This window comes from Hypanus sabinus, chromosome 4, assembly GCF_030144855.1.
Source record: "Hypanus sabinus isolate sHypSab1 chromosome 4, sHypSab1.hap1, whole genome shotgun sequence".
Classification (NCBI taxonomy): domain Eukaryota; kingdom Metazoa; phylum Chordata; class Chondrichthyes; order Myliobatiformes; family Dasyatidae; genus Hypanus; species Hypanus sabinus.
The window spans coordinates 135,892,308-135,964,396 of record NC_082709.1 but is presented as its reverse complement, the minus strand read 5'-3'; the positions used below and the strand labels follow the sequence as shown (position 1 = coordinate 135,964,396).

The 72,089-nt window shown below is 41.0% G+C and overlaps 1 pseudogene; it reads left to right on the top strand.

Moving 5' to 3' along the window:
- The first annotated feature begins 49,060 nt into the window (after window positions 1-49,060).
- LOC132392163 (histone-binding protein RBBP4-like) lies at window positions 49,061-57,454 on the top strand (annotated as a pseudogene).
- Window positions 57,455-72,089: the final 14,635 nt, after the last annotated feature.

Sequence of the window (72,089 nt, the reverse complement as noted above, 5' to 3'; positions counted from 1 at the left end):
CATTGCCTTTCAGTGTGGACTGAATGCAGGGGTCTGGCATGGATCGCTGCCCATGACGAGCAGGATTGTTTGGATGACCTGATTAATCTGACTACCCGAGTTGACAACTGGGTAACTGAGTGGCACAGGAAAAGAATGTTTCAAGCTTCCTACATGCCATCTGATCATTGTCTTTCCTTGCCCTTTCTCCCTCCCTCACCACCCAGCACCCAGTCCATGGAGGAGCCTATGTAAGCAGGGCGTATGTGCCTGTCTCAGGAGGAATGAGAGAGGCACAGGAGAACAGGTTCCTGCCTCTATTGTGGTGAACCAGGACATTCCTGGGCAGCATGTCCCAAGCATCCAGTAAAAGAGAATACTGTCAGCAGGGAGGGGAGTCCTGACTGGTCAGTACTCTCTGCAGTAAAAGCTTCCCCTAATTCTGTAATTCTCACAGCTTCATTCTTGTGGAGGTCTCAGACCCAGGAACTTAAAGCATCCATTGACTCTGGTGCAGCTGGAAATCTCAAGTATATCTCTCTAGCTTAAAGATGGGGAGTCCAACTCAGGAATTAAGAGAAAAGGTCGATGTCAAGGCGCTGGTTGGTTGACCTCTGGGCATTGGTCGGATCCAGCTTCCCACTCAACCCCTCCAACTTGTGTTCAAAAGCAACCATAGTGAACTCTCCTTCCATCTGGTTGATTCACCTGAATGTGGTCTTGGTCTAATTGGTCTCTGCTGGTTATCTCAACATAACCCAAGGTTTGATTGGTCATTAAAACACTCTAAGAGTGGGGACTGGCATGCCTGTCTACCTGTCTGGGTCCAGCTCAAGCTCTGTTCCATGAATCTCCTGCTGTGTCACTTGAGTATGTGGACTTGTCTGGGATTCTGGCTGAATATGTAGATCTTCTTGAGGTCTTCATTAAGAGGAAGGCTGCCTCTTTGCCACCACACTGGCCATACAACAATGCCATAGACTTACCCGGCACTAGTCCTCCCCGGGGCAGGCTCTTTTCCCTTTCTTGATCTGAAACGATAGCCATTGAGGAATCCATCAAGGAGGCATTGGCCACGGGGTTTATTCAACCATCAACCTCGCCGGCAGAAGTGGGCTTCTTTTTTGTGACCGAGAAAGATGGCAAATTCTGTCTCTGCATCAATTATCAGCCCCTGAACACCATCACTGTGAAAACCCGCTATCCTCTTCCCAAACTGGCATTTGCATTCAAACATCTCCAGGGAGCTACCATATTTTTTCAAAATTAATCAGTGCGATGCTTACAGTTTGGTTCGTATAAGAGAAGGGGATGAGTAGAAGACAGCTTTCGACACCTCTAATAGTCCCTGAGTACCTAGTGATGCCCCTGGTGTTTTCTAGGCCTAAGTTAGCGATGTGCAGAGGGACATGTCAAACCTATTTGTTCTTCTGTATTTAGACGACGTCCTTACTATTCCTGTTCCCATCAGGAATATGTCCAGCATGTCCAGAGGGTTCTGAGGTGACTCCTCAAAGATAACCTGTAGGCGGAACATGAGAAGCATGAGTTCTGTCACGACCAGGTGCGTTTTTGGGCTATACGCTTACTCCATCCAGTGTTGAAATGGACCCTAGTAATGTTCAGGCAGTTAGAGAATGGGCCAGACCATCTACAATCAAACAGATATGGCACTTCATGGGGTTTGTGAAGTTTTATCACTGCTTTGTTCAGAATTCCAGCTCTACTGTGGCTTCTGTAAATGCACTCACCAGGAAGACCTCGGCAGGATTCCATTGGACAAAAGGTGCCAACCAACCGTTTTCGGAAATGAAGTGCCTTTTCACCACTGCCCCAGTGCTGCCACACCCGGAACTATCACACCCATTTATTGTCAAGGTGGATGCATCCGATGTTGGCAATGGAGCTGTCATCTCTCAGCACTCGTCTGCCAATAACTGGCTGCACCCTTCTGCCTTTCTTTCCCGTCACTTGACTCTAACCAAGAGTAACTACGACATTGCGATCTGGGAACTTCTGACTATCAAGGAGGCCCTGGAGGAATGGCGACACTGGCTGGCAGGGGCAGAGCATCCATTCTTGATCTGAATAGATCACAAGAGCCTATCCTATATTCAGGATGCAAAAAGACCCTGCTCTCCTCAAGCCCAGATGGCTCTCTTTTTCACACAGTTTAATTTCATCCTCACCTATTATAGACAATAGACAATAGACAATAGGTGCAGAAGTAGACCATTCGGCCCCTCGAGTCTGCACCGCCATTCTGAGATCATGGCTGATCATTCACTATCAATACCCAGTCCCTGCCTTGTCCCCATATCCCTTGATTCCCCTATCCATCAGATATCTATCTAGCTCCTTCTTGAAAGCATCCAGAGAATTGGCCTCCACTGTCTTCCAAGGCAGTGCATTCCACACCTCCACAACTCTCTGGGAGAAGAAGTTTTTCCTCAACTCTGTTTTAAATAACTGACCTCTTATTCTCAATCCATTCCCTCTGGTACTGGACTCTCCCAACATCTGGAACATATTTCCTGCCTCAATCTTATCAAATCCTTTAATTATCTTAAACGTTTCAATCAGATCCCCTCTCAATCTCCTCAATTCCAGTGTGTACAAGCCCAATCTCTCCAATCTCTCTGCGTAAGACAGCACTGCCATCCCAGGAATCAACCTAGTGAATCTACGCTGCACTTCCTCAATTGCCAGAATGTCCTTCCTTAAACCTGGAGACCAAAACTGTACACAATATTCCAGGTGTGGTCTCACCAGGGCCCTGTACAAATGCAAAAGGACATCCTTGCTCTTGTACTCAATCCCCCTTGTAACAAAGGCCAACATTCCATTTGCCCCCTTCACTGCCTGTTGCACTTGCTCATTCACCTTCATTGACTGATGAACTAGGACTCCTAGGTCTCTTTGCATTTCTCCCTTACCTAACTCTACAACGTTCAGACAATACTCTGCCCTCTTGTTCCTGCTTCCAAAGTGGATAACTTCACATTTATTCACATTGAATGACATCTGCCAAGTATCTGCCCACTCACCCAGCCTATTCAAGTCGCCCTGTATTCTCCTAACGTCCTCTTCGCATGTCACACTGCCGCCCAGTTTAGTATCGTCAGCAAACTTGCTGATATAGTTTTCAATGCCCTCATCTAAATCATTGATATAAATCGTAAAGAGCTGTGGTCCCAATACAGAGCCCTGTGGCACCCCACTAGTCACCTCCAGCCAGTCCGAGAAACACCCATTCACTGCTACCCTTTGCTTTCTATCTGCCAACCAGTTTTCTATCCATGTTGAAACCCTGCCCCCAATGCCACGAGCTCTGATTTTACTCACCAATCTCCTATGTGGCACCTTATCGAATGCCTTCTGAAAATCTAGGTACACAACATCCACTGGCTTACCCTCGTCTAACATCCTTGTTACACCCTCAAAAAACTCCAACAGATTAGTCAAGCATGATTTGCCCTTGGTAAATCCATGCTGGCTCGGCCTAATCCTATTTCTGCCATCAAGATGTGCCACTATTTCGTCCTTAATAATGGACTCAAGCATCTTCCCCACGACTGATGTTAGGCTAACAGGGCGATAGTTCTCCTTTTTCTCCTTTCCTCCCTTCTTGAAAAGTGGGATAACATTAGCCACTCTCCAATCTTCAGGAACTGATCCTGAATCTAAGGAACATTGGAAAATGATTACCAATGCATTCGCAATTTCCTGAGCCACCGCTTTTAGAACCCTCGGATGCAGACCATCTGGACCCAGGGATTTATTAGCCTTCAGTCCTATCAGTCTACTCATCACAGTTTCTTTCCTAATGTCAATCTGTTTCAATTCCTCTGATATCTTATGACCCTGGCCCATCCATACGTCTGGGAGATTGCTTGTGTCCTCCCTGGTGAAGACAGATCTAAAGTACGCATTAAATTCTGTTGCCATTTCCCTGTTTCCCATAACAATTTCTCCCAATTCATTCTTCAAGGGGCCAACATTGTTCTTAACTATCTTCTTTCTCTTCACATACATAAAAACGCTTTTGCTATCCCCTTTTATATTGTCCCAGCAGCAAGAATACCAAGGCTGCCACTCTCTCCTGGCAGTTTGGCAGATCTGAGGATTATGCCAATCTAGAGCCCATACTTCCTTGCTCGTGTATTGCTGCTCCGGTGATCTGGGGAATATAGGCAGAGGTAAGGGCTGCACAACATTTGGATCCAGGCAGAAGTGGGGGACCTCCCAACTGGCTGTTTGTCCCTGCTGCTGTGTGTTCAAAGTGTTGGAATAGGGTCACTCCTCCTGTCTGGCTGGACATCTGGGAACTCAACAGTGCCAGGAGTTTATAAGGAGACAATTTTGGAGGTATTCTATGTCCCAGGATATCCATGACTTTGTACTGCCTGTTCCACCTGTGTTCAGAACAAGACATCATGCCCGTGTCCCATGGGTCTACTATGTTCCCTGCTTGTGCCCCACTGCCCCAGCTCTCAGTAGATTTCATCTCTGGGCTACCCCTGTCTAATGGAAACACCACCATTTTGGCCAGTGTGGATCAATTTTTCCAAGGCTGCCCATTTCATTGCCCTCCCTAAGCCCCCCTCGGTCCGTGGTTCAGGCTCCACAGCTTTCCTAAAGACACGGTATCTAACTGTGGACCACAGGTCACTTCCCACTTTTGGAAGGCTTTCTGCTCTCTGGTAGGAGCCACGGCCAGCTTCTCGTCTGGCTTCCAACCCCAATCCTATGGCCAGATTGAGAGATTGAACTTCCAGTTGGAGACAACCTGCACTACCTTGCCTCTTTCAATCCTACATCCTGGTGCTCCCAATTGGTTTGGGCAGATATTGCACACAATAACCTCCAGTAGTCCTCTGCAGGTATGTCTCCCTTTGAATACCAGAAGGGGTTCCAGCCCCCACTCTTCCCTGATCAGGAGATTGCTGTAGGAGCTCCTGCTGCTGAACAGCTGATCCAGTGCTACAAGCGCACCTGGAGACAAGGCAGGGCTTCTCCGCTGCGCGCCCAGATACAACATACCTGGCAGGCTGATTGGCTCCACCGACAGGTTGGGAGAGGAGGTCTGGTTGGCATCAATGAATTTTACCCTGAAGGTCTAGGGTCGCAAGTTGGCACCGTACCACGCGGGACAGTTTGTAGTGGAAAAGGCTGTCAACAAAGTGTTGTATAGATTGTGTCTATCAGCATCACTGAAGGTCCACCCGGTGTTCCAGGTTTCCCAGCTCTAGCCAATTATTACCTCTCCCCCGGCCCCAGTCACCCCACCTCTCCCTCCTCCCCATTTGATAGATAGTTCCCTGCTCTATACGGTGCAGCACCTCCTGGCATCTTGCTGGGTGTGGGATAAGGTTCAGTAAATTGTGGATTAGGAAGAGGATGGTCCTGAGAACGTTCTTATATTCTGGCGAAGGACATCTTGGACAAATCGCTCATCTGGGACTTCCAGTGGCCACAGGTTTATTGTGCCTCAGGTGCAGCCCCTAGGGGCGTGGGTGGCCCTGTCCCAACCACAAACTCAGCAGAGCAGCAAATTCGGCAATTGCGCTCTTGAATATGCATGTGTCAGCTACTGGTAATTATAATTTAATTATTGGAACATTTAACTGCCTCTTTTTCATTGTAGTGCTTGTCAAGTCTTGAGCAAAGCACAGCAACATTATGCTGCCTGCTGCCATTTGGTCCTGCCTGAGAAAATGGACTATTAAGCTGTCTGATGCTGAAGACCGGTGGTATTCATTCTATATTTAAATATTCCCTTTTAGCCGCGGTGTTGGCATCTAGTTTCTATTTGGGAGTTTTACTTCATGGCCCTGTTTTCTTGCCCTTAATACATCATTTGCATTAAAGTCAATGAATTATCAACACTCTTCAGTGTCTCTCTCTCCGCACTTGGGCCATATCCGAACATAGTGACAGTAAAAGGTGAAGCCCAAGAGACACCGAAAGACACAAGTGGTAGTGGTTCAGGTTGAGAGAGTGTAGTGAAGGCCTGCTGTTGGCAACCGACTTATCTGCAAAGATGTAGATGCAGAAATGAATAGAGAGCTGTAAAAGAATCTTTGCAGGATTTGTGCAAGAAAACACTGCAGTTGCTGAAAAGCTGAAATAGAGAAGCAGTTGGGAATATTCAACAAGTTGTACAGCATCTCCTCACAGGGCACTTAACATTTCCTGCATTTCTATTCTCACCACTCCTTTTCCCACTCAAGGATAGTGTTTCTTGTGTCCTTGCATTTCACCCTGTCAGTCTTTAGATTTGACAAATAATTTCCCATAATTTTGTCATAATTCTCCATGATTTTCCCATAAAACGTTAGAGCTACCCTGCCCATTTCAGTATTCTGACTGCACCATTCTTTGCGACTCCCTGGTTCACTTTCATCTCCTGAAAGACCTGATCCATTTCTAAAGGTACCTTTCAGTGTCACCACAACATTTACCCTTTTACTTTTTTTCTCCCTGCCAACCTTGTCATCCTTATCATCCAAACAGTATTTAGAAGTGGAGCAGCAGTTCATTTCCACTTCCGATTTAGTGTATGACACTCAGTGCTGACAATGTTGTTCCCTCTACATTGGGAAAAATCAAATGTCAAATAGTCCAGCATTTTGCAGAAATCTCCATTCATCTGGGAAGTGTGACTGTAAGTTTACAGTTGCCTTCACTGCAGTTCCATTCTGCCATCACTACATCTAACTTGTACTATTACACTAAAACAAATTTTATTTTAAACTTTTAAATCATGGCCATTGAATGACATTACATTTGGTCACTCAGTGTCATTAGAAATCAAAGATACAGACATAAACTTAATTGCTCATATGTCAGATTTCTGATGTTAAAGGTCCTTTTTGAGGACTGCACCAGCCAGTGAGTAGATTTAACTCATTGAGAGAGTACAGTTGTTTTTGACTAGTTATTTGCAACACTCGCCTCTAGATTTATTTAGCCATAAAAGTTGGCTTAGTTTAGAGGCAGGAACATGATTGTTGGGTATCAAATAGAGATGGGTATCAAATGGTAGAAGGATGATAAAATAACTTGGTTTAAGAAATTGACAAAGACAAAACATTAAGGGAAATTTTAGTTAAGCAATTAGTTTTCTTCCTTTCTGTGGGCTATTCTAGTTTTTGTCATCTTGCAGTCCTTTTCTTTACTTTGGCCAATTAATCTACTTTCCGACACTTGCATTATTTTATTACAAGCATCTCGTGCATAGTGATACACCAACAATAACTCTCGGAGACGTGAGGTGAGATATAGGCTTTTATTGGCTGGAAGAAAGAACAAGCAGCAAATGACCACCACACTACATCCTGGAGACTGAGGCTGGGGCTGTGTCTCCAATCGTCTTTATACCGGGGTCCGTGGGAGGAGCCACAGTCTGTGGGAGAAGCCACAGGTAGTCAGCAGGGGGGCGTGTCCAGACAGCTATATTTAGTTCACCACACATAGTAATTATTTACCCATCAGATTGATGATTGTTATAAAATGAACTATACTAGCTATAGCTGCAAATATATTTTATAAATATCAATTGCTTTGAGTATCTGAAGTTTTCTATTCTGTAATAAGTTATATTAGTTCCCAAAGCAACAGTGTCTCCGAGCTCCAAGAATGCACAAACTCCAATTGATTTATATTATATGTAATAAGCTTTTCCACATGGAAGAATAAAAGTGATCAACACATTGGTACAGCACGTTTTTGTAAAGGTAAACACATTTACAAAGTAATATGATTTGGCTTTGTACTCGTCTATGAACAGCAAATTTATGAAACAACAAATAAATTTGGTTTTCTTCCACACAGAAAAGCATAGAAAATCTGTAGACTTGTAGAGCAATGTTGGCTCTACAAGGAACAAAAATGCTCTCCTGCTTATGAATAGCCTATCTAACAAAACAGGGAAAGTAAATATGTATAAGACCTTAGTAATCAATTACTTCCAAACTTTTTATTTTATATACCTGATGATACCTCAACATCTCCGCCAAAGTCAGCATGAATTCATGACATGGCTGGAAACTGAGCCCCTGTTCTATTCACTTTATACCTATGATTGTGTGGCTAAGTAGAGTTTTAATGCCATATAATTTTTGCAGACAACACCACCGTTGTTGGCTGAATCAAAAGTGGTGATGAATCAGCATAAAGGAGGGAGATTGAAAACCTGGTTGATTGGGGCCACATAAACAACCTCTAACTCAACGTCAGCAAAACACCAAACAATCTCTCACTCAACACCATCTTATTATTGACTACAGTGGTAGGCCTCCGTTAGTCTCGATAGACCATGGATTTGTGCCTTGGAAAGTTCCCAGGGCGCAAGACTGGGCAAGGATTTTTTTTTATGGAAGACTGGCAGTTGCCCAAGCTACAAGTCTCCCCTTTCCACACCACCGATGATGTCCAAGGGAAGGGCATTAGGACCCATACAGCTTGGCACCGATGTCGTCGCAGAGCAATGTGTGGTTAGGTGCCTTGCTCAAGGACACACACACAGCCTCAGCCAAGGCTCGAACTAGCAACCTTCAGATCACTAGATGAATGCCTTAACCACTTAACCACACACCAACACTGACTACAGTAGCAAGAAGCCGGAGGTCCATGATCCAGCCTTCAATAGAGGATTGGAGATGGAGAGGGACAGTAACTATAAATGACTAGGCAGTACCTCATCAGAGGATCTGTCATCACCAAGGAGGCACAACAGAATCTCTACTTTCTTAAAAGTTTGTGTAGACTTGGCATATCACCTTAAATTTTGATAGATTTCTATAAATGCATGTGGAGAGTATCCTAACAGGTTGCAATATAGCCTGGTATAAAAACAGAAATGCTCAGGAATGGAAAGTCTACAGAAAGTGGTGGATGCAGCCCAGTCCATGATAGGCAAATCCCTCCCTACTATTGAGCACATTTACATGGAGGTTTGCCATAAGAAAGTAGCATCCATCATCAAGAACTCCCACCATCCAGGCAATACTCTCTTTTCATACTACCATCAGGCAGGAGGTACAGGAGCCTTAAGTCTCCCACCACTAGGTTCAGGAACAGTTACTACCTTACAACTATCAAGCTTCTGAACCTGCATAGATAACTTCATTCACCACAACTCTGAACTGATTCCACAACCTAAAGTTTCACTTTCAAGGTCTCTACAGCTCATGCCCTCAGTATTTTATTTGCACAGTTTGTTGTCTTTTTCACATTAACTGTTTGACAGTCATAGATTATTCATTGTTTATTCATAGCTTTTCATAAATACTTTTGTAGTATTTACATCTTTTACATCCTTGTAAATGCCTGCAAGTAAATGACTGTCAAAGTAGTATATGGGAAAATATATTTACTTTGATAATGTTTACTTTGGCTTTGAACTGTCAGTATTTTGCCTGGCAGTATACCATTTTTAAAAAAGTATTCTGAGAACATAGAAACACAGAAACCTACAGCACAATACAGGCCCTTCGGCCCACAAAGCTGTGCCGAACATATTCTTACTTTAGAACTACCTAGGCTTACCCATTGCCCTCTACTTTTCCAAGCTTCATGTATCCATCCAGCAGACTCTTAAAAGAGCCTATCGTTTCCGCCTCCACCGTTGCCGCCGGCAGCCCATTCCACGCACTCACCACTCTCTGCGTAAAAAACTTACCCTGACATCTCCTCTGTACCCATTTCCAAGCACCTTAAAACTGTGCCCTCTCGTGCTAACCATTTCAGCCCTAGGAAAAAGTCTCTGATTATCCACATGATCAATGCCTCTCATTATCTTGTACACCCCTATCAGGTCACTTCTCATCCTTTGTCACTCCAAGGAGAAAAGGCTGAGTTCACTCAACCTATTCTCATAAGGCATGCTACCCAATCCAGTCAACATCCTTGTAAATCTCCTCTGCACTCTTTCTATGGTTTCCACATCCCTCCTGAAGTGAGGTGACCAGAATTGAACACAGTACTCCAGGTGGGGTCTGACCAGGGTCCTGTATAGCTGCAACATTACCTCTCGGCTCTTAAACTCAATCCCACGATTGATGAAGGCCAATGCACCATATGCCTTCTTAACCACACAGTCAACCTATGTCGCAGCTTTGAGAGTCCTATGGACTCAGACCCCAAGATCCCTCTGATTCTCCACACTGCCAATAGTCTTACCATTAATGCTAAGTTCTGCCATCATATTTGACCTACCAAAATGAACCACCTCACACCTATCTGGGTTGAAATCCATCTGCCATTTATCAGCCCAGTTTTGCACCCTATTAATGTCCCACTGTAACCTCTGACAGCCCTCCACACTATCCACAACACCCCAACCTTTGTGTCATCAGCAAATCTACTAACCCATCCCACATCCAGGTCATTTATAAAAATCACAAAGAGTAGGGGTCCCAGAACAGATCTCTGAGGCACACCACTGGTCACCGGCCTCCGTGCAGAATATAACCTGTCTACAACCACTCTTTGCCTTCTGTGGGCAAGGCAGTTCTGGATCCACAAAGTAATGGCCCCTTGGATCCCATGCCTCCATACTTTCTCAATAAGCCTTGCATGGGGTACTTTATCAAATGTCTTGCTAAAATCCATATACACTACATCTGCTGCTTTAACTTCATCGTAGTGTTTAGTCACATCCTCAAAAAAATTCAGTCAGGCTCGTAAGGCATGACCTGCCTTTGACAAACCCATGCTGACTATTCCTGATCATATTATGCCTCTACAATTGTTCATAAATCCTGCCTCTCAGGATCTTTTCCATCAATTTACCAACCTCTGAAGTAAGACTCACTGGTCTATAATTTGCTGGGCCATCCCTGCTCCCTTTCTTGAATAAGGGAACAGCACCCAAAACCCTCCAATCCTCTAGAACCTCTCCCGTCCTCATTGATGATGCAAAGATCATTGTCAGAGGCTCAGCAATCTCTTCTCTCACTTCCCACAGTAGATTGGGGTACATCCCACCTGGTCCTGCTGACTTATCCAACTTGATGCTTTCCAAAAGCTCCAGCACATCCTCTTTCTTAATATCTACATGCTCAAGCTTTTTAGTCCACTGTAAATCATTCCTACAATCACCAAGATCCTTTTTCTGTAGTGAATATTGAAGCAAAGTATTCATTAAGCACACCTGCCATCTCCTCTGGTTCCGTACGTACTTTTCCACTGTCACACTTGATTGGTCCTATTCTCTCATGTCTTATCCTCTTGCTCTTCACATACTTGCAGAATGCCTTGGGGTTTCCCTTAATCCTGTCCACCAAGGCCTTCTCATGGCCCCTTCTGGCTCTCCTAATTTCATTCTTAAGCTCCTTCCTGCTAGCCTTATAAACTTCTAGATCTCTAGCATTACCTAGGTTTTGAACCGTTCACAAGCTCTTCTTTTCTTGTTGACTAGATTTGCAACTGCCTTTGTACACCACAGTTCCTGTACCCTACCATCAATTCCCTGTCTCTTTGGAATGTCTCTATGCAGAACCCCACTCAAATATCCCCTGAACATTTGCCACATTCCTTCCATACATTTCCCTGAGAACATCTGCTCCCAGTTTATGCTTCCAAGTTCCTGCCTGATAGCCTCATATTTCCCCTTACTCCAATTTAACCTTTCGCTAACTTGTCTGTTCCTATCCCTCTCCTATGCTTTGGTAAAGGAGATAGAATTGTAATCATTATCTCCAAAATGCCCTCCCACTGAGAGACCTGACATCTTACCAGGTTCATTTCCCAATACTAGATCACGTACAGCCTCTCCCCTTGTAGGCTTATCTACATATTGTGTCAGGAAACCTTCCTGAACACACTTAATAAACTCCACCCTATCTAAACCCCTCAGTCTAGGGAAATGCCAATCAATATTTGGGAAATTAAAATCTCCCACCACAACAACCCTGATACTGTATCTTTACACCTTTGCAGAATCTGTCTCCCTATCTGCTCCTCGATGCCCCTGTTACTATTGGGTGGTCTATAAAAAACACCCAGTAGTGTTCTTGACCCCTTCCAATTCCTAACTTCCACCCACAGAGACTCTGTAGACATCCCCTCCATGACTTCTTCCTTTTCTGCAGCTGTGACACTATCTCTGATCAACAGTGCCACACCCCCACCTCTTTTGCCTCCCTCCCTGTCCTTTCTGAAACATCCAAAGCCTGGCACTTGAAGTAGCCATTCCTGCCCCTGTCTCCAAGTCTCTGTAATGGCTGCAGCATCATAGCTCCAAGTGCTGATCCACGCTCTAAGCTCATCCGCTTTATTCATAATGCTCCTTGCATTAAAATAGACACAGCTCAAACTTCTCCTGAATATTAAAAGATATTTGACGCTTTCTCGTCATGGAAGCAGATGGTCTTGTTCTCTTTAATTATTAATCCTCATATATTGATATATTTTTTAAATCACAGCATGGCATTCAATGATATTGGATGATAAAAGATACTGATTGGCACTTTACAAGCTTATTTTGTGGGAGAAGAATAAAAGAAAGAATAGTAATCTTGCAACTCAGTCTTCTTCCTCTGTTGTCAATCTCAAAAGGAGTTATTAATGTCAAAGAATGATAGGAAATTTCTTAAAAGCATCCTGGAGAGAAAACAGAATGTGGAACAGCAGTCGTAAGCAATTGGCCACAGTTAATCATTGTAAAATAATTGTGTGATTGGCCACAGTCCCAGAAGAAATGTTTTCTTTTGTTCCCAAGCATTTCATTCCAGCAAAACGTTTCAAATTGAGATAGCATTTGGAAACATACATTGCAAAATTGGTTGTTTTTGCAGAAATCCACTTTAGTTCACTGCCTAGCATTTTTTTCCAGTAGCTAATGCCTATAGAATCAATGTTGATCCCCAGGGTAAGTTCCTTTGAACAAGGATTAGTTTTGTGCATCTGTACAGAAATTGGACTGAAGTTATTGTTCATAAGCTATAATATTGCTTTCAAAATAAGTTTTACAGAGTTTTATCTAGTTTGCCAATCGCGTTAACAACAGGCAGATTCCTGTACTTTCTTAAATCTTTTTATATTAATAAAGGACTGAGGCTTGTAGTTGTAAAGATTGTAAAACTATCAGTATTTGCTGTCATTAGATTGCAGCACAGACATCTGGCGTATACACATAAGATGCTCAGAATGGAAATCCATATTCTTGTATCAATGATACCCTGCTCCTCAACTTTATTAAAACACACAACATAGAATCAATAACCTTATAAGATCTTTGACGTTTTATGTATCATTTTCACTGTAAACAAAAAAAAACAGAAGTCCTTTATTCTTTGAGGTGTTACTGTACTTTGAATTGTAAGCTTGTTTAATGACCTCGGCAGCAGCTTCCCAGTAAAACAGCCAGATGGCACATTGGTAGACGCCCAGTTAATACGGCTGCAAATAACAGTTATAGATGTCAGACTTGCACATTTGGCTTCTGCACAAATCTTCAATAATGTGGCCTGAGAAAGTCCACATAGATTCTTCATTATCCTTAAAAGTGACTGTCCATGAAATGAGAATCTCATACTTCTGAGGCCAATGTGAGCTTCCACAGGCTTTATTGGAAGGATGCCTCACTTTCAGTTACAGCTCCAAAAGCGTATGATATCGCGAAGAATCAAATGAGGTCAAAACAAACTAATGCTTCATTATGTTATGCAGAAGTTGTGGTTTTTCTGCATCCAGATTTTTGAGTGCAATCACTGCATGGAACCAAAAATAGAACTGAATGTTTGATTGCTGGGTATGATTTTTGGCGCTTCCCTGTCCTGCATGTGAACATAATTAATAGAAACTTGGTAAGTGATTACTTTGTTCTGGGGGAATGGCCAGTTCTGTGAGTAGGATTGGTTTTTGGCACAGTGTGTTCTGAACTAGGCAAAAGATTGTGCAGACTTAATTTATGATTGATGTAATTCATGATTGGCCCTCCTTCATCTTTTGTGCTAGTTTGGCGAGTTTTGGAGAATTACATTGCAAGTACTGGCACAAACTGAAGGTAAGACATAGCATAATCTTTAAAAAAAGGCATTGAGACCTTTGTTTGAAATACTGGAAATGGAAAATCTTTAGAAATATATTTATAACATCACCAGATTAAACAATAAGATGGAACTTTACTCCTTAATGATTTGTTGAAGCTACATAATTTTATTGGTTGTGAAACTAATTTGTTCAAAATACAGTGAAATGACTTGGAAGATAAAATAAGGTAAGCTTTACTTACAACATTGTAAGTAGATACATCATTAGTTGCAACTCATGCTGTTCAATTGAGAAAACAAATCAACCATTTCCCAGCTGCTCCAAGGCAATCAGCTTGATTCTATTCACAATTTTCCTCCCTCTGAGTCAGGTATTGGTGCGCTGAAGGCTGAATCCAGCAGATGAGTTGGTGTTCTAGTTCATAATTGGGAACTACTGCACTGTCATAAGTACCATTCTTTTGATATCATTATTCAGGAGAGTATTGAAAACTTTTGGACTTATTTAGTTCGCAGCCTGAAGTTAGTACCTAGATTATAAGTAAATAAATCTCTCAAATTAATATTTTGCTTGAAACAGATATTGGAAAGTCAGTTCTATTCACCTACAATTGATGTTTTTGTCAGGATTTTTATTTTGATATAATAAAAATATATTTAAGACTCTTATTGGTTTGAAAATGAGATATGATTATACTTCAGTTAACAGAATAATACTTAAAACAGCTCAAACTATTAATAATATACAAAATATTTGGCAGAAAACAATTCTTCAAATAGTGAAACTTCAAAATGTTTATAGATTGAGACCATCACTGAGAGGGAAGAGCCTCCAGTGTCCATGAAGCAAAGTTTTGTCATACAGGTGAAGAATATTTAAATAAAATCAGTAGAGGGATAGGGTCCAGAAGGTTCCTGGGCACTAACTTTTCATAGAACACCATGTGGGATAGCTGTACCTCCTCCATTAACAAAAAGGCTTGGCAGAGGATATACTTCTTGGGACAGTTGGTAAAATGTCATCTTCCCCAGAACATATCGGTGCGATTCTGCACTGTCATCATAGACAGCATCTTCATATTAGCCACCACTGTCTGGCTTGGTGAATCATCCTCACACAATACACATAAACTATAGCGACAGCTGAAAATGTACCATCACAGCAGGACTTGTATGCGTTCAGAACAAAGAAATGAGCATGAAAAATCATTGCAGACATTACCCGCCCAGCAGACTGCCTTTTTCTAAAGCTTCCTCTGGAAGGTGTTGTAGAGTTACTAAAACAAAATCTTTTATGCCACCTGAAAAGTTTCTTTCCCCAGGCAGTTAACCTGATCAACCATTCTCATTAGACCTCCACCCCACCCCCTCTATCTATTACCTCTGTCACTACACTGTAAACAATTTAAATCATGTTTTATAATACCATTTAGAGCTGGTATTTATGTAGGTATGCACATGTTATTCCATATCTTACTTCCATCTTTATTTTACATAATTATTTTTTCTGTATAATTATTGAAAGTTGTTTTATGGTGCACATGGCGCCAACACAACACAGCAATTATCTAATGCATGTAAATATATATAGTGAATAAAGTTGATTCTTGATCCTTGAAGAGAGGTAAGAAACAAGCAAAGCTTATGGTGTTAGATGGAAATAAACCTAAGAAAAATATGAGAGAGGTGAATGCAAGTTTAGAATGTATAGTACGTATACACCCAAAAGGTATGAATTACATTGGTAAACTGCATATAAATCATCATGTAGAAACATAAATATGGTAAAAATAGCTGAAATATGGCTCAAAGATTGTGTGAAGTACAAAATATTGCTAGATGCAGGTGTTCAAAAACAGTTGTGAAGGAGAAAAGGAGAGATTGCAGCACTGGTTAAAGAAGATGTTAATTATAATGCTGGAGAAAGGGCATGGTGTTTATTTAAAATTAAGAAGCAAGCCACTATAATCTCACTGGGATTATTTTATTGGCCTACAAATTGTCAAAGGGAAATAGGACATGAAAGAGCAATATAGTGGTGATACTGGGGGATTTCCAGTATTGATTAAAAGGAAAGTAAGTGGAATTCTTGAAATATGTTCAGGAGTGCTTCATTGATTTGTATGCTTCCAGCACTACAAAGAAGTATTTGTTACACCTGCTTTTGGGGAATAAAATGGGACAAATGAACCGATTGTTAGTGAATAGTTGAGCAATAGTGATTATCTTTTGCTGTTTAAATAATACTAATGGGGAATGATATGGAACAATCTAAAGAGGAACTTCTTAATTGGAGGAGGGATGGTTTCAATGTGATGAGACAGGATCCAGTCAGGGTAAAATGAGCCCAAAGGTTGCTACAAAACAATGGGTGACCTTTCAAAAGATGCTTCAGGTGCAAGAAAGGCAATGGTGAAGACTAGGGACCCAAGCCTAGAATGACATAGATGATAAAGGATTTACTCAATCTGGTGAAATGAAAGAGGTGCTTTTGGGGTAAGTGCAGTGAAGAACAAGGTGGAAAATTGTAAGCAGAAAGGGGAGATGCAAAGGAACCAAGGATAGAAATAAATGACCGTTCTCATTAAAGGAAGCTCAAATAGCCTTGTAGATGTGTTTTGTAAACCGTCAATTAGAGGAGTGACAATAAGCAACTGATAAGTTTATCTAAATATAAAGGGAGGAATACTTTGTATGGTGATCACCAGTTAATATTGTAGTACAAGGGAGATGTAGCTGGGATAATTGAATGAGTCTTACTGCTAGTCAATGGTTCTGATGAGAACTGATAACAGACAGTCATTTAAATTTAAACCAATATTTTTGGGAGTTTAGACCCATGCTTCAAAACGAAAAGAGGAAAATTAGAGGAGAGTTGCTCCAGATTACAGGGTGGTATGGTAGGGTAATGGTCAACATACTGCTTTACAGTGACAGGATTGTGATTGGGGTTCAATTCCTACTGCTGTCTGCAAGGACAGACAGTGTAGCCGTGTGGTTTTCCTTGAGGTGCTCCAGTTTCCTTCCACGTTCCAAAGACATACAGGGTAGCATTGGTAAGTTGTAGGCTTGCTATGTTGGCACCAGAAATGTGGAGACACTTGTGGGCTGAGCTGAGTATGACTGTGTTGTACTCAGTAAGTGTGTAAGTAAGACTGTGCTGGCTGTTGACGCAAGCAACACATTTCACTGTATGTTTCAAAGTACAGTACATGTGGCAATTAAACTAATCTTTAAGAGTCAAGCATCTGCAATCTCTTACGTCTCCAATTTACTACTCCTTTGTAACATCAGCTTAAGACATACCAACTTTTAAGGTATTTTCCTCCTTCCTTCAAAGGGAATATAATGAGACCTTTTCTGACTTTCGCCCTCAATAGTTTCACTTGCTGCCCTAATGCAAGGTCCTGAACTGAAACATTGAATAATCTCTTCCCTCCACAGATCTGCCTGAAGTGATGTTTGTCTTTACAAAAAGTTTCTATTGATAATTTAAATTTGTTTTAATGTTTTAATTATTTTGAACATATTAATGGTCAATGTTATATTTTTAATTTTTCAAATTGTTTAGTGTAATATTACTAAATTAAAATACCTCCAAACATCAGAAGCACTTAAAATTATGAAGATGCTTCATAGCTTTGGAAGGAAGAAAACATTGACAGATTCTAGAAAAATCAGCCCTTGTAAGGTGGCAAGCTGGGCACAAGAGCTGGCCCAATATATGTGGCAAAAATTAAGGAGGAATTTGAAAGACTGGTTAGCCTTACGCAAAGTCATCTGATCTAGAAAGATTTGTTGACATCTTTTAATCCTCCCTTGATACAAGTGAAAGCTGAAAAACAAAAAAAAAGACAGGTATAAGAAAATACAAACTATGTATGTTAAATCTAGTGTTTGGAACAATATAACTTAATATATATTATGAGCTAACCTACTGGCAGATGTGTTCAAAGACATTTTCAATCTCTCATTGATAGAGTAAGAATTTCCCACCTTTTGTGTAAAACACAAAGAGTTAATGTGATGGGCTAAAGATATGGGAGGGTTTTTTCTCAGAAGTTTAATACAGCGTTGTCATCAACTGAGATGATGGTGGAAACTGTCTTTTGAATGATAACAAAATAAACACAAGAGAAAACGTGTCGGGCCAAGGAAGAAGAATTGGCAATAGAAATGAAAGGATGGTTTTACAAAGTGTCAGTATACTGGAGGCTACCCATGATTTACAAATGGCTGATTTATGATGATCTCTACTTTAAAACAAGCTCCCGTACCAAGTTTACTTCGACAAATGTCGGAATTAGTATTCTGTCTCTCTCTATTTTTAAGAATTGTTCATTCTTGTCAGCTGTATGTGGTTTTGATATCTGTCATTACCATACTGTGGAATTATGCTTACTATACTGATTGACCTCCCTGCAATTTCTGACTGACAGACAACATTAACTTAAGAAGGGCTATTAACAAAAACTATATGCACTTAATGTGCCAATAAAGGAGACAAATGACTTCTGGCAAAGATGGCGCCTACGTACAATGCTCCTGTCGACATCTTCTGGATGGATCATGAAACCATATATGTCACTTCTTTTATGTCCCTTGCATTTTGTTTTCATCTTAAATGTGATTCTGGAACAGGTGGAGCCTGTGTTTTGCAGTTTGGGGACCGTTTGGGTATTTCAGCACACTGCAGTCTCTGAGAGGCAGAGGCAGAGACAGGTTGTGCGAACCTGCCTTTTGATTGCTGGATAATCACGCTGCTGCTGGAGAGGAAAAGCCCTGCTCCTGCGCCTGGAGAATGTCACCCAGATCTTCCGCAGTTTGGATCTGGATTCAGACTATGGACTTCTTTCAGTCTTACAGTTGCTTATATTCTGTGTTTTTCGCCTGATCATTCTTGTTTCTTTGTGTGCCGTGGAGGGGGATTGAGGGGGTAGGGGTCGATGTGCCTGTTCTATTTTTGTTAATTTTTTTGTGTGCGAAGAGGGATTCTGGAATTGATGAACATGCTGCTGTTCTTTTCTGTCTTGGTTTTGTGGCTACCTGGAGAAGAAGGATTTCAGAGTTGTATACTTTGATAGTAAATGAACATTTGATCCTTTGAAATTATCTCCTTCTGTACTGCAATAATTCTGAGCCTCATTCTGTGTTTCATTCTTGACGGTATATGGGATCTGGGGTTGAGAGTGTGAACAGCTTTAAGTTCCTCAGCATCCACATCACCGAGGACCTCACATGGTCTGTACACACCAGCTGTGTGGTGAAAAAGGCACAACAGCACCTCTTGCACCTCAGACGGTTGAGGAAGCTTGGTTTGGACCCCCAAATTTTAAGAACTTTCTACAGGGGCACAATTAAGAGCATTCTGACTGGCTGCATAATTTCCTAGTATGGGAGCTGTACCTTCCTTAATCACAGGACTCTGCAGAGAGTGGTGCAGATAGCGTTCAGTAATGGTGCAGATAGGAAGTTCAGTAGTTGTGAACTTCCCATGATTCAGGACATTTAAAAGGACAGGTGTGTAAAAAGGGCCTGTAGGATCACTGGGGACCTAAGCCATCCCAACCACAATCTATTCCAGCTGCTACCATCTGGGAAGCGGTACCACAGCATAAAAACCAGGACCAACAGGCCCCGGGACAGCTTCTTCCACCAGACCATCAGACTGATGAACTCACACTGACTTGAGTGTACTCTATATTACATTGACATTACTATGATTGCACATTGCATATTTAGATGGAGATGTAACGTAAAGATTTTTACTCCTCGTGTATGTGAAGGATGTAAGAAATAAAGTCAATTCAATTCAATTCAATATGGTCCACGTTGACCCAGGAAATGAAACAGAAATTAGACATTGGGTTCCTCATGCTTGCTCTGCCATTTAACAAGATCATGTCAAATGTCTTGCCATGTTCTGCACTATCCCATGCTCCTTTTTTCCTATTATGTCCAAATATCTGTCAAACTCCAGGTAAACCAAGCAACACACACAAAATACTGGTGGAACACAGCAGGCCAGGCAGCATCTATAGGGAGAAGTACAGTCGACACTACAGGCCGAGACCCTTCTTCAGGACTAACTGAAAGAAAAGATAGTAAAAGATTTAAAAGTAGGAGGGGGAGGGGAGATCTGAAATGATAGGAGAAGACAGGAGGGATAGGGATGAAGCTGAGAGCTGGAAAGTTGATTGGAAAAAGGGATACGCAGCTGGAGAAGGGAAAGGATCATTGAACAGGAGGACTAGGGAGAAAGAAAGGGGGAGGGGAGCACCAGAGGGAGATGGGGAGCAGGCAAGGAGTGATTGTGAGAGGGGCAGAGAGAGAAAAAAGAGAGGAAGAAAAAAGAGGGGGGGGGGATAATAAATAAATAAATCAGGGATGGGGTAAGAAGGGGAGGAGGGGCATTAACGGAAGTTAGAGAAATCTATGTTCATGCCATCAGGTTGGAGGATACCCAGACAGAATATAAGGTGTTGTTCCTCCAACCTGAGTGTGTCTTCATCTTGACAGTAGAAGAGGCCATGGATAGACATATCAGAACGGGAATCTGATGTGGAATTAAAATGTGTGGCCACTGGGAGATCCTGCTTCCTCTGGCGGACAGAGCATAGGTGTTCAGTGAAACGGTCTCCCAGCCTGTATCGGGTCTCACCAATATATAGAAGGCCGCACCGGGAGAACCGGACGCAGTATATACCAGTTGGCATATTAGAATCTCTTCAATGATATTAGTCTATAGAATCAAATATTTTCAAGTTGCCTTTGTATTGATTACCTTGCTCTGGCCTGTCCCAGCACTTAAGTACCTCATACTACTGGCCCCCATCTGTATTGCCAAATTTTGCGCTACCTAATTTAGATGAATACATTTACTGCCTTTCTAGAATGTTGGTTAAAAACTGGAAAATATAGAATCAGCCATTGTTGCTGATAGACATAAACAGGTACAATTCTGGTATGTCAAAGGGAATACTTAAATATGCATCTAATGAGGATTATTAGATTGGATAAAAGGAGCTCCCTGATTTTCTGAAAAAATCATTTTTTTAAGCACTACATTCATCAAAGGCAGCATGGTACTGTAGTGGTTAGCCTAACACTAGTGTAGTGCCGGTCACCTGGGTTCGATTCTGACGATGTCTATAAGGAGTTTGTGTTTTCTCCCTGTAACCATGTGGGTTTCCAATGGGTGCTCTGGTTTCCTCCCATACTCCAAAGACACTCACGTCAGTAGTTTAATTGGTCTCATGGGTCTCTGTAGTGTAGGCTCGTTGTGCCAGAAGAGCCGATTAACATGTTGTATCTCTAAAATAAAAACAGAATTTGAGAAAAAATATGCACACTAGCAGAAACGGAATAGGTAAATCTGCTGCTGCTGCATGCTTTGTACATATCCTTCTGTTATTGTTAATGATGGTGAAGAATATAATTTAATAATACCAATAATATAATATTACCAAATGTATTAACCTTAATTGTTTGGAGGCAGAAAGATAAATGATATGTTGGAGAAGGTACAATGTCACAAAAATACAAGAAAAAGGAATAGAACCAGTTATATGGCCCAACCCAACAAACTGACTTCAGTATTACATAGGACATAGAAATCTACAGCACATTATAGGCCCTTCACCCCACAATGTGGTGCCATTTCACTAGTGCTTAGCCCTCTATTCCGATAATTGCAATTGATTTCCTATGTCATGAAGGGTCATTGATCTGATATTTTAACTTTATATACAATATGTTTACCTCTCTACTGATGCTACCTATCCAGCTGAGTTTATTCAACAGTTTCTGCTTTTACTTTACCTCAGGTGTTTAGCATCTGCAGTATTACATCCTTTCAAATTCTCATCAACTTCAATGTTCAAGGTAAATTTATTTTCAATATAGGTATTTGCTACGATATGCTACCTTGAGACTAATTTTCTTGCAGACACTTACAGGGAAAAAAAGAGCTACAAAAGAATTTTATGAGAAAGTATATATAAACAAACAAAGACTGACAAATGCCAATATGCAAAAGAAGACAAGCTGTGCAAATAAAAATAATACTGAGAACATGAGTTGTCAAGAGTCCTTGAATGTGAGTCTGCAGGTCCTGGCTTTCCATACAATGCATACAGTATGATTTGCATATATTTCAATCACATACAGTATTAATATTATCTGTGAATATATCATATGTCTTCCTCAGATGTGGAGAATTTCAAAGATTGACCTCATTTGAAGGAAATCTCATTTTAGAACATGTGAAGAGATGAATAAAAAGTGGGAACCTGATTCTCAAAATAACAGTGAAGCATTTTGAACTAATTTTTCATAATATCCAACCAAAAAAAATTCTACATCCTATTACTGCCTTACTAGAAATATAATCTTCTGATGCATAGGACTTATAAAAGTAATTTTATAAAATTACCTATAGAGCATATTTAATTTAAAATAAAATCTTGTGTTTTTCTTTAAGTATTCTTAGAACAAAAATGATGCAGTCCCTCTGGGTTATCCTGATAGGAGTGACTAAAATCCTAATCTTTGAAAAACACCTCCCACTGTGTAAAAATGACTTTCCTATTCCCTATACTGTCTTCTTATGACTTTTCAGTCAAATTGCCCAATTAATGCCAGCTGTGTTAGATTCAAGGGCAGTATGTTAATACTGTGGGTTTGCATCCACTGGGAACCATTGAAGATTACCAGACTCATTTCACTCATGACTCTTAATTGTCATTAAACAAAGAACTTGTTCATCCAATCTTCACTTACTAGTTTTGAAGCAAATCCCAATAGTGAAATAAATATTTTTAAATACGCTGTGACCCCAGTATTTCTCAAATAAAGCTGAAAGAATTGAGCATAACTTCTTGGAAAATATTTATTTCCTTCATTTTGGATGCATAAATTATTTAGTTAGTATCTCAGTAATTGAATAGATGCTCTAAATGACCATCTTTCTACAAACTTAAATTGAAGATTACACATTCAATATATTTGGGAGTGGCTGGCTCTGATATTCAGAGGTTTGAAGAGAGAAGCTGATATCTCATGATAAACTCAAAGGTGATTCCAGTGTGTCTGTATGTGATACTTCAAAAGATGCATCTGGTTAACATTTTACTTCATTTTGTCAACATCAATGATGTAATAATGAGCATGTTGCAGTCCCATGAAGGATTTTGGAGGTTTTCCAAGCTGAAAAAAAACTGATGAACTTTGACAACAATGTTAAGCAAAGGCTGTGCCTACCATAAAGAAAATCTCTGGTGTACTGCTGGGATCTGCGAGAAGCTGAAGAAAAATAAAACTGATAACCAATGATTTTTTTCATGCATAATACAACTGTTCTTTTTCCCTCAATGAGAAACACAGTAACAACTTGTTCTTGTCATTTTGTGTTATCTCAGTTGATCTGGATATGGAGTGTATGTGTACACATTTGATGAGACCATGCATCTCTGGGAAACCACTTAAAGAATCATTCATCCTAAATGGTGTCAAAGCAGGGATTAATATAGTTATCATGCCTAGTAGCATTCTTCAGTCACCTTTGGTCTATATTTGTGAATCTCTGACTGAAAGAGCCCAGAAATAACAGAAGTAGAAGGGTCAGGAGACAAAAAAGTCAAGCTCATTCATAACTTTGATACATAGTGATTACAAATGAGCACCTGAAGCAGGATTGCAAAACTCGTTTTCTAAAAGCCTTCAAGCCATTACTCTCAGAACATCCTGAGGTTCTAGAAGCATGCCTATTCTTCCCAGACACTCTACAATGTGCATGCCACTTCATGCAAATTCCTTCTGATCATTGCTCCATGCAATCTAACTTTAGATCTGTCAAAGGAAAGGATTGCTAGCCCACTTTGATGTCCATACAGGTGTGTCAAATTAGAAGCATGTTACTGATGCTGCTGTGGACATTATTGCCCATCTGTGCTTCAATCTAAAGCAACCAAAGGATCTCACACCTTGATCTGCTGGTGAAAGCTTCTAAAATGCAGAAATTAAGTTCTTAATAAACCATTTATTATTGTTTTATATGAAAGCTGTTGTGATATCTGGTACTTGTTTGGGTATTTGTATTTCCATAGAATAGCAATCATACTCTCTTTATTTTTCCTTGGATTCAGTGATGAGTTTCAAAAATATGCCATTAAATGCTGACATAATGTTGAATGTTCCTCCAACTGGGCACTTACTGTAGCTCCAGCACATATTCAGGTGAACTTGGCTATGATCCCAGAAGAAGTCAATGTTTTTGAGCCACCATACAGAGGTTTCTGCATTTTCCTGTTTTACTTCCCCATTTACACTGATTCAAATGTGCTGCCCTTGTTAAACTACCCCTCTTTTGGTATTGAAGAAAGCGAGGTGTAAAGCTATAGAAATAAGATGGATTTGCAGGGGGAGAAACAAGCTGATCACTTTCATCCTAATGGCACTGAATCTGGCCTGATTTGACTTTAAAAAAAACCTATCGAATCTAAAATAGAAAAGTGTTTACTGTCAACTAAAATGATTTGCTTTATTGGCAAAAATCTACAATTCTGAGGTGGAAAAGCTTTAGGTTCCAGGATTGTCCAAAAATGGACGACATAAGAGATTGTGCAGATGCTGGAAATCTTGAGCAACACGTGCAAAAAGCTGGAGGAACTCAGTAATTCAGGCAGCATCTATGGAGCAAAATGAACAATTGACGTTTCAAGCTGAGATTTTTCTTCCATTTCAGACATCTTGACCAACATCCTTTTTCAGTTACTGTCATCTTGGCCTGAAAAGTAGACTAGATTCTGAAAAGTAGGTTCTGCCTAATTGCTGGGTTCCTCCATGTGTTTTGCCTGTGTTGTCCAAAAATTGTGTGTTTACTTTCATGGTTTTCTGTGACTATACACAGGAGTATACTTAACTTTCAGCTGAAGTAACAAAGATGGCTTGGTCATTTTTGCTGTTTCCTGTGTAAGATTATACATTTTCAGCATATAGTTCTAATTGTTACACCTATCAAATTACTTCTATGAAACAGGTTATATTTTTCCAAATCACCTGCGGAGAGACCATTTCTTTAATTTCAAGTGGAGCTGAAAATATGTACTCATTTTGGTTTTATATTATTATTTGTGTAGGGAAATTGCTGAGGTTGAGTGATGTTCTGCTTTGTTTGAAGAGTTGGCAAAAGCATGAGATGATGAATGGACTTCAATTCTATTTCTCAGGCATTTTTCAGTTTCCACTGATTTTAGAAGTAAAAGATATACCTCAATTTGTTCACCAATTAAACTCCATTCTAACATTAAATGTCAACCATGCATAATATATATGTTCATCCATTTTGCTTTCAGAATGCTACTCCTGTTTTTTAAAAATATACATATAAGCCAATCCCACTTGTTGCAACAGGAAGCAATATGATAGTAGTGTAAAATCATGGAGGAGTAAAAGAGCAAAAAAAGGAATGCATTATTATATGAGAGAAAATTAAAATTTAGTCAAATAAATAATTAAGACCAGCACCAGTTTTCAAGAGTTATTTTTACTGACATTGATTTAGTTGATTTGGAAGTCAAAAGTGAATATAAAAAGTGATTTTTATTCATAATCAAAGATTCTGGATTTGGCCAAACACAAAACTAAAAGGAAATACTTCTAAACAGAAAAAAATTAAACTAAAGTAATGTAATAGTTGTCCACCTGTATTATTCTATTTCAGTGGTTAAACTGGCAACTGAGTATTTCCTTCCACAATTTAGTCTTGCTAGTCAACTAAATGAATCGGTCTGGTGCTTTGCTCCATCCTGTAAATGCTGGGAGGAAAAGATTGCTTATTTCCTCGCTGAGCCTGTAAGGTGGAGCAGCACGGCTTCTGTAAGCATGTCGAAAAAGTTGGGAATTTGCCTTTGCCAGCAGCTACACTCTGTTTTTTCAATCATAGACCAAGGTCAAGATACCTTCCTTCCCCTGACTCTGTCAAGAGAAAAATAAGGATTTTTTATGAACATTTTCCTTCAGTACTTAATATGGTGTGTGTGTAGTTTTCCAAATTGCTCCCCATGATGCAACTAGATTGAATTTAGCCACCAAGATCAGTACTCATTTTCAATTTGAAATTGCATTCAATTTACTATGTGTTACGGAGGCTTCCTATCAGAAACTGATGGGTAGTCAATGTATGCAAGTGAAAATGGGGCCTGTAAGTGATGTAATGCCTTTTTTGCCCCCTACCTTACTGCTTACACAAGGTGGAGGTAAAAATTGTTACTTGTGAATATTCTGTCTTTTGTTCTTTCAACTCAATTCAATTGTGTATTTAATTAGGATTATGTAATGGCTGCCTCAGAAATGAGTTACTAATATATTTAAACCGTCCTGTGTCATTATCGGACATATATTTTGCTTTGTAGCAAAAAAAGAAAAAGTTAGTGTGAAAAGGGTTATCACTTATTAGTGATTAGTAAGTATTAGTTATGTTCTTTTGCTCAGCTAAATTACTCCTACAACCAAATAAAGGTATGTTTCATTTTTTACATATTAGCTTGCTATAATTATCTTGTTTGGACCAATCTTTGAATTTTACCCATTACTTCCTGAAATATTTTTAATTGAAACATGAGCATGATTCCTGTAACCATACACATTTTTGGCTATTTACTTATTGTAACTCCTTGCACTGATATTAAACAACTCTATGTTGAATAGATTTGAAGGATAATCAACAAGGGAGAGGAGTTCAAAATTTAAGTAATTAAGCACAAGTTCATTCACAGATTCTCATGCATGTCGACCTGTGAAAATCAAACTAAACTCACGCATATTTCAATTTGGACATTGAAAGACTGGATAGATTTTGAAGTTGGATGTAGATTTGCCCATTAGAGATTGTGATGACTTTTCTGTACTTATCAGGTTTATATGTTGACCGATTCTATTATACAAGGTACCATTTTTGTTTTGTAAAAAATCTGATTAAAGGAAAAAGTGAGGAAAGCCTGAAGATTTTTGAAGCAAGTTTCTTCATCTAATTTGCCTGCTTATCAATATCATTTGGAGGCTATATCTCTCTTTCTTACTTTCAATAACGCATCAATTTTTGAGTTATCTGTAAAATTATTAATCAGAAGGCTTCCCCTTGGGAAATTCTATTTCTTGTTTGAGAACCACATAAAAGTGAACTAGTTTGATTCATGAGGAAGAAAGAACTTCTTAAAAGAGAACGCATGAAGAAACTTGCTATAAAAATCTTAAGGGAATGGGGAACAGAATTTAATTCTGATAAGTGCATGCTGATGCATTTTGGGAGATTTAGTATGTGTACAATGACATACACAGTGAATGGTAGGACCCCAGAGATTACTGAGGACTTTGGTGCACCTTTCCATTGATCTCTGCTGATCAAATTTGTAGATGACTCAACAATGATGAGACGGACTCCAGAGGAGAAGTCAACGCCCTAACACAGTGGTGCTAAGAAAACAACCTCTCCCTCAATGTTGAAAAAATGAAGGAGTTGATTGTGGATTACAGGAGGAATGGAGTCAGGCTAGCCACTAGTGACACCAATGGGACTGTAGGTGAGGGGATGAGCAGTTTCAAGTTGCTTGGTGTATAGAGAGGAGGTGCATGAGCTAACAGACCGGTGCAGAGTCAACAACCTATCTCTTATTATGAACAAAACAACAGAGATGGTTGTTGACTTCAGGAGGGCACGGAGCGACCACTCCCCGCTGAACATCCACGGCTCCTCGATAGAGATCGTAAACAGCATCAAATTTCTTGGTGGTCACCTGATGGAGAATCTCACCTGGTCCCTCAACACCAGCTCCATAGCAAAGAAAGCTCAGCAGTGTCTCTACTTTTTGCAGGCGGAGGAAAGTCCATCTCCCACCCCCCCATCCTCATCACATTCTACAGAAGTTGTACTAAGAGCATCCTGAGCAACTGCATCACTGCCTGGTTTGGAAATTGCACCATCTTGGATCGCAAGACCCTGCAGCAGATAGTGAGGTCAGCTGAGAAGATCATTGGGGTGTCTCTTCCTGCCATCACGGACATTTACACTACACGCTGCATCCGCAAAGGAAACAGCATTATGAAGGACCCCATGCACCCCTCATACAAACTCTTCTCCCTCCTGCCGTCTGGGAAAAGGCTCCGAAGCATTTGGGCTGTCACGACCAGACTATGTAACAGTTTCTTCCCCCAAGTTATCAGACTCCTCAATACCCGAAGCCTGGACTGACACCTTGTACTGTCCTGTTTATTATTTATTGTAATGCCTGCACTGTTTTTGTGCAATTTATGCAGTCCAGTGTAGCTTTCTCTGCTTTTTTTTATTACATAGTACAGTCTAGTTTTTTGTACTGTGTCATGTAACACCATGGTCCTGAAAAATGTCTCATTTTTACTATGCACTGTACCAGCAGTTATGGTTGAAATGACAATAAAAGTGACTTGACTTGACTTGACTTGACATCACTGAGGATGTCACCTGGATTGTAAATACCGAATGTGTGATGAAAAATGCACAACAGCGCCATTTCACTTCAGACGGCTGAAGAAGTTTGGCACGAGTCCCCAAGTCCTCAGGACTTTCTACAGGGGCACCACTGAGAGTATCCTGGCTGGCTGTGTCATCGCCTGGTACAGAAACTGTACTACCCTCAATCGCAGTGCACTGCAGAGAGTGGTGTGGACAGCCCAGCACATCTGTGAATGTGAACTTTCCCCTATTCAGGACATCTACAGCAGCAGGTGCGTAAAAAAGGGCCTGGAGGATCAACATGGACCCCAGCCACCCCAACCACAAACTATTTCAACTGCTTCTGTATGGCAAACAGTACCGCAGCATTAAGGACCGGACCAACAGGCTCCGGGACAGCACCTTTATCCAGGCCATTAGTCTAATCATCCACATTGAACTGATTGCATATCTGACTGTACATTCAAGTATATAAAGCAATTATGTATACAATCTTAGTGTTTCAGCAATATTCTCTCACATTTTTCTTCCTTATTGCTTGTACATAGCGACAGAGATGCAACATGAATTTTACTCCCTCACGTTGTGGGATGGATGTAAGAAACAAAAATTCTAATCTAATCTAATGGCAGCAGAGCAGGCAAATAAAAAAGCAAAGAAGACATATGGGATGCTTGCCTTTATCAGGTTCAATATTAAATAAAGATGCTTTATTGTCATGGAGCAGCATTACAAAGCTTTGGTTTCAACCGCAGTTGGAATACTGTCTGCAGTTCTGGCACCATGATACAGGAAGCACATGAGTGCACCGGAGATGCTACTGAAGAGCTATACCAGGGATATGGCTGGATGAAATATTTCTGTGATGTGGAGTTTATCCAGTCCAATGGAAATGTTTTGAACCATTGTGAAATTCATTGAAATTCAATTGTCACCCAGCTCGTCTCAGGATTATAATGCAGCATTGTTAAGTCGGCAATGTACTTAGCTAACCTGGTAGTGTATTTTGGAGCCATTGGCTACAGTTAACTTAAATCTCACACATCCGTGCAAAGTCAGTGAAACAGCAATAATTCCAAAAATATTACATTAGTACATTGAGACATTTAAAACTGGTTTGGTTGATTCATACACTTCTCCATCAACATCTTTGGGCTGTTGAATATTGGAAGCCATTGCATAAACAACATTGCAACATTCTCGCCAACAATCGGAAAATATCCGAGAAGTACAGATTGGAGCAGAAGATAGGAAGGGGCTCATTTCATGCCCAGTACCGAAGAGTATTCTTTCAATCATGCTGATTTACCAGAAAGAACTTTCATTGATAGATCAGAAATTCAGTCCCTAATTGCACATCGCAATTTCCCATTACCCTGTAGTCTTTTCTTCCTTTATTATAATCTTACCTTTATGCTCTTTTCATTTCAGATATACAAAGGAGAACACTTACACTGATCAAATGCTAACAAGATTTAGAGAAGGAAAAGGCAGAAATATTGCTCTGTGCAAGTAACCTACAGTTCAAGTTTATTGTCATTAAACTGAACACAAGTATACAGCAAAAAGAAACAACGTTCTCTGGGACCAAGGTAAAAAAACACAGCATATATATCACATACAGCACACACAATAGTATTATCAGATAACAAAACAAATTCTGTAGATGTACAAGTTGACATAAAATGTATGTATATATGGCATATAGTTAAATATACAGCAGTATAATGCTACAGGCACTGTCATAAATGTGTACTGGGTGGTAGCAGTGTGATCAGAAATCTCACAGCCTGGAGGAAGAAGCTGTTACCCAGCCTAATAGTCCTTGTTCTTAAACTGTGGTACTGTCTACCTGATGGTAGGAAGTCAGTTAGATTAAGGAGAACATGTAACCAGCTCCCAAATGAGGTTGTATTCCAGGCTCTGAATCTTGAAGGGACAAACATGGACAAAGGCAGATGAGAGTGCTCATGGATGGGTTCAGAGCATTGAAGTTCACTTGTAAACCAGATGGCTTTTAATGGCAATTTGTGGCTTATGTGGTCACCGTTATTAAGATTAATTTCAATTCTAAATGCATTTAATTAATTTGATTTAATTACCCCATCTGCCACGGTGAATACATCTTCAGATCATAAGGCTGAATTTACTGGTTTACTCACTTAGTAATGTTAACGCTGTGCAGCCACGACGTACTATATTAAGCAAAACAAATCACAAATCAGTGCAGGAATAAGTAAAGAAATAAAGATAAAAACTTCACATTTTGAACAAGTGTGCTGAACAGTTGAATTTTGTCTGAAATTGACTCATAGATTGGCCATAATTTCCTTGATGAAAGTAGTTGCAGGACCAAACAAATTGGTTAAATTAATCATAATCCTTAAATGCAGAAGTTACACAAAAGTTCAGTATATATATGAGAAAATGAACATGCATTAGAGACTGGAATTAAGCCTCAGCCTACTCTATCATTTAATAAGACTATGGCTAAGCTGATTAGTACTTCAAATCTGCATTTCCATTGATCTGCTGTAACCTATGACTTTCTATCTCCTTTTGCATTAAAAATATAAATTCAATTCAATTCAAAGACTGCGTTCCTATCAGCCTTTTAAGAATAGGGATCCAAAGATTGAAAGAACTAAAGCCCTTAAGCTACTTGGTGTTAGGTGCAGTTGCTTTGGGATATGTTGCTGTCAACGTCAAGGTAAGTAACTGGAGTGTATTTTGTAAGTGGTACAAGCTGCTCTGTAGTTCCAGCAGTGCTGGAAACAATGCTTGGGTTAGTGGATAAGGTACCAATTAAGTAGTTGCTTTGGCTTAGGTGCTTCCAATTTTGAATTGGTGATGTTGAACTTACCCTGGTAGTTTCAGAAGCTGGAGAAACAATGTTTTTTACGGTTGATAGTCATGGGCTACCGAACCTCTTTCCCAGTCTTGCAGCCACAGCATTTTTATTGGTTCAGTTGATTTCCTGGCCAGAAGTACTCTCCTCCATGATGCTGATTTTGAAGATTTAAAGAATAGCCTTATTTGTCACATGTATATCCCAATATACAGTGAAATCAATGACTTGCATCAAATCAGAGTGGATTGTACTGGGCAGCCCACAAGTGTTGCCATGCTTACAGTGCCAACACAGCAATCCCTCAACTCACTAACCCAAACCGTACATCTTTGGAAATTGACAGGGAACTGGACCACTCAGTGGAAACTCACACGGTCACAGGGAGAACGTATAAATCCTTAAAGGCAGTGGCAGGAATTGAGCTTGGATTGATAATTGCTGGTGTTGTAAAGTGATGCACAACTGACGCACAACCATGCAACCTTTTGCTGTATGGAGATATCTTTATTTGCAAAAGGTAATATCCTTGTCGGGAGGGCTGCTACAGGTTGTAAGGGAGAATTTAAGATAGGTTGGCAGGAGGATGGGAACCAGACAGAATGGCCAGATGGAGCAGTCAGTGTATTGGTAGATGAAATGTGCAGAGAGACTGTGAGGAAGGATATGCACTGAACAGGGCACAACTACAGTCAGTCGGATGAGTTTAACTGTGTATATTTTAATGTGTGAAATATCAGGAACAAGGTGATGAATGTAGAGCATGGATCAATACATGGAACTATGATTTTGTGACTATTATAGAGACTTGACCGCGTTAAACCATAAGACAGGAGCAGAATTAGGCCATGCAGCCTAACGAGTCTGCTCTGCCTTTCCGTAAGAGCTGATTTATTATCCCTCAAAATCCCACTCTCCTGCCTTCTTCCCGTAGCCTTTGATGCCTTGACTAATCAAAAATCAATCAACCTCTGCTTTGAATATGTCCAATGACTTGGCCTCCAGAGATGTCTGGCTAAAGAAATTCCTCGTCATCTCTGTTCTAAATGGATGGACCTCTACTCTGTGGCTGGTCCCTTGGTCCATAGGAAATATCCTCTGAACATTCATTCTTTCTAGGTCTTTCAATATTTAATAGGTTCCAATGAGACCCCCTCATTCTTCTAAACTCCAGTGAGTACAAGACTAGAGCCATCAAACCCTCATCGGATGTTAACCCTTTCATTCCCAGAATATTTCTTGTGAATCTCTGCATCCTCTTCAATGCCAGCAAGCTGTTCCAGGGTTTACATGTTTCAAAAGGACATAAAATAAGTGGAGGAGTACTATTGTTAATTAGGGATCGAAAGGAGGACATCATGGAGAGATTGTGTACTTTGCCAGTATGTGTGGAAGTCAGAAATAGGAGAATTTGGAGAATCCAACATACACCCCAATGTGGATTCCGGCGAGGTGTAAAAACAGCAGTTGTTTTTATGTGTGACTTTAACTTCCCTAATACTGATTGGCATCTCCTTAATGCAAAAGGTTCAGGTGGGGCAGAGTTTATGAGGTGTGTCCAGAAAGGATTCTTGCCACAATATGTAGGCAGGCTGTCCAGAGGAGAGGCCAGACTGGATCTAGCACTACACAATGAACTAGTCAGATTATGGATCTCTCAATAGGTGAGCAGCTCGGAGACAGTAACTACAACTACCTGATCTTTACCACAGCCTTTGACCAGACCATATGGAAAACTATTTAATTGGGAGAGGGCAAATTATGAAGCATTAGGAAAGAACTTTGGAGAGTAACATGGTAACAGATGTATTCAGGGAAATGTAATTTTTGTTCTTAACCTATTGAGATAAAAAAAAATAGATGCTGTGTATGTGGCCTAGTTACACAACAATGTGCTCCCGCTTCCTTTCAGACTCGTGGCCTCGATCTGCCTCCTTCTCCCGCTCCTTGGCTTGTTACTTATGCTCTTCTTCTGAGTGTCATTATCAATTAAAACGCGGCATTCTGATACAATGTAGAATCATTGACCTCGTCGTCAATTTTTTGTGTACATGGCTTGGTAGTAACAACAATGTTATTAATAAAAATGCTGGAGACAGGAGCTAAGGTTCATGATTCTTTACTGGCAGAAACCGAACTTGGCTCACATGTACAGATCAATACACGCCTAATAACGCATGCTCAATATGCACCTAATAGTGCATTCAACGACCTGTTACTAAAACATAAAGTAGTCCCTTATTATACTGTAGGCTGTACGGTACACTCCTCCCCTTTTACTTTAATAGTGTATCCACCGTTGTTTTTACTGGGGCACTATGCTAAACAAATATGTTTACCCTTAACATTCAAATGCCTACAATTTGTTTACTTAGTAATTTAATAATATCAAATTATAACAAGCCTTTTTTTAAATACTTTTGGTCTAAGACCTATTTATAACTCAAGTCTCTGTGGGGGTCTTCTCTGCCTCTCTGGATAACGTCTGTCAATAAACTTGTTTGTTTTAATACAGATTTCCAAATAAAAGTCATGAAAAGTTGACCTCTGAGCAAAGGGAGTTAAGTAGATGTGCGCCTCCAACTTGCTAAGAGTTCTAGGCAGCAGATCGCCTCCGTATCATGAAGACTCCATATCATGGTGGTGTCTGTGTTTACATAAACACGGAATGGTGTAAGAACTCTGTGCTGGTTTCTAGACTCTGCTCATCGTTAGTGGAGTTCGTGGTAGTTCGATGCAGACCATTTTAATTGCCACGGGAATTCACCTCTGTCCTTATATTCGGTGTCTACATTCCTCCCAGCACTAATGCTAAGGAGGCGCTCTGTGAACTGTACGGGGCTATCAGTGAACTGCAGAACGCACACCCTGATAGTCTGTTTATTGTCGCCAGTGATTTTAACCACGTGAACCTTAAGTCAGTGCTCCCCAAATTCCATCAGTATGTGGACTTTGCAACGAGGGGGGAAAACGCATTGGACCTGGTTTACACAAACATCCCCAACGCGTACCGGGCAGAACTCCGCCCCACCTCGGATACTCAGACCACATCTCTGTTATGCTAATCCCAGCATACAGACCGCTCGTCAGGAGCTCCAGACCAGTTCAGAAGCAGGTGAAAACCTGGCCAGCAGGAGCCATCTCTGCTCTTCAAGACTGCTTTGAGAACACTGACTGGCACATGTTCAGGGAGGCTGCAACCGATGGCGACTCTACCAACTTAGAGGAGTACACAGCATCAGTGACTAGTGACATCAGCAAGTGCATTGATGATGTTACTCTGTCCAAGACCATCACTATACGTGCCAACCAGAAGCCATGGATGACCGCAGAGGTGCGTGCGCTGCTGAAGATCCCTGACTCTACCTTCAGAACAGACGACAAGGCAGCTCTAACAACAGCAAGGGCCAAACTGATCCGGGCCATCAGAGAGGCAAAGCGTACACACGCCCAGTGAATCCACAGCCACTTCCTGGACAGCGGTGACACGCAGCGCATGTGGAAGGGCATCCAGGACATCACCAATTACAAGACAACATCACCTGACTGTGCAGGTGAAGCCTCCCTCCCAGATGTGCTGAATAACTTCTATGCCTGGTTTGAGGCGGAAAATGACGTGGTGGCGAGGAAGTCCACCCCTCCTACAAATGACCAGGTGCTGTGTCTCTCCATGGCTGACGTGAGAAGAACCCTGTGCAGGGTCAACCCACGGAAGGCTGCTGGACCAGACAACATCCCTGGTAGAGTGCTCAGAGGATGTGCAGACCAGCTAGCAGATGTTCTCACTGACATCTTCAACGTCTCCCTGAGCAGCACCACCATTCCAACGTGCTTCAAGGCCGCCACCATCGTCCCCATGCCGAAGAAGTCTTCAGTGTCCTGCCTAAATGACTACCGTTCCATTGCACTCACATCCATCAACATGAAGTGTTTCGAGAAGCTCGTCATGAGGCATATCAAGACCCTGCTGCCCCCCTCATTGGACCCCTGCAGTTTGCGTACCGTCCCAACCGCTCAACAGATGACGCCATTGCCACCACCCTCCACCTGGCCCTAACCCACCTGGACAAAAAAGACACATACGTTCGGATGCTGTTCATAGACTTTAGTTTAGCATTCAATACAATCATCCCTCAGAAACTGATTGGAAGGCTGAGCCTATTGGGCCTGAACACCTCCCTCTGCAACTGGATCCTAGACTTCCTGACTGGGAGATCTCAGTCAGTCTGGATCGGGAGCAGCATCTCCAACACCATCACACTGAGCACGGGGGCTCCCCAAGTTTGCGTGCTCATTCCACTGCTGTTCACTCTTCTGACCCATGATTGTGCTGCAACACACAGCTCGAACCACGTCATCAAGTTTGCCAATGACACGACCGTGGTGGGTCTCATCAGCAAGAACGACGAGTCAGCTTACAGAAAGGAGGTACAGCGGCTAACAGACTGGTGCAGAGCTAACAACAATTGTTTTGTAATGTGAACAAAACAAAAGAGATCGTTGTTGACTTCAGGAGGGCACAGAGCAACTACTCCCCGCTGAACATTGACGGCTCCTCGGTAGAGATCGTAAGCAGCACCAAATTTCTTGGTGTTCACCTGACAGAGAATCTCACCTGGTCCCTTAACACCAGCTCCATAGCAAAGAAAGCCCAGCAGCATCTCTACTTTTTGCAAAGGTTGAGGAAAGTCCATCTCCCACCCTCCATCCTCATCACATTCTACAGGGGTTGTATTGAGAACGTCCTGAGCAGCTGCATCACTGCCTGGTTCAGAAATTGCACCATCTCGGATCGCAAGACCCTGCAATGGATAGTGAGGTCAGCTGAGAAGATCGTCGGGGTCTCTCTTCCCGCCATCACAGACATTTACACTACACGCTGCATCTGCAAAGCAAACAGCATTATGAAGGACCCCATGCACCCCTCATACAACCTCTTCTCCCTCCTGCCGTCTGGGAAAAGGCTCCAAAGCATTCAGGCTCTCACGACCAGACTATGTAACAGTTTCTTCCCCCAAGCTATCAGACTCCTCAATACCTGAAGCCTAGACTGACACCTTGCCATACTGTCCTGTTTATTATTCATTGTAACGCCGGTACTGTTTTTGTGCACTTTATGCAGTCCAATGCAGGTCTGTAGTCTAGTATAGCTTTCTCTGTGTGTTTTTTTTTATTATGTAGTTCAACCTAGTTTTTACTACTGTGTCATGTAAACCATGGTCCTGAAAAATCATCTCATTTTTACTATGCACTGCACCAACAGTTATGGTCGAAATTTCAATAAAAGTTGACTTGATTTGACTCCTCTGTGCAGCTGTCCTAGATATATACGCATCTTTGTGCTACCACTTGTCTTCCTTTCCCATTTTTCATTTGTTCCAACTGAGCTAATTACACAGCCAATCTTCGTATTCTCCTTAGATTCCAAATAGATAACCTCACCTCTATGACACCATCTCTGATAGTAATATAACTTTCCAACTTCTATTTGTGCTTCATATCTTCTCAGCAGGAGTGCGGAGAAGATGCTCAGCAGAAGTCAGAGATGCTGGTCTTTTTGGAGATTTAAGCTTATTGAGAGTTTGCAGATCTTCCATTATCTGTTCATCTGTTAATAAGTAATTTAACTGTGCAGGTGTATGTTTTTGTCTTTTGTCTGTAATTGGAACAGGGTCATTAGGTCTCCTCCTTAGTTTCCTAGTCATTATTGGCTTTACCTCCATAGAATCTCCTGCTAGTTCCATTGTTATCCTCTCATTCTCAATCTTCTTTTTATTTCCTTCTAACTCAATCTTTTTATCTTCAAATTCCTTCACTGCTGCTTTTGTCTCTTCAATATAATTCCTTTCCACTTGTTCTGTCTCCAGTTACAGAAAAAGCTCTGCATTTCATATTTCCTTGTATTGTTGATCTAGTTTCTTCATCCTTTTCTGATACTCCTGCAAAGTGTCTTCCTGTAACTGTTGTAGCTGTCTTTTGAGAGATGTCAATTTCTCTTGGTACATCCGCTCTTTTACTTCCAGATAGTTTTCATCATCCTGCTTATTGACAATATCCGTCTCCCTTGCATCCTCTGTATATTCATCTGAGTCGCGGCCACGGAAACTCACAGATCCTCATCATTGACGCTGTCTAGCTCCTTGACATTGTTGTAATAGTCGACAATGGGTGAGAGGAGAGCTGCGGACATCTTCCCCACCGGGCTGCCCTCCTTTGTTGATACATCTAGTGCCTTGATGGTGTGCCAATCCAACTGGATTTTCCTGAGCCATTCACGTCCCAGCAACAGTGGTCCTCCATTTTTCAGTACATAGAGGTTCAGCTGCTGTGTCTGTCTCTGTTGGTCACTGTCACTTTAATTTCGCCTTTGGGATGCACTTTCTGTCCTGTGTAAGTCTTTAGCAGTAGTTTAGTTTGTTTCAGAGGTGTGTGAGAAAACAGTCATTTGTAGTTGTGTATAGAGATCACTGTTAAGGCGGAGCATGTGTCCAACTCCATTTTCAGTCTCACGCCTGCCACTTGTGGAGTGATCCATATTACTCTCCGATCATCTGTCTCTTTCATACTGTGAAGTTGCAGAAAAGACAATTTACTTGTATTGGAGTCATTTTCATCAGAACTGCCTTCTTTCATTTTTTGGACCTTGCTGTATTTTACTTTCTGGGTTTTCTTGTTTCTTGTTATTTTCACCCTTTTTCTGCCATTGACTAGTTTTGCATACTCTGCCAATGTGGCCCTGTTTGCCACAGTTTCTGCATTCTTTGTCTTTAAACCAGCAGTCATCTGGGTCATGTGACCTGTTCCCACAACAGTAACATCTCTTTCCTTCATTTCTGCGCAGTGACATTTTATTTGTGGCATATTCCAGAGATTTTTTTTGTATCTCTGAAGCACCCCATGCTGCTGTTTCCAATAATATTGCAATGTTCAGCACCTTCTCAAATGTAAGATCTCTTTCACACAGAAGCTTCTTCTGTGTGGTTTCACAGTGCAAACCACACACTAACCTGTTCCTCAATGCGACCGATAGACCAGCTCTAAACTGACGATGTTCTGATAATTTGTGCAATATTCAGAAATGCTTTCATTTTTGCTCTGATTCTGATTGTGAACTTTAAATCCTTCAGCAATGACCAGTGGTTTGGTGTTTAAATGCTGTTAAGAGTGTCTACAATCTGACTGAATGTTTTGACAGCTGGCTTTTCAGAGGTTAATAAGCTCCATAGCAGCCCATATATTTTTGCTCCCATAATACTGAGTATGACGCTGGCTTTCTTCTCATTCTTAACACCGTTAGCCTCACAACATAACTTCACTCTCTCAATGTAAGTTCCCCAGTCTTCAGTGCCACTATGAAATGCTGTAATGGTTCCAATCATCGACATCTTTGTTATGTTAATTTAGCCTCATTTTCCCCTTGTTTTCTTTTTGACTCACCTGTCCTTTTTGCTAGTGCCAGGAGCACAGTTTATCTAGTTGTGTGTGTCTCTCCTTTTTATCTTCCTTCCGGGGCAGGCAGACCTTCAGTCCCTAGGTTTCAGCACTGGCTGTGGTGTTGCCTGGATGTGCTGCGGCTTCAACTGCCTCCTTCATGATTCATGAAGGTTTATGATTCTTTACTGACAGAAACTGAACTTGGCACACACATACAGATCAATATGCACCTAATAGCACATTCAACGACGTGTTATGAAAACATAAAGTAGTCCCTGATTATACTGTAGGCTGTACGGTACAACAGAATAGGTTCTTCCAGCACTTCAAACACAGGACCCATTGCAATTTGCCTATCACCACAATAGGTCAATGGCAGATGCAATCTCAATGACTCTTCACATGGCGTTAGACCACCTGGACAACACAAACACCTACGTCAGGATGCTGTTCATCAACTATAGCTCATCATTTAATACCGTTAATCCCACAATCCTGATGGACAAGTTACAGAACCTAGGCCTCTGTACTTCCCTTTGCAATGCAATCTGTGTAGATTAGTGATAACATCTCCTCCTTGCTGATAATCCACACTGGTGCACCCCAGGGGTGTGTCCTTAGCCCACTGCTCTACTCTCTATACACCCATGACAGCTACTATCTATAAATTTGCTGATGATACAATCATTGTTGGTGGAATCTCAGTTGGTGACGAGAGGGCATACAGCAGCCAGATATGCCAACTAGTGGAGTGATGTCATAGCAACAACCTGGCACTCAATGTCAGTAAGAAAAAGAGCTTATTGTGGACTTCAGGAAGGGTAAGATGACGGAACCATAGCAATCCTCAGGGATCAGACGTGGAGAGAGTAAGCAGTTTCAAGTTCCTGTGTGTCGAGATCTTTGAGGATCCAACTTGGTCCTGACATATCAATGTAGTTATAAAGGAGGTAAGACAGTGGCTATCCTTTATTAGGAGTTGGAAGAGATTTGATATATCAACAAATACACTCAAAAACTTCTATAGATGTACTGTGTAGAGAATTCTGACAGGCTGCTTCACTGTCTGTTATGGGGGGGGGGGGGCTGCTGCACAGGATTGTAAGAAGCTGCAGAGGTTTATATATTTAGTGAGGTATGTTTTCAGGAAGCAGTGTCTCAGAAAGGCAGCGCCTATTATTAAGGACCTCCAGTACCCAGGACATGCCCGTTTCTCACTGTTACCATCAGGTAGGAGATACAGAAGCCTGAAGGCACACACCCAGCGATTCAGGGACAGCTTCTTCCCCTCTGCCATTCGATTCCTAAATGAACGTTGAATCCTTGGACACTACCTCACTTTTTTAATACATAGTATTTCTGTTTTTTGCACAATTTTTAATCAATTCAATATACATATACTGTAATTGATTGACTGATTTATTTATTTATTATTTTCTTTGCCTTCTATATTATGCATTGCATTGAACTGTTGCTGCTATGTTAATAAATTTCATGACACATGCCAGTGTTAATAAACCTGATTCTGATTCTGATTCTGACTCAAGCCATGCTGCCCAGCAATTCCCCAATTTAATCCTAGCCCAATCATAGGACAACTTACAATGACCGATTAACCGACCATCTGGTGCACTTTTGGACTGCAGGAGGAAACTAGAGTACATGGAGAAAACCCAAGCAGTCACTGGAGTTTCAAACTCCTTACATACAGCAATGGAAATTGAGCCTGGGTCACCTGTACTGTAAAGCATTGGTTGTGCTAAGCACTATGTTATCATGCCAATGATACTGATGCCCAGGTTTTGAAGATTTTTTTTATTATACTGAGTTGTTTCTAGCCCTGACCATTCTCTTAAAGCACTTCAACATATTAATTATGAGTGGCGCTGGGCGATAGTCATTGAGGTATCTCATCCTGCTTTGCTTGAGCACTGGTTGGATTGTTACCCCTTCCATGCAGGTGAATATCTCTGACTGCAGCAGTGAAGGCTGAAGATGTCCTTGACCACTCCCACCTGTTTGCTCCTGACACAGGTTTTCAGTGCCCCACAAGGTACTCCTTCAGAGACAGTTGCCTTGTGAGGTTTCACCCTTTTGTAAGATGATCTGATGTCAAGTCAAGTCATTTCAAGAATACAAGTGTAGAGGAGAACAAAATAGTTGTTACTCTAGATACCGTGTAGCATATAAAAACCCACTAAGGTAAAGAACACAATAGTAAAAAAAACATAAATATAAATGTATTGTACAGAGCTTGAGTATGCATCAATATCTGCGTCATAGATTGATGTACAGTATACCAAGTGAGTGTCTATACACATAGTGACTTTAACAGAAAATGATAAAATAGTGGTCATAGGAGTGTAGAGGGATGCATTAGCGGGTAGAAGTGTTGATTAGCCTTTCTGCTTGGGGGAAGTAACTGTTTTTGAGTCTGGCTATCCTGGCATTCTCCATAACTTTCTCCCTGATGGAAGAGGGACAAACAGTCCATGAGCAGGGTGGATAGAATCCTTTTTGATGTTACTGGCCCTGTTCTGGCAGGTAGGCTGATACCGGGTGTTGCATTGGGCAGGTTTGATGACCTGTTATAAAGCTTTCCTGAGTGCCACAGTGCAGTGTCTATACCATGCGGTGATCTAGCATGTTACTGTACACTTCTAAAAGTATGTGAGTATAGTTGTGCATAATGCACCTCTCTTCAGCCTCTTCAGAAAGTAGGGGCATCAGCAAGCTTTCGATTGTGCGAGATGTGCACTCCCAGGGGTTTGAAACTGCTGTGCCGCCAAGGTAAAGAGGGCTGGTGAATAGCGTGAGTTCTCCTGAGCTTGATAACGATCTCCCTGGTCTTATTGACATTGAGCTAATTTGCTTGGCACCAAGCCTTAAGTTCTTCCACCACTTCCACTACCTTTGTGTTATCTTAAGAAACAGAATTTACGACCATTTGGAGAAGTAGTCTAATTAGGGATAATCAGCATGGCTTTGTCAGGGGCAGCTCATGCCTCATTGACATGATTGACTTCTTTGAGAAAGTGAACTCCAACTGATGAAGGAAGAACAGTGTATAAAATCTGTGTAGTGTTTGTCTTATCTCATGTGACTGGTCACCCCACTCTTTATGAGAAAATCTAATTACATAGTACTACACTAGGTGCTAGTGGGCCATCAGAAGCTCTGGGTATCAGATGAAGGCAGTGAATAGAAAGCACACACTTCTGGAGTTAAGTATTTTTTTATATAAAAGGTAGCAGTATATGAAAAATTATTATATGAGTAAGAACAATTCAAAATTCTAACATTCTGTTTAGGTTTCAAATCCCAGATATCAAACAAAAACCAAATTCTATTTTAGTTAGAATCAGTGAGATTCATTAAAATAACCTTTATTACTTCAATTTCTCTAACTAATTAGATCGAGCATTATTCCCTATTTAAAGATTTACAGACTATCATTTGCTTTTTTATTTATCCCTGGTTAGTTAGGAAACTAATTGAATTCCTATTTTTAAGTACTACGGTTAAATTCAATTTCAGTTGCAGGTCAGTATGTCTAACTGTACACACACACAGCTTAACTCCTTTCATGACAAATTTTCCAAAACCACAACTTTTAAACAAATTAAATCTCATTCAATAACTTATCAAAGTCTTAATAAAAATAATCAGTTCTTCCAGGAAATCTAATTCAGATTCTTCAGATGAAAAATAAACTTACACATCTAACCATACTAAATCCTGTACAGTTCCCACACTGGTTCTTCATCTTGGGTGACTTGCCATCTTGCTTCTTGGTTCATTGGATGAAATAGTGGGTCATCCACAGAAAGCCGATTCACAAAATTTATAAAATTTATACAAAAAAAACTGACGTTTATGCAACAGGATTAAAATCTGAAAGTGCTTATACATATTCTATTTTCTATTTCAAAATAAATCAATATCACATCATTTCTAAATATTTCTCAGCTACAACACTACTGAATATATTTCACACATAAATTATACACTTGGAATAGTAGAAGTGTTTTAACTTACCAAATCCCTCGGTATGGTTTAATTTTAACAGAACTAATTTCTGATTACACGGTAGGGATCTTCGGCACTACTCTCTGCCGATATTGTTTCACTATAGCTGGTGCTTGTTACAGCTGTAGCTTCAGTAAATCTTTTATTGATGTTCTCTCCCTCCAGGGCTTTCACCCTGAGGATTTCCAGTAAGTAGGGTAGAGATATTAACCACTAATTCCACTTTTAACAGTTTTTTATCTTTAGTTAGTTTCTATAGTTTGCTGAATTTCTGTTGTTTGTCCACGCCTCATCAGCCATACCCTCAAACCCTGCCTCCCATGTAACCCCCCACCTTAAATTCCTCCATATAATTGTCTAGTAGTCTCTTAAACTGCACTAGTGTATATGCCTCCAACACTGACTCAGGCAGTGCATTCCATGCACCAACCACTCTCTGAGTGAAAAATCTTCCTTGAATATCCCCCTTGAACTTCGCTCTCCTTACCTTAAAGCCATGTCCTCTTGTACTGAGCAGTGGTGCCCTGGGGAAGAGGCGCTGGCTGTCCATTCTGTATATTCCTCTTAATATGTTGTACACCTCTATCATGTCTCCTCTCACCCGCCTTCTCTCCAAAGAGTAAAGCCCTAGCTCCCTTAATCTCTGATCATAATCCATACTCTCTAAACTAGGCAGCATCCTGGTAAATCTCCTCTGTACCCTTTCCAATGCTTCCACATCCTTCCTATACTGAGGTGACCAGAACTGGACACAGTACTCCAAGTGTAGCCTAACTAGAGTTTTATAGAGCTGCATCATTACATCGCGTCTCTTAAACTCTAGCCCTCGACTTATGAAAGCTAACACCCCATTAGCTTTCTTAACTACCCTATCTATCTGTGAGGCAACTTTCAGGGATCTGCGGACATGTACCCCCCAGATCCCTCTGCTCCTCCACACTACCAAGTATCCTGTTATTTACTTTGGACTCTGCCTTGGAGTTTGTCTTTCCAAAGTGTACCACCTCACACTTCTCCAGGTTGAACTCCATCTGCCACTTCTCAGCCCACTTCTGCATCCTATCAATGTCTCTCTGCAATCTTCGACAATCCTCTACACTATCTACAACACCACCAACCTTTGTGTCGACTGCAAACTTGCCAACCCTCCCTTCTACCCCCACATCCAGGTTGTTAATAAAAATCACCAAACGTAGAGGTCCCAGAACACCACCAGTCACAACCCTCCAATCTGAATGTACTCCCTCCACCATGACCCTCTGCCTACTGCAAGCAAGCCAATTCTGAATCCACCTGGCCAAACTTCCCTGGATCCCATGCCTTCTGACTTTTTGAATAAGCCTACCGTGTGGTACCTTGTCAAATGCCTTACTAAAATCCATGTAGATCACATCCACTGCACTACCCTCATCTATATGCCTGGTCACCTCCTCAAAGAACTCTATCAGACTTGTTAGGCACGATCTGCCCTTCACAAAGTCATGCTGACTGTCCCTGATCAGACCATGATTCTCTAAATGCCCATAGATCCTATCTCTAAGAATCTTTTCCAACAGCTTTCCCACCACAGACGTAAGGCTCACTGGTCTATAATTACCTGGATTATCCCTACTAACTTTTTTGAACAAGCGGACAACATTCGCTTCCTTCCAATCCTCCGGTACCATTCCCGTGAACAACGAGGACATAAAGATCCTAGCCAGAGGTTCAGCAATCTCTTCCCTTGCCTCGTGGAGCAGCCTGGGGAATATTCCCACATGCCCCGGGGACTTATGTGTCCTAATGTATTTTAACAACTCCAACGCCTCATCTCCCTTAATATCAACATGCTCCAGAACATCAACCTCACTCATATTGTCCTCACCGTCATCAAGTTCCCTCTCATTGGTGAATACCGAAGAGAAGTATTCATTGAGGACCTCGCTCACTTCCACAGCCTCCAGGCACATCTTCCCACTTTTATCTCTATTCGGTCCTACCTTCACTCCTGTCATCCTTTTGTTCTTCACATAATTGAAGAATGCCTTGGGGTTTTCCTTTACCCTACTCACCAAGGCCTTCTCATGTCCCCTTTTTGCTCTTCTCAGCCCCTTCTTAATCTCCTTTCTTGCTACCCTATATTCCTCAATAGACCCATCTGATCCTTGTTTCCTAAATCTCATGTATGTTGCCTTCTTCCACCTGACTAGATTTTCCACTTCACTTGTCACCCATGGTTCCTTCACCCTACCATTCTTTATCTTCCTCACTGGGACAAATTTATCCCTAACATGCTGCAAGAGATCCTTAAACATCGACCACATGTCCATAGTATATTTCCCTGCAAAAACATCATCCCAATTTACACCCGCAAGTTCTAGCCTTATAGCCTCATAATTTGCCCTTCCCCAATGAAAAATTTTCCTGTCCTCTCTAATTCTATCCTTTTCCATGATAATGCTAAAGGTCAGGGAGCGGTGATCACTGTCTCCCAGATTCTCACCCACTGACAGATCTGTGACCTGACCCGGTTTGTTACCTAATATTAGATCTAGTGCGGCATTTCCCCTAGTCGGCCTGTCAACATACTGTGACAGGAATACATCCTGGACACACTTAACAAACTCTGCCCCATCTAAACCCTATAAAGGTTGTTGGTGTTGTGGAATGTATGGAAGGTTGTCATAGGTTTCAATGGGACTTTGATAGGATGCAGAGCTGGGCTGAGGAGTGGCAGATGAAGTTCAATCTGGAAAAATGTAACGTGTATGGGGTTAATGGCAGGGTTCTTGGTGATATGGAGGAACGGAAGGATCTTGGGGTCCACATTCGTTTGATGTCTCAAAGTTGCTGCAAAAGTTGATGGGATGTTGGCCTTCATTAGTTGGTGGATTGCATTTAGGACTTGCGAGATAACATTGCAGATCTATATAGCTCAGTCTTGACCTCACTTGGAGTATTGTGTTTAGTTTTGGCTGCCTGATTCTAGGACGGATGTGGAAACTTTAGAGAGGGTGCATGGATTTACCAATGTGCAAACTGGATTAGAGAGCATGTCTTATAAGGATAGATTGAACAAGCTAGGGTTTTTCTCTTTGGAGCGAAGGAGGATAAGAGGTCACTTGACAGAGGTGCAGAAGATGAAAAGAGTGAAGTGGATGGGCCAAAGATGTTTTTCCAATGTTGAACTGGCTAGTTTGAATATATCTGTAAATTTGGATGTCAAAGGTAGATTTAACTAACACCTGTGTAGCACCGGTCTTATCACGTGTGACTAGTCACTGCATTCATTTGAGAAAATCAAATTACACTAGGTATTAATGGGCTATCAGAATGTTCTAGCTATCAGAAGGAGGCAGAGAATAGAAATCACACATTTCTGGAAGTAAGGTTTTGTTTATAAGAAAAAAATAAGTACAAAATATTTACATGAGCAAGAATAATTGAAAAATCAAACATTCTGCTTAGTTCCAAATCTTAGACATCAGCAAAAAACAAATTCCTGTGTAGTTGGAATCAGTAATATTGACCAGAATATCCTTTGTTTATCCTATTTCTCTAACTAATTAGATCTAGTGTTATTCCCTATTAAAAAGTTTACAGTCAAAACTTTCCTTTTTACTTATCCCTAGTTAGTTCAAAATCAAAATATAATTCCGATTCTTAAGTAAGTACATCCACAAGTTTAAATTCAAATTAAAAAATTATATATACACAGTTTAACTCCTTTCATGAAAGTTCTCCAACAATGCAACTTTTGAACAAAGTAAATCTCATTCAGTAACTTATCAAAGTCTTTGCAAAAATAATCAGTTCTTACAGAAGATCAAATTCTGATTCTTGGAATGAAAATAAACTTATACATCCAACTGTATTGAATCCTCCGCATCATTCCACATTTCGTTCCCGCGCTGGTTCTTCATCTTGGGTGGCTCGCCATCTTGCTTCTTGGTTCATTGGAATGAAAAAGTTTCTCATCCACAGAAAGTCAATTCAGAAACTTGTACAAAAACTTGGCCAAATCCCTTGGTATGATTTTACAGAGCTAATCCCAACTACATGCTAAGGATTTTGGACACTCATCTCTACTGATATTGTCTCGTTAAAATTGGTGCATGTTACAGCTGTAGCTTCACTAAATCTTTTATCAATTTTTTCTCTCCTCCAGGAGTTTCACCCTAAGGGTTTCAATTTAGTAGGGTACAGATACTCACTACTAATTCCACTCTTAACAGTTCATGTGTTCAGCTTCTAATCATTGCTGCATTTCTCTCCTTGTCCGTCCTGCATCCAGCCCGCTCTGCCCTTGCTTGGCATTTCCTTTTCACAATTGTCTTTTTTTTAAATCAGTAAGCTTCGTATCCATCGCTCCGCAGGTAGAACTTCTAACATTACAATTTTGGGTTTAATTAACCTGGGATATATAGGCTTTTTAAACAGGGTGGTGGAATGTGCTGCAAATGAGCAGTCAGCATATACAGTAGAGACATTTAAGAGACATTTCTTAGATATGCACGTGAATGAAAGAAAAGCAGAGTGTGATGTGGGACAGAAGCATTTATTGTTCTTGGAGTAGGTTATACGAGGGGTGATTGATAGGTTTGTGGCTTAAGGCCCATTTTCTCAGACAATGCTCACTTGCAATTTTCAATTATCTGAAACAGAAATACCACAAAAGTTATTAACCTCAAGCTTTCTGCATAATTACTCAGAGTTGAACTGCACGTGCATGTGACGAGAGCTTTAGAACTCATCTCCTTCTACCTTAGGCCACAAACTTATCAATCACCCCTTGAGAGGCTGGCACAACATTGTGGGCTGAAGGGCCGGTACTTGCTGTATTGCTCTATGTTCTATCTTAAAAGCACATTTTTATTATTTTTAAACATGAACCCTTTTATCCCAAAATCTTCGCCAAGGGGAAATATCCTCTCCATATCTATCAGGGTAAATTCACCTCATACATTTCTAATCAATCGAGGACTCAAGCTCTCCTCACCAAGGCAACTTGCTCATTCCAGGTGTTAGTCTTGCTAACTCTTCCTATGTAAATGTAAAACGTTAACATTCTCAGTTAAATATCGGAAAGGAATATCGTACACATCAGTCCAAATTTTGTCTCAGCAATAACCTGTGCGACTGCAAAAACATGATAATATTCTGCTGACTTGCTACCTCTGCTGCTAGCTTTTGGGTGAATTTATTAAATCACCCAGATTCTTAAGTATTTCAGAGCTCTGGAATCATTCACTTTTAGATAAGAAGGTGCTTCCTTTTCCTTTCCCCCGACAAAATAGAATAGTTCACATTATTTTTTACTATTTCTCAGATCTTTACCCTATCTCTCAAGCTATCTATATCCCTTTGTAGCCTCCTTATGTCATTTTTGTAGCTTTCAAGACGTAGTGAAGACATCTGGTGAGAATTGAAAGCTGTGAGGATAAAGGAATAACATTGTGTATATGTCATAGACTCTAATGCTGATGGTGATTTTAATAAACAACTCCATCAGAATATTAAAAAACAAGTTCAGAGGGTAATATTATAATTATAGGTAATTTTAATTTCACAGATATTGAGTGGGAGAACCCAGTGACTAATGGATTACTATAAGTGAATTCATTGAATTCTTGAATTATTGTCTTCTGACCCAGTATGTTAATGCAGCAACAAGAGGAGAGGCCTTGACATTCTACAATCAGGATAGAATTTTGAATATGGAAGTTGTTCAGCCTTTAGGAACAAGGGATCTAACATTGTTATTCTCAAAGTTGTTTGGGGGAGTATATCAGTAAAAACCAATGCTATTAAAAGGATCAAAAGTATAACAGGTAAAGTGGAAGGATCTGCTTGATGTTGAGTCAGCTGAGGAACAATGGGATTGATTTAAAGAGGTAATACACACAACACAATAAGTGGTCATACCCAGGGGTGGGAGAAGCAATAAAATACAAGAGATCAACTACATGGATGAATAAAAACATACATAAAAATTATTGAAGAAAAGACAGCTATATAAGGAATAGAGAAAATAATTGTAATGATGTTAACCATAGGGCATATGAAAATATGGGAGTTATAGCCAAGAGAAAATTTGGATTGCCAAAATGCAGGTTGAGAATGAAATTGCTCATAATGCTAAGATTAATGCTTATAGTTTTTTCAATACTTTAAAAGAAAAGTCAAGGAGGAAGTTAAGTGTATTAGGAATAATAGCGGGTGTTAAATTATGCAGAGAAGGACATAGCGGATACTCTTAACTCATATTTTGCTAAAGAATTCACTTGCGAAGATGTTAGCAATATGACAGTAAGTTCAAAGAAAAATAAGGTTGTAGTCAGTGACATTGACATCTTAGAAAGGGAGATCCTGCTTCAGCTGAAAAGAGTGAAAACTGATAAGTCTCCAGGGCCAGACAACATATATCCAAGGGTACTTAAAGAGGCCTGTGATTATGTATACAAACCCCCAACACATATTTTTCAGAAGTCATTGAAGACTGGTGAAATCCCTAGGGACTGGAAAGGGGTTAACATTGTCCCAGCATTAAAAAAGGGTGACCACACTGGCTCTGATAAATATAGATCAGTAAGTTTAACGTGTACTGCAAGCAAGATAATGGAGACAATAATAAATAATGAGATGGCAAAGCAGCTGATAGAACAGTCATGTTATCAGAAAGTCAACATGGGTTCAGAAAGGGGAAATTATATTTTACTGATATGTTGGAGTTCAATAATGAGGCAACTAAAATTTATGATAACAATAGTGTGGATTATATAGTTTATTAGGACTTTCAGAAAGCTTTTGACAAGGTACCCCATGAGAAGTTAATAATCAAATTACAAGAGGTAGGGATTCAGGATAAGGTGTACAAATGGGTGCAGAATTGGCTTAGAAACAGAAAACAATAAGTTACAGTGAGAGGATTATTTTCACACCTAGAAGATGACAAAAGTGGGGTTCCATTAGAATCAGTTTTGGGACTGCTGCTGTTTTTAATTTACATTAATGATTTGCATAAATACATAACAAATAAACTAGTACAGTTTGCTGATGACATAAAATTAGGATAACTTTCAGGCAGCCAAATTAATACAGTTAGATCTAAACAAAATGCAGATGTGAGCAGATAAATGGCAGATGCAATTTAATGTAAGTAAAGGTAAAGTATTACATAGAGGAAGTAGACTCATCACTACCAATGTGCTGTCTTTACGACAGTTATTTAGTTTATAATATTTTCGCTTAGTAATTCATTCAATAGTATTTTCTAGTTAGAATTAGAAGTGTTTAAAGTATATTCATTGCATGTAAAATATATCGGCATGCGATGACGTCACATCCGGTTTCGCCGCGTCTTGTGGGAAAATACCGGTTTGAAATTAGCGCGAGGGTGGGGGCTTACCACGAGGCTCACCTGAGCAGAAGTTGTTTTGCAGGCATGAGAAATCACAGTGAGAGCAACGCTGTAAGTTAATAGATAATCGATATATTGAACTAAGATGTTAATGCCGATCCTGTTAGAAGTAGCGACGGTAGATAATGTTTATGCTTTCGTTAGTTAAAGAGTCGCGGATAGTTTGCATGGAAGTGTATTTAAAGTAGTCAATGGAGCAGGTAAACTCTCCCTGTATACTGCACCTTAGTGTAATGTAGTTATAGTCACCTTTGCAAGTATTTACACTTGAAATGTGATATTAAGGAAGGAACAAATACTGTATCAATCTTGTATTGTTTTATCAACAGTTTTCACCATATGTTAATGTGAAGAGTGAACAGTAAATGGTTAATCTTACTGCGATCTGGTTCTTATTAACTGGTTTATCTCGACGTTGAATTCGGCGTTATCAGTACACGCGAAGGAGAACGTTACAGTGAAAAAGCGGCATTATCAGGTGTTTCGAGTGCTGCAATGTCAGCTCGATCCGGGATCAAGTCGATGGCGCCCAGCGACAAGGGCAGTAGAGCGACATCAAGTAAGTCCACACAGGCAAGAGCCAAGGCAGAAGCCGCCAAGGTGCGACTGCATTACGCCAGACAAGAAGCAGTTTTGAAAATGAAACAGGCCACCAGAGAAGCCGAAAACCAGAAAGAAAAGGCTGCCAGAAAAGCCGAAATCCAGAAAGAAAAGGCTGCCAGAGAAGCCGAAATCCAGAAGGAATGGGACACCCGAGAAGCCGAAACCCAGTTGGAAATGGCAAAAATATCGACAGAGTTGGAAGTGCTGCAGCTAGAAAGAGAAGGAGAAGCTGCCATGGCGGAAGCAGAGTACATAGAAGAAGCTGAAGGGTCGCGTGATCTGACCGAAGCAAGATCTGCTTTAGAAAGGACCAGACTGGAACGCACGAGCGACTATGTACAATATCAAACAGACTGGCAGGCTCGTCTCCCCTCTCCATACCTATTCGATAACTTCCCCAGCTATGAGGAAGAAAATTTACCCTCGCGGCTCGTGATGAAGTCAAGAATGAAAGAGCTGACAACCGATATTCTTTGACACCAAAGTTACAAAGTTCGATGCGAAGAGACGCGGAGGTTGAATCCAGGATGGCAAATTCCATGAGAAACGTGCGTTCTCAGTCATATAGGCGCCAACGTACTTCTCCAGCCCGCATGCCGCTTACAGCCAATCCTATGCTGCAGTATTTAGCACGACGGGATCTCGTCACTTCAGGACTGTACCAGTTTGACGATAAACCCAAAAATTACCGTGCATGGCACTCCACATTCACCAACGTGATCGACGGGGTCCAGCTCAGTGCAACCCAAAGGTTGGACCTTATGGCGAAATGGCTGGGGAAAGAATCATGCGACCAGGTGAGACGCATGCGTTCAGTGTACATCAACAAACCCGAGCTAGCCTTAAGCGAAGCGTGGGAGAGACTTTAGGAGAGATATGGGGCCCCCGACATTATTGAAGCGGCGCTATATCGACGTCTGGAAAACTTTCCTAAGGTGTCAGCCAAAGATCACTTTAAGTTAAGAGAATTCGGAGATTTACTCATGGAGATCCAAGGCGCCAAAGAAGATGGCTATTCAGCTGGTCTAGTATACCTAGATACTCCATCCGGGATTAGACCAATTGTGGACAAACTTCCATTTGGGCTGCAGGACAAGTGGCTGACTGTTGCCTCAGAGTACAAGGAAGAACACGGTGGTCGATTTCCTCCCTTTGAGCACCTCACTGAGTTTGTGCGCAAGGAGGCGAAGAGGCGAAACGACCCTAGCCTCGTAGGTCCAGGAAGCAGTTCGATTCACACCAAGCCAGGTAGATCCTCTTCGAATGTTTTCAACATTGATAAACCCGTGTCAGTGCTCAAGACCGAAGCCCTTACAACTAACAACGACCCTGGCAAGTATTGTCCATTGCATAAGAAACCTCACCCCCTGAAAGCATGCAGAATGTTTAGGGAAAAACCCCTTGAAGAGAGGACGGCTCTTCTCAAGGAGAAAAGAATATGTTTTAGATGCTGTTCCTCAACCTCTCACCTCGCCAGAGAGTGTACGATCGCCGTGAAGTGTCCGGAATGTGATAGCCCAGATCACGTCGGGGCCATGCATCCCGACCTGTCACCGCAAACCGAGAGCGCTCCTTCACCCCCACAACAGGACGGCGGGGAGGGAGAGGCTCACTCTAGGTCAACAGCTGTCAGCACGAACTGTACAGAAGTTTGCGGTCAAGCTCAGTCAAGTCGTTCTTGTTCCAAGATCTGCCTCACTAAGGTGTACCCTAAAGGAGCCAAAGACAAGGCCATCAAAGCCTATGTGATTCTGGACGATCAGAGCAATCGTTCACTAGTCAGTCCAGAGTTCTTTAAATTGTTCAACATTGAGAGTGAGCGGTTCCCATACTACCTCAAAACTTGCTCAGGCAACATGGAAACCCAAGGAAGGAAGGCAGAAGGCTTCCAGCTCGAGTCCCTGGATGGTAAAGTCATCATCTGTCTCCCTCCGCTCTTAGAGTGCAATGAAATCATGAATAACCGCGCTGGGATCCCGACACCAAGTGCGGTGCTACACCAGCCGCATCTCCACCACATCGCCAAACACATCCCAGAACTGGATCTGAAAGCGGAAATACTCCTGCTATTAGGAAGAGATGTTATCCAGGTACACAAGGTTAGGCAGCAGGTCAATGGACCACTCGACGCCCCCTTCGCGCAACGTCTGGATCTGGGCTGGGTGGTGATAGGAGAGGTGTGTCTCGGTGACGTACACAAACCGACGGTCGACACACTCAAGACCAATGTGCTAGAGAGTGGCCGCCATTCGATTTTTCAACCCTGCACAAGTTCCATGTATATCAAGGAAGCACAACAAGGCGTTAACAAGCGCGAGGCAAGCGACGAGTCGCTGGGCCAGTCAGTCTTCGCTCAAACGAAGTATGACAACAAACTTGCACAATCAGCTCAAGATACCATTTCTTTAAAAACCAAAGACACCAAGGTCTTCAGAGATGAAGCAAATAATGGGGTTGCCCCATTGCCTTTCAGAGAACCACGCCAGCGCTCACCAGATAACAAAGAGCAGGCAGTCAAACGGTTCACGTCCTTACGGAAAACCCGGAAAAGGAAACCTGAGATGCAGCAACACACCCGATTGGCCCACGAGGTACTGTGCACCCTAATGGCAGAGGTCACAGCCATTATAAACGCACAATCATTCCTACCTGTGTCTTCTGACCCAGAAAACCCCTTTATACTTTCGCCATCAACGCTCCTTACGCAGAAGGCAGGAGCACCTCCTCCACCAGGAGACTTCTCAGACAAGAATTTGTACACAAAGCAATGGAGACAAGTCCAGGCTCTGGCAAATCAGTTCTGGTCCCGCTGGAGACAGGAATATCTACCCTCGTTGCAACAGAGATGAAAGTGGACAGAACCCCGCAGGAATCTTCAAGTTGGAGACTTAGTCCTGCTCAGGGACAAGCAGATCACCCGCAACAGCTGGCCAATGGCCAGAATCACTGCTACATTCCCTAGCGAGGATGGACATGTCAGGAAGATCGAATTAAAGACTACCGACCAAGGCGATGTGAAAATTTACCAAAGGCCAGTTACAGAAGTTATTCTACTTCTACCCAATGACTGATTAAGAGACTAAGTTTGTACTCTGCTCATTGTGACCTTACGAAGGTCAAGCGGGGAGTGTGCTGTCTTTACGACAGTTATTTAGTTTATAATATTTTCGCTTAGTAATTCATTCAATAGTATTTTCTAGTTAGAATTAGAAGTGTTTAAAGTATATTCATTGCATGTAAAATATATCGGCATGCGATGACGTCACATCCGGTTTCGCCGCGTCTTGTGGGAAAATACTGGTTTGAAATTAGCGCGAGGGTGGGGGCTCACCACGAGGCACACCTGAGCAGAAGTAGTTTTGCAGGCATGAGAAATCACAGTGAGAGCAACGCTGTAAGTTAATAGATAATCGATATATTGAACTAAGACGTTAATGCCGATCCTGTTAGAAGTAACGACGGTAGATAATGTTTATGCTTTCGTTAGTTAAAGAGTCACAGATAGTTTGCATGGAAGTGTATTTAAAGTAGTCAATGGAGCAGGTAAACTCTCCCTGTATACTGCACCTTAGTGTAATGTAGTTATAGTCACCTTTGCAAGTATTTACACTTGAAATGTGATATTAAGGAAGGAACAAATACTGTATCAATCTTGTATTGTTTTATCAACAGTTTTCACCATATGTTAATGTGAAGAGTGAACAGTAAATGGTTAATCTTACTGCGATCTGGTTCTTATTAACTGGTTTATCTCGACGTTGAATTCGGCGTTATCAGTACACGCGAAGGAGAACGTTACATCCAACATTAGACAATACATAGAAGCGATTAGGAAGGCTAATAGGATGTTGGGCTATATAATGAGAGGATCACCACTCAGTGAAGTTCAAGTCAAGAGATGATCTCCTTAAGTTGTGAGGTCACATCTTAAATACTGTGTATAATTTTGGCCTCCATCTTGTGTGAGGGATGTGTAGGCACTGGAGAGAGTCCAGAAAAGGGTGACTAGACACATTTCAGGAGTGCAGGGCATGAGCTGTAAAGAAAAATTGAAATAATTAAATATTTTTAGTTTAAGTAGACATACAATGAGAGGATGCATGATAGAAGTGTTCAAAATCATTAAGGGTGTAAGTAAGTTGATGTCAGCTGCTACTTCAAAATTAACTCATCATCAAGGACACAGGGCCATAGGTGGAGACTGGTTAAGGGAAGTTTTCAGACTGACATCAGGAAGCATTTCTTTACTCCACTAGTTGTGGACACTTGGAACAAACTCACTAGTTGTGAAGTTGCAAGCAGTACCTCAGAGACTTTCAAATATAAACTTGAGAGTTATCTCAGCACACTATTTGAATAGGAATTTGCCATGCTTTCTTGGGCCATATGTCTGTTCTTGTCAAAAACTTTCTAAAATTCTAATGTTCTAATCTTCCACCCACCTTTGTATCATAACAGTGAAACCTTTGATACCTTGATCTACCTCATTTAAATAAATTGTGAAAGGTTGAGGCTCGGTCCTTATCCTGTTCCGTAGTATCCGAGATGTCTTCAAGGAGCGGTGCCTCAGAAAGGTGGCATCCATTATTAAGGACCCCCATCACCCAGGACGTGCCCTCTTCTCGTTATTACTGTCAGGAAGGAGGTACAGAACCCTGAGGGCATACACTCCATGATTCAGGAACAGCTTCTTCTCTTCTGTCATCTGATTCCTAAATGGACATTGAACCCATGAACACCACCTCATTTAAAAAATATTATTTATGTTTTATGCTATTTTAATTTAAATATTTAATATGCATATTTTTACTGTAATTGGTTTACTTTTCTATATTATCAGGTATTGTATTGTACTACTGCCGCTCGGTTAACAAATTTCATGTCTTATGCCAGTGGTGTTAAACCTGACTCTGATTCTGACATGTGTGGTACAGACTCATTGTATCTTGTGAATGAGTAAATGATCCTTTTAAGTTGCTATCAGTTTCTAGTTAGCCAGCCAGTATTCTATCCATACTAACATGCTACCTCTTATCTTATGAGCTTTTATTTTCTACAGCAGCACCATATCAAATGTCTTTTGGAAAAGTAAGCATTGTACATCAACCAATTCCCTTTATCCACAGCACAGCGTATCTTCAAAGAAATCCAGTAAAATGCTTGAACATGATTTCACTTTCACAAAACCATGTAGACATTACCAGTTAGCTTGTATTTTTCCAGAGTTCTTCCTATAACAGTTCCTGTAATAGTTTCTACCATTTTTCCCATGACAGATATTAAGTTAACTCACCTGTAGTTTCTTGCTTTCTGTCTTGAGTAAAGAGGTTTACATTTGGGATTTGCCGATTTAGTGAAACCCTCCTGAATCCAGGGAAATCTGAAAAGTTCAAACCAATAGTTCAATAGGACACGAGCACTTCTCAGTCTGAGGTTTCATCAAGTTGTTCAGTACCGCTTCGCTGGTGATTGTAATTTTCCTGAGCTACACCCTTCCATTCAGCAATTGACAGCTATTTCTGTGATATTGTTTCCATTCTTTGTTGTTTTTATTCATAGTCATTGAAGAGATGCTGGCTTCACAGTCTGAGTCAGCATTTAATTGTCCGTCCCTATTTTCCTTGAGGAGGTGGCGTTGAGCTGCCTTGCACTGCTGTAGTCCTTGAGGTGTTAGACTATCAATGAAGACTGATTAGAATCTCAGTTTAATTAATTTACTAATCTCTTTACATTGGACATAGGATGGTACAGTGCTGCATAGACCATTAAGGTATGAGGTTGTGCCAATATTAATCTTGACCACTGACATTCAGGCAGAATACAGTTCACCTATCTTCTGTAGGCAAGCCAGTTCTGAATCCATATAGCCTAGTTTCCATGGGTCTTGTACGTCCTGACTTGCGAAATGAGCCTACCAGCGGAACTTGTCCTAGCATGACAAGAAGTTTAATTCTGACAAGTACTTGTCAACATTAAGGTCTATCTGACATTTCTCTGCATGGCTACATGGTCAGCAAAAAAAAAGATATGGCCTGTCCTGGAACCCAAATCTAAGCGGACATCTTCTTAGTTCTTCAAACAATCATACAATCTGTCTTTGGGACATTAGTGCAGGTCCAAAAGAAGTTCTAGTTGATGCTAGAACAATATTTACAGGCCACACTGCAGTTGTCGAAGATGTATCCTGGTATTTACTGCACGAATCTTTGTTTGGATGAGTGGCTGATGATCAGAAACTCATGATCTGGAATACGAGGTCAAATAATACTTCAAAGCCAAGCCACTTTGTAGATGTGAATACAGCTGAAGTCAACTCCTTGTATTTCAACCCATACAGTGAATTTATCCTGGCAACTGGCTCCGCTGACAGGATGGTGGCATTATAGGATCTTTGAAATCTTAAATTAAAACATCATTCCTTTGAATCTCACAAGGATGAGATCTTCTGGGTCCAGTGGTCTCCACATAATGAAACTATTTTTGCTTCCAACAGTGCAGATATTCATCTCAATGTGCGGAGTTTAAGCAAAGTTGGTGAGGAGCAATCAACAGAAGATGCAGAAGATGGACCTATAGAACCACTATTTATTCATTGAACTGACACTGCAAAAATCACTGATTTATCCTGGAATCCAAATGAACCATAGGTGATTTGCTTGGTTTCAGAAAAATAAAATGAAAAAAAGTCTTGGGTGTAACAAAACAAATTGATGAAGGTAGATCCATATAGTGTATATGGATTTCAGTAAGGCATTTGATAAGGTTCCCCATGCAAGGCTCATTCAGAAAGTATTGAGACATGGGTTCCAAGGAGACCTTGCTTTAAAGATCCTGAATTGGCTGGCCCACAGAAGGCAAAGGGAGGCTGTAGGTGGTTCATATTCTGCATGGAGGATGGTGACCAGTGCTGTTCTGCAGGGATCTGTTCTAAGACCCCTCCTCTTTGTGATTTTTATAAATGACATTGATGAAGAAGTAGAACGGTAAGTTAGTTGATGACACAAAAGTCAGGGGTGTTGTGGATAGTCTGGAGGGTTGTCAGAGGTTACAGTGCAACATTAATAGGATGCAGAACTGGGCTGAGAAGTGACAGATGGAGGTCAACCTAGATAAGTGTGAAATGGTTCATTTCAGTAGGTCAAATTTGAAGACAGAATATAATATTAATCGTAAGACTCTTGGCAGTGTGGAGGATCAGCAAGACTTTGGGGTCTGTGTCCATAGCACAGTTAAGGCTGCTGTGCAGGTTGGCAGTGTTGTTAAGAAGTTGTTTGATGTGTTGGCCTTCATCAACCATGGGACTGAGTTCAAGGGCTGAGAGGTAATGTTACAGCTATATAACATCTTGGCCAGACCCCACTTGGAGTACTGTGCTCAGTTTTGGTCGCCTCACTACAGGAAGGATGTGGATACTATAGAAAGAGTGCAGAGATTTACAAGGATGTTACCTGGATTAGGGAGCAAGCCTTATGAGAATAGGTTGAGTGAAATTGGCCTTTACTCCTTGGAGCCATGGAAGATGAGAGGTGACCTGATAGATGTATAAGATGATGAGAGTCATTGATTGTGTGGATAGCCAGAAGCTTTTTCCAGGGCTGAAATAGCTAACACAAGGGGACATAGTCTTAAGGTGCTTGGATGCAGGTACAAGGGGGATGTCAGAGGTAAGTTTTTCACCTTGAATCTCATCTATCATTATCTTTGGAATCAGCCTACCATTAGGGACCTTATCAAGCGCCTTACTAAAATCATGTAAGTAACACCCACTGTCTCGGCCTTATCAAGAACCTTTTTCACCTTCTCAAAACATCAGTCAGGTTTGTAAGGCATAATCTACCCCACACAAAGCCATGTGGACTTCAAGCAGGTCACGCTTTTCAAAATCCGGATAAAACCTATCCCTTAGTATCCTCTTCAATAGCTTCCCCCCCACTGATGGGAGACTCACTGGCCTATCATTACCTGGTTTATCCTTATTTCATACCTTGGACAAAGGCTCAACATTTATGACTCTCCAGTCCCCTGGGACATGTGCTGTTGCTAATAAGGGCCTAACATATTTTTGTCAAAGCCTCAGCAATCTCCCCAGTTGCTTCTTTCAATATCCTGGGATATATACCATCATGCCACAGTGTGTTATGCACCTTAATGCTTTTCAGAAGATGCAGCATGACCTCCCCTTTAACCCCAAATTTCCCATCACACCACCATGCCTCTACACTGTTTTCAATATTCTCCAATCCCTTCACCTTAGTAAATACTGATGCAATGAACTTAAGCCACTTACTCAGACTCCAAGCACAAATTCCCCCTTTTATTCTTGAATAGACCTAACTTCTCCTGTTATCTTCATTTTCTTAATATACTTCAGGATTTGCCTTGATCTTGTTTGCCACGGACTTTTTCTTGGCCACTTTTGGCTTTCCGAATCACCTGCTTGAATAGTATCCTGCTATCTTTACATTCCATAATCTAAATTCCGTAAGGTAAGGAAAACCTTGGCTCATCCAATGTTTCCTTACATTACATGCTTTGCCATACTCCTTACCGGAACATGTCAATGCTGAGCACTGATCTGCTGATCTTCAACTGTCTCCCAGGAGTCAGACATGGACTTGTCCAGTATCAGCTGTTCCCAGGCAACACACTTAGAACCTGTCTTATCTTGTCATAATTTGACCACCACTAATTTATTTACTTCGTGCAGAGATCTAATTATATCCTTACTTATAAACCTTACAAACTTAAAAGTTTGGTTGCTAGTCCTAAAATGTTCACCCACTATTAGGTTTGTAAACTTGCTTACCCCATTTTCCAAAACTAAGCCTAATAGGATGCAAAACTGAGCTGAGAAATGGCAGATGGAGTTCAACACAGATAAGTGTGAAGTGGTTCATTTTGATAGGTCAAATATGATGGCAGAATATAGTATTAATGGTAAGACTCTTGTTAGTGTAGAGGATCAGAGGGATCTTGGGGTTTGAGTCCATAGGACAATCAAAGCAGCTGTGCAGGTTGACTCTGTGGTTACAAAGGCATATGGTGTATTGGCCTTCATTAATCATGGAATTGAATTTACGAGCTGAGAGGTAATGTTGAATGCTATATAGGACCTTGTTAGGACCCCACTTGGAGTACTGTGCTCAGTTCTGGTCACTTCACTATAGGAAGGTCGTGGAAGCAATAGAAAGAATGCTGAGGAGATTTACAAGGATGTTGCCTGGATTGGGGAGCTTGCCTTATAAGAATAGGTTGAGTGAACTCAGCCTTCTCTCCTTGGAGCAAAGGAGGATGAGAGGTGATCTGATTGAGGTGTAAAAGATGATGAGAGGCATTGATCGTGTGATCGTCGAGGCTTTTTCACAGGGCTGAAATAGTTGCCACAAGAGGACACAGGTTTAAGGTGCTAGGAAGTATTTACAGAGGAGATGTCAGGGGTAAGCTTTTTACTCAGAGAGTGGTGAGTGTGTGGAATGGGCTGCTGGCAAAGATGATGGAGGCGGATACGATAGGGTATTTTAAGAGACTTTTAGATAGGTACATGGAGCTTAGTAAAATAGAGGGCTATAGGTAAGCCTAGTAATTTCAAGGAAAAGACATGTTTGGCTCAACTTTGTGGGCCGAAGGGCCTGTATTGTGCTGTAGGTTTTGTATGTTTCTATGCTCTCTCTTGTAATTGCACTCTCCATATGCTTTTTCAAGAACCCTCTTGTAAGCACTGAAGAAATCACACCCGTCAAAACCTCTTGTATTGGTGAAGCTAATCCCCTTACATATCTCTTCCTCCATCTTCTGGTGACTATTGTGGGACCTATACTATAATTCTCTCAGTGTAATTGCACCTTTTCTTATTTCTGATCCTCACTCAAATTGTCTCTGTGGACAAGCCTGTCAGCCCTGTGTAAGCAAGCACCTCCCGGTCTTCACCCTACTAACTGGAGTCACCTGGCATTCATCTCCAACTCATCACTTGCAGCCTATTTAAACCCAGCTGTCATCCATAGACCTTTGTTCACCCATCAAACCAGCCAGCCTCAACAACTTACTTTGTTGTTTTAAGGATCTGGTCTCTCTAGTTTGGTGGCCACTTGCGGCTGTTATTTTGCAGTTTATTAGTAAAATATTGTTTACTGCTCAATTGTCTCAGCTGCTCTGCCTTTGGGTCAAGCCTCATCTGCATTTCCTGATGGGATGGGTGAACCAATGATTGACACAGCAACGTATGTTTGCCTGAAAGAAGTTGTCTGTTGAAAGGGGCACGTGATCCAGCAGCTACAGGAAACCATCGACCATCTGCTCGCCACTCAACCAACTCTCAATCTCAATACAGCAACCCTGTGCCAGTCAACATTCTGTCTCTCAGAGCCCCAAATTCTGGTGCCCAAATACTTCAAAGGATCTCCAACCCAATGCCACAACTTCCTCTTCCAGTGTGTCTTACACATCAAGCTCCAGCCGTCTCTGTATTCTAATGACCAAGCCAAAATTGCCTTCATTATCTCTCTCCTGACTGGCGAGCTCTAGCCTGGGTCAACCGTAACTGGGACAATAAAACTACAAGTTGCAATGAATATGAGGAATTCACTCCTGAGATGTGCCAGGTTTTTGACATCAGGGAAGTAGAAGGGGGCAGTGGCTCGGATGCTTCACTTACGTCCAATCTCATGCTCGGTGCAGGAATACACTGTGGAATTCAGGGCTGTCATGGCAGAGCAGGGCTGGAATGTACAAGTGCTGTTGGCCCATTACCATCACAACCTCTTGGAGCATTTGAAGGATGAGCTTTCTACCCAGGAAATGCCTATCAACCTCAAGCCTCTTCAACCTATCCCTCCAAATTGACAAATGCCTTCTGGAATGTGCCTTCAGATCCCCAGCCAGAAATGCAGTTCCACTCCCAGAAATATCAGGCTGCAGGACCATCACCGTCAGTGCCTTCAAAGCCCATGCAGTAAGGAGAATTCCCTTAAAACTGCTCCCTTCGCCCCACCAAGGGCACATGCATTGGTGAGAAACTACTTGCATGCTTACTGCAAAGCCGTTAGTCACCCAAGCATCAAATGCCTACTGCATCCAGGAAAATGGCACCACCAGGTAGAGACAAGGGGCCTTCTATCTGGTAAGCTGCCCACCACCCCCTTCGCTCCTATTCCAGCTACATAGCCCAATTCAGCCTCTTTGACCTCCTCCAAAACCTGATATTTCCACATGCATGGGATATTCTGGTGAATTCCAGTGCAGCAGGAAATTTGTGATAGGTGAACACATAGAGTCCAATATAGAAAGTTTGCAGTTGATGGATTTATGTCATCGTAGATAGGGTGTGCAGTACCTGGTTGATTCAGAAGTGTATGGCCTGGAGGAGAGGTCTTGGGTGCCATCCAGTTTCATCTTGGAACATTTTGGGCCATTGGGAGTCAGTCATAGGATGGAGAATCCTGTCAGGCCTGCACAGCCAGGCACCTCCTTGTCTCAAAGCGGCTCACATTAGTCACCTGCCTCTTGCTTCTGACTCATCACCTGCAGCCTATTTAAACCCAGTTCTTTCATCACAGTTCTTTGTTCACCAATTGAACCAGCCAGCCTCAATCATTCGCTCCTAATGTTCAGTTATATTGTTGCCTTGTTGTGTTCTCTCTTGTTTTGAGGCACCTCATGGCTGATATTTTGCAGTTTATTAGTAAAATATTGTTTATTGCTAAATTTTCTCCACTGCTCTGTTTTTGGGTCAAAGCACCTCCATGTTACTTGACAAAGCCTTACTATATGTCTTCTGTGACACCTTCATATATCAGTAGTACAACCCTGCCACCTCTTTTAGCCTCCATTCTATCACATCCAAACCAATGAAAACCAGGAACATTGAGCTGTCAGTTCTATCCCTCACACAACCATGTCTCTGTAAAGGCAACAACATGGTAATTCCTTATACTGATTAAGACTAAAAGCTCAAACTCCTTCCACAAAATACTAATAGTGTTGAAATATACTCATTTCACTTCAGTCCCACCATGTTTATTAGCCTGTGTCAAGCTGTTTTTTTCCTTTCAATCTGACTTGTTATACTATCTTTCTTAACTTGAAACTTTGCATCCATTTTCTTTATGCTGTGGTTCTCATCAGCTTGTTCTTTAAACCTTCCCAAGAAGCACTAGGAAACCTTGAGAACATAGATCACACTCATCTCTTTTTTCTCCAGTCTTAATGAAGGGTGTCAGCCCAAAACGATGACTGTACTCTTTTCCATAGATGCTGCCTGACCTGCTCAGTTCCTGCAGCATTGTCTGTGTGTAACCTTGTGACCAGGATGTTATTTCCCCTCTTTGTTTTCTGTTCATATTTCCGGAAGTTTGATTTCTATGTGTCTATTTTGTCAACCTGTTTTTAAAAATATGCAACGAAACCCTACCAGCTGTTTTTAAACTCCTGGCTTTACTTCAAACTCCATTTTTCTTCCTTATTAATCTTTTAGTCCTTTTTAATTCTATTTAATCTTCTGATCCGCTACCTGTCTTTGCTCAAGTACAGTGGCATGCAAAAGTTTGGGCACTGAGAGAAATGATACTTAAGGAGTCCATTTAGAATGTGCTGACACAGAAAGAGCGTGCAAAGCAACTTGCAGGGCAACATATAAACCAATTTGCAAAATGAGGATGAAACAATAGCTTGCTGATTAAAGAAGCGATACGGGTAACGGGAAGACATGCTTAATGGTTGAACAATAACGGTGTTAATGCGCTGAGGCTGATAAGTGGGCCAAAGGGTAATCACATTTGTAATTTTGTAATGAGATTAAGGAAGAATGTCTGCACCTCACATGGGTGCAACTCACAAAGTCGTAAACAAGTAGGGTATAAAAAACTGTGCAAAGTGTAATTCGGCACTCAATCTAGCAGGAGCTGGTTGGGTCCGACTCTGCAGACTCGAAAAATAAAGTTTACCGTTCTGCAAATTGCTGAGACTCAGTGTGTTTCTGACAGGCACCCTGGTCAAAATTTCTGTTACTATGAATAGTTAAGTGAGTAGAAGATGAACTGATCTCCAAAAGCCATAAAGTTAAAGATGAAACATTCTTTTCAACATTTTAAGCAAGATTAGTGTATTATTTCAGTTTTGTACAATTTTAGAGTGAAAAAGGAAAGGAGCACCTTAACCATGCAAAAGTTTGGGCACCCCAAGAGATTTGACCTCTCAGATAACTTTTACCAAGGTCTCAGGTCTTGGTTAGCTTGTTAGGGCTATGGCCTGTTCACAGTCATCGTTAGGAAAAGCCAGGTGATGCAAATTTCAAAGCTTTATAAATACCCTGACTCCTCAAACCTTGTCCCAACAATCAGCAGCCATGGGCTCCTCTAAGTAGCTGCCTAGCACTCTGAAAATTAAAATAAATGATGCCCACAAAGCAGGATGAAGGGTATAAGAAGATAGCAAAGTGTTTTCAGGTAGCTGTTTCCTCAGTTCGTAATGTAATTAAGAAATGGCAGTTAACAGTAACAGTGGAGGACAATTTGAGGTCTGGAAGACCAACAAAACTTTCTGAGAGAACTGCTCGTAGGATTGCTAGAAAGGCAAATCAAAACCCCCATTTGACTGCAGAAGACCAGGAAGATTTAGCAAACTCTGGAATGGGTGTGCACTGTTCTAATGTGCAGTAACACCTGCACAAATATGTCCTTTATGAAAGAGTCATCAGAAGAAAACATTTCCTGCATCCTCACCAAAAAATTCAGTGTCAGAGGTTTGCAAAGGAACATCTAAACAAGCCTGATGCATTTTGGAAACAAGTCCTGTGGACTAATGAAGTTAAAATAGAACATTTTGGCCGAATAAGCAAAGGTACGTTTGGAGAAAAAAAGGTGCAGAATTTCATGAAAAGAACACCTCTCCAACTGTTAAACACGGGGATGGATCAATCATGCTTTGGGTTTGTGTTGCAGCCAATGGCACAGGGAAAATTTCACTGGTAGAAGGAAGAATGAATTCAATTAAGTACCAGAAATTCTGGAAGCAAACATCACACCCTCTGTAAAAAAGCTGAAGATGAAAAGAGGATGGTTTCTACAACAGAATAATGATCCTAAACATAGCTCAAAATCCCCAATGGACTACCTCAAGAGGCGCACGCTGAAGGTTTTGCCATGGCCCTCACAGTCCCCCAACCTAAGCATCATCAAAAATCTGTGGATAGACCTCAAAAGAGCAGTGCATGCAATACTGCCCAAGAATCTCAGAGAACTAGAAGACTTTTACAAGGAAGAATGGGCAAAAATCCCCCAAACAAGAATTGAAAGACTCTTAGCTGGCTACAGGAAGTGTTTACAAGCTGTGAAACTTGCCAAAGGGGTTGTTACTAAGTACTGACCAGGCAGGGTGTCCAAACTTTTGCTTTGGGCCCTTTTCCTTTTTATTATTTTGAAACTGTAAAAGATGGAAATAAAATGTAATCTTGCTTAAAATATTAAAGAAATATGTCATCTTTAACTTAATGCCATTTGGAAATCAAGTCAGCTTTTACTCACCTAGCTATTCACAGTAACAGAAATTTTGACCAGGGGTGCCCAAACTTCTGCATGCCACTGTATGTATTCTTTTATCAATTTGATATTATCTTTAATTTTTCTTAGCTAACCTTGGATATCAGATACTTCCATTGGAACTTTTCTTTCTTCTGTGTGTATTCTGAAAGATTGCCTTAAATATTTACGACTGCATCTTAATTTTCAGATCTCTTTAGCTTAATTTCTCAGTTCACTTTAGCTATGTCTGCTTTCAGTTGTCCTTATTTAAATTTAAAAGACTGATTTTTTTGACCCATTCTTTTCTTCTTCGAGCTGAATGTGAAATCCAGCCATTTAATTGCTGCTAATTAGGCATGCCTTCATGATGAAATCATTAATTAATCCTATCTCACAGCACAATAGCAGGTTTACCATAATGTGCTCTTTGGTTTACTCTGGAATGTGCCATTGTGGAAAGTTGTCTGAAAGCTCTGTGAATTCATCATCCCAAACTCCATTTTACAGCTGATTTTTCCAATCAATATATAAATTAAAATCTCAATGGTTACTACCCTTTGTTTCTGACAAGGTCCTATTGTTTCTTAATTCTGTCACTATTATTTACTGTAATTAACTGTGGAGCCTGTACTCCACTACAAAAGTGAACCCTTGCCTTTTTATTTCTTATCTACACCCAACACCACTCTTGCATTTTAAAAGAGCCAGAGAGAGTAAACTTTGTAGTCCAATATCTTTTTTTCCCATTTTAACTCCAGTTGCTCAGAATGCCAATAAACTATTGGGAAGTATTTTTAAGAGTGCCCTGGCAGAAATAGTTTACCTTGGTTTGTAAAGCTTGTACAGAAATTAAGAAAAATCATGGACGGAGAACTCAAAGTTTTCCCCCTGCTTATATCAGAAAAAAAGAGCACAAATCATTAGCAGTTTGAAATGTTTATTGACACTGATTGTTCCACCATGCGTTTCATCGAGCTGTAGCAAACAGCAGGTGGTGACAACTGCTAACAGAGATCAAAAAGCCAGATTAAACCAGTTACTCATAAAGCCACTCAGTAACCATCAAGGGCAGCTGTTGAAACAGACCATTAACATTGTTTCCTGAGATTCCCAAGACATAGAGAAAGAGCCAAGATCTTCTTTCCTATAGAGCACTATATTACTTACCCAATTTTTCCCTCAAGTCCTGTTTGTCAGTTTGTCAGTGCTAGTGTGGGCCCAAGCAAGTAGTAGAATTATTGTCCTGCTGCCAGCTTCTTTTGTGCTGCACTGGTGGACTCTCCGAGGGTTCCAAAGGCACACCACAAATCTCTGCTGGCTTGCCAGTCCTCTGGCACAAGCACAACAGTATCATTGAAATGAATGTGAGACATCAGCTGCAAGGAGAAAGATAAATAGAGCAATATATTATTTTTCTTTATGTTAGTTTCAATGTTTTCATGTGATTTTAGTGGGATTTAAAATGCTTCTGCATGGATTTTTTTCTCTACATGGTTACAAGTGTTACCACATACTTATGATTTCCAATGGTTATTCAGTGGTTATTAAATTTATAAACTGCCAGAGATTTAGTGAATTAATAAAAAGTAACAGTATAAGAAGGTTGTGAGCCTGGTGAGGGTACTTCTGACTGCTGGTGCTGTTCCAAGTGTACAGCAGTCTGGCAGTATTAAGTCAGTTCTGCCACAGTCTCAGTGGAGGACGTATTCAAGGTATTGTGGATAACTTAGTGCTGGGGCTTTCAGCTGAGATGGCCCCTATGCAGATACATCCCCTCTGATGAGATATTCTCTACACTGAGAAAGTCCCAACACTCAGATATGTCATCCACTGCTGAGGAACCACTATGTCGTACTCAGCCATCCTTAAGTAATCCAGGTTGTGAACATGGACTGACCAAAACTAATACAAGATAAACAGCAGAAATGGATAAAAGTACAAGGTTATATAATGCCTGCCTAGTTCAGTTCCAGTACTTAAGGATTCCAGATGTTTCTTAGAATGAAAAAAAATTGTTGAAGTGTCTCTCAAGGAATGTGAGAGAGAGAGAAACCAGGAACCATGGACCTAGGACCCAAGATACTGTTGCCGGGACTTACCTCTAAAGGAACGCCAACATGGAGCACAAAGAGAAAATCATAACTGCCAAGCTGATTGAATATTATGATCAAAAGAGTGTATAGAAACATGTCTTTTGATGTTATCTTTGAATTTTATTAAATAAAATCTTATTAGAGATTGTTGACTAAAACTGAAGCTTTAGAAGTTGAGGTAAGTTAATGTTATGACCAGGAAATTAGACAATCATGAAGATAAAGTGGATTAGTGGGCAGGTATTCAAATAGGTTGGACGTGAGCAGAAGTCATCTACAATAAATTCATATTGATATCATTACTAAATGATTTAAATGCTGAAATAGAAAGGAATGTATACAAGTTTACCAACATCATAAAGATAAATGGCATGATTAGTAATATAAATAGAATCATTAAATTCTAAAGAACTATTGATAGCTTAAGTTAATGGGCAAAACAATGGAAAATTAATTTATAAGGCAAATAAAGGTCACCAACTTTGGATCTAAAAAAGATACAACATATTTGCTTAGTGACAAAAATCTGCAAACCAGACTCAAATAGATTTAGGACTTCATTTGCATTGATTATTAAAATATCATGGAGATCAACAGAAAATAATCAGAAAAGCCAGTATATCTTTTTTTTGCTGGAATGGGAATGCAAAAAGAAGAAAGCAACCTGATAATTAAATGAAGGTCTTCAGCGCAATAAACAATCCTAAGCTCCACACCTAAGGAATGACATGTTTAGGGCATGGCTGGTGTAATGCTTTACAGCACCAGTGATCATGGTTCATTTTCTGCTGCTGGCTGGATCTGCTGATGGCATACAGATTAATCAGGTTTAGTAATTTGTGGTCCTGTTATATTCGCACCAGAAGCATGGTAACACTTACAGGCTGCCCTCAACACATACTTGGATTACACTGGTTCTTGACACCATCAACACATATCAAAGTTCCAAAGTCAAATTATATTTCAATGATTCAAAAAGGTTCAAAGGTTCAATGTTTCATTTTATTGTCAAAGTATGTATGTACAATACAACTCTGATATTTGTCTTCTCCAGATAATCATGAAATACAGAAAGACCAAGGGAGCTGATGAAAGGAAAGACATTGACTCCCCACTGGCATGAAAATAAAATAAATAAAACGCACAGACCCCAAAATCCCTCATTCTTTCCCTGCAGAAAAAAAAGCAGTGACAATAGCATCAAATCCCCCACCCCTCCCAGCAGAAAAAACAGCGACAATCTTAATCCCCAACCCCCTCACCTGCAGAAAAAAAAGTGACAATAACAATCCCCAACCCTTTCATTCACAGAAAACAGCCACAATAACAATCCCTGATACCCTCACTTGCAGAGAAGAACAGTGACAGCAGCATCAAAACCCTTACCCCCCCGCTACACACCCCCTACACACTCCCTACACACAAAACAAAACAGATCATCCACCTGCCAATTGGCCACAAGAAAGAAAATACCCCCAAAAATGAAGGAAACTAATGTAAAATGCAGTCCAATAATCACATACATTTCAGAAAATCAGAAACATTGTCTCATCTGCAAATGAGGAGAATGGCTGCACAAACACAGTCCATCTGCAAAGAGTGACCGCTGATTTGGGTCCAAATGCAATGATCTGGCTGCTGACCGTCGTCGCACCAGTGACCTCCATTGAGAGCAATCACTGACCCCCTCTACATTCACCTCGATGCTTTAATCTTCCTTGTCACTTTGAAATTGAGTCATTCATAACCTCGCACCTCGTCTCTGGTCTTTTCCATGAGTCAGTTTGAGTTCTTGGACCTTTTTGTCCCCCATTTCTAATCTCTATGAGACAGCTCTCCGGACACAGCACCAGCATGGGTCATCCCTCGAATTCACTTCATCTTCGCTCGCCTCTTCATTGTTTGCAATGATAGTTTACCACAATGTACTTCAGAAAAGGTAAATTAGTAATGTTTTTAATCGTTTCTTGGTTTTTGAACTGATAGTACACTTTTCACAATGTGTTTTGATATACTGTACCAAAGCTAATCCAATCCTGACATTGGAAGTATAGATTTTACCACAAAGATATCTGGATCCTGGATGTTATATCATGTGGAGAGATTATGAAACTGAGATTATATTATGTAAAATTTAATCAAAGCTTTCAGGACATTTATGGGGTAGATATTAAGAAATTATTCCCACTGCTTGGGAGGCTAAGACCAGGAGGCATGGTTAAAATTGTGGATTTAAGTTTGGATACATTTTTACTTGAAGGAGAAATCAATATTCATGACATTGGTTTGGAGGCTAACCAGATGGAATACAAGGTGTTGCTCCTGCACCCTGAGGGTGGCCTCATTGTGGCACACGAGGAGGCCATGGACTGTCCTGTCAGAATGGGAATAGGAATTGGAATGAAAAGGTTTGGCCACCAGGATGTACTGCTTTTGGCAGATGAAGCAGAGGTACTCAACAAAGCTGTTCTCCAATTTATGACAGGCTATACCAATGTACAGCCTGGCTGCACCAGACACAATAGGCAACCCCAGCAGATTCACAGGTGAAGTGTTGCCTCACCTGGAAGGACTGTTTGAGGCCCTGAATGTAGGTAAGGGAAGAGATGAATGGGCAGGTGTAGAACTTTGGCCGCTTGCAGGGCTAAGTGTTGGGAGGGAGATCAGTGGGGAGAGATGAATGGACAAGGAAATCATGGAGGGAGTGATCCCAGTGGAAGGCAGAGAGAGTGGGGGAGGTAAAGATGTGTTTGGTGGAAGCATCCCTTTGGAGATGGTGGAAGCTGAGGAGAATGCTGGGTTAGATGTGGAGACTAGTAAGGACAAGGAGAACTCTTATCACTTAAGGCAATGGAAAAATGAGGTAAGGGTGGATGTTCTGGAAATGGAGGAGATGTAGGTGAGAGCAGCATCAATGTTGGAGGAGGGGAAACACTGTTCTTTGGAGCTACTAGTTTACGACTAGAGTTGTATCTCTATTACCCCATCACTGTTTAACTTCCTACCATTCTCCATCCAGAACCATTATTCCCGGTTAGGGCATTGAGCTTGCATCTCTCAAATATCTTGTGTGTCTGTCTGTTGTACAGAACACAGCTCCATTTCTGTGATTCCAGTCACTAGGTTCACTGCCAATGTTATTTGTATTTTGTTTACATCTTTTATTTCTTTTGCCCCTTCCCCTGCTACCCTTTCTGCAATTTCATCTGTAAATACATTTTCATGGGTTCCCATTGTAATCATTTTGGAATGGCTTTTACATCTTAATACAGCAACTCTGATGGTAATTGTATGAAATTCATGGGTTCTTGTACTATTTGGCCATTCTTGGTTGGGGTTCCTGCACTGCAAGAAATCCTCTTTGTATTCATAAGTTTCCAAAAGCATGAACATCTCTAAAGTCATCAAGAATCTGTGTAAATATTAGGTGATTTGCCTTTTGCCAAATTACAGGCATCAGTCAAAGCTTTTAGTTCTGCTTGTTGTACAGAGATGGCGGGAGACATGCTTCCTGATGCCAGCACTTCAGTTCCTGAAAAAAAACTTAGCCATTCAAATTCCTCTCTCAGTTGTTGAGGAGTTATCAATGTATGGAATCAGATCTGGGTTGCATAAAGGCGATTTTTTGTAATAACAAATTGTCATGTGACCAATTAGCCCATACGTCTTTGGAAAGTGGGAGCAAACCAGTGCCCCTGGAGGAAATCCATGCGGTCACATGGAGAATGTACAAACTCTTCACAGAATTCACAGTCAATACTACTGCAATACTATAAAACTGTGCATTAGTTCCATATATTTAGAGATGGAGGAGTTACACTGCCACATTCTTTTGATTGACTGGTAATGAACAAAATCAGCACAGACACCCAATATAGATAAAAGACTACCTTCATACAATTTTTAACAATTGCATCTCCAAATCTTCATTTCCATTGTAACATTCAGGATGATTCTCAATACATCGAATCCTTCATAGCCTGTAATCTGTTTAAGTACTGAAATGGTTTCATTTTTACTTCCAGCCATTTCAGGCATCTCGAAGCCTCAATGTTTGAAACTGCAGAGAAATAAACAATTCTGAATTGTCTTACTGCTTAGTTCATGCCACCTATCAGTGACAAAAATTGCTGCTTTTCGAACACAAGCAATAGTGTCATGCAAATTTAAAAAGTATGCTTTGATACTACTTACAAATTATGCTCTAAGCACTATGTGGTGTCTACCAGCCACAAAATGCGACTGAGAAACTATTCCGCAACAAACTCCAAATCTACGAAGAGAATCCCGGCTACTTTCTTGAGTAATTTTTGTTCTTTAAGGGTTGCCCCAACTCAACAGCTGCCCAATTAATTGGAATGTATGGTAGTAAACATTAATGGGTAAGTAGAAGATTGCGAAGCTTTTAAAAAACTACAGAAGTCAACTAAACAGGAAATAAGGAGTGAAAAGATGAAATATAAAGGTAAACTGGTCAATATTATAAAAGAGGGTACTAAAAGATTTTCAGATGTATATTAAGAGTGGAAGAGAGGTGAAAGTGGATATTGGACTAGTGGAAAATGATATTGGAGAGGTAGCAATGGGGAGACAAAGAAATGGCAGATAAATTCAATCAATACCTTGCATCAGGCTTCACTGTGAAAGACACCTGAAATTTGCCAGCAATTCAGAGTGGCAGGAGACAGTGTGGTCACCAT